Consider the following 70585-nt stretch of genomic DNA (forward strand, 5'->3'; position numbering starts at 1 on the left):
GTACTTGAAATTTGAAGTGTATGTTATAAGGTGGTGAAGGAAGGCGACTGCCATTCGCAGACTGAGACCCCATATATATACATATATACATCAAATTCACACACTGTTGGGGGGGGGGGGGGGTCCCATGCACAGCCTGTGCTGCTGATGCTGCTGCTGCTGCTGCTCACAGTAGTGTGTGTATGTGAGTGTGTCTGTGTTTTGATAACTTTGGGGAATTGGATTGAAGAGAGGAGGAGGTTAAAGGACTTGGGTTCAGACAAGCTGCCGTGTGGTCTTAGCCATAGTTTAGAGTAGTTGATGGAGCGGAAGCAATTGAAAATTCGAGAATAATGAGAACACGTCTCGTATATTTTTAAAATTCGAGATTCAAAGTGAAAACAATATATTGTTCAATGAATCTCTTAGCAAAATCTATTTAAAAGAAAAAAGCCATAATCTTAATTTAGGTAAAATAGATCTGAAACTGACTGAAATTGGAATTGTCTCAAAAGCCCACAAGACTCGACCCAGAAATATGCCTTCGTGCTAGCAATAATTTGAAAAGGTATCGGGCTCAGAAGACAACTGCAGAAAATAAGAAAAATAATTGAAGTTGACTTAATGGAGAAATCTAAAGAATCTCCCAAACAGTGGTCGAAATAATAGAATTTCAAGATGAACGATGACCCTCACAACAATAGTAGTATGGGTTGGATTCTCCTCTTTAAGATGATCGAAACAACAGGTAGATGGTTCCTATAACTCTAACCGAGTAAAAGAGTATGGGTGTTTGAAGTTTCAACGTCAAACCCCATAGCTAAAATACTAAATCTTCAACTTACGCCCGTTCAAATGCTCTAAAAATGCATCCGTCTCTTGTTCTACATCAGTAGCAGTATCGACGATAATATCGATAAATATTGTGGAATAATTGGATGATGCATATCAAGATATCAACGACGATACTATAAAAAATACGTTATATATAACTTCTAAAAAAAACTCTAAATTTTTTGTAAAATTACATAATAAAAGCAATTAATATAAATTACTTCAATCGCCCTCTTAATAGCATATGCCCATACTTTGATTCGAAAGTCGTAGTTAGTGATGAATAAAATAAAATAATGGAGCTTATAAAATAGTTATTGTGATTAAATTATAATTAATATGGTCAAAAGTAATGTATTTTTGGATTGTAATTTGATCTGAAAATGATTTATTTGATCTGCAATACTTTAGACATGGTAAAACCATAAGAGAATTAGCAGAAACCGAAAGGGAAAGAAAACTCCGCTCTGATAGCTCCTGAAGGGAGTAAGTCAACTTAGGATAACTATGAATTTTTATTGAACTTTTTGCTAACATCAACCAATTTAGTGAATTTTGACTAACCGATGGATGTATTTGTTGGACAAGAAAAACATCATGAGTACTGGAGGTAATTTTCAAACTACAGAGAGTTACGTGTAATTACACTAAACATTCGGGCTGGCGCTGTAACTATTCCTTCTTAATATTAGGATTTGTTTGATTCAAATAAAAGGAAGAGAAAAAACGTAAACAAAAATTATATCGGTGATTTGATTATCTTTTCTAAAAAATTATGTATCAATATTATCAGCAGGAAGAAGAAAGACGTAGTGAAAAATTATATATATATATATATGAGTAATATAGTAATAAAAATAAAATATGTACCTTTTGTCTTTTTCGCCTTATACAATCATTTTTCCGCTCAATTTTGGATGAAAAAAAAATTGAATTCTAGAGAAATTTCATATATATCCAATTCTACTTGTCCTCCGACTATTATCCCTAACCAAATCCTAAATTTGTTCTTATCATCTACTTTTATTTTTTACTTTTTTTTTATACACTCACTTTTCATCCAAACCAAACAAACCTTAGCGAAAAAGGAAATGATAATTTCTCCAAAACGGCCCGTTAAAACATATGGACTATAAGCCCAAGCCGAAGCCCAAACATCCAACGCGCCTTAGTCTGCTCGGCGGCACTCTCCACACTTCCTCGCCGGCGGCCAGCAACAAGCATTCAGCGGTTTAGACTCATATTCTCGTTGGTTTCTTCTCTAATTTTCTCCTGTTTTTAACCACTATAGGTCCAGTAAATTCAAAATCCAACTTCTCCGTCCGCCATAGCCATTTCTGTGATTTATTGCTATTTTTGACGGGCGATTTACAGTTATTGGGGGCGTGAATCAAGGAAGTATGGAGGTCTGAGTTCTCCGGAGCGACGGGAACCTCCGACGAATTAGGTGAGTTAGGATGTTCCGATGGACGTACGTAATGGTTTCTCTGTTCGAAAGAAGGAAAAATGCTTATTAATAAGCAAAGTTGTTTACTGTAGATGAAGAAGAAAATATTACACTAGCCATGTAAGTGAACTTTGTTCGAAAAAGAAGATTTTCATGGAAATTTCAGAAATTTACTGTTAGGTGTATAGGTAATAGATTCAAGAGCAAGCTTCATTTGGTATCTTTTGGAAAGATACCAAACAAAGCTTCACAGTCTTTGTCCTTAATTTTACCTCTTCTCCAAATATTACAGTATCTAGTAAAGCCAATTTTCTGAATGTTAATATTAGTTCCAGTCCTCTTTATCTATAATGTAATAGTTTAATTTTTAATCCTCTTATTCTTTAGCGGAAAGAAAGCAAAATCAGCTACTTTCTTCTTTTCTCTGAATATAGAATTCTAGACAACGAGAAAAGCTGTTAAAGTTCAAGTACTTGGTGAATGAAAAAATGTTTCTATGACCGTAAGTTCAAAAATTAACTAATTATAAGTGATCAGGAATGGGGATCATCGAAGAGGGTTCCATTTCGGGTGTTTTACCGAGTTGCAGCAAGGCATTTGCAGTTCATTACCCTGGTTATCCTTCTTCCACTGAACGTGCAATCGAGACTCTGGGTGGTAGCCAAGGCATTCTCAAGGTATATTTACTTAATAGAGGCGTCTATATGCTGCCTCTAACACATTGATGTTCTCCTTAGTCATGTGCCTCTTTTATTTTTGGATCCTGGAGGTCCAACTGGATGGCAGCTCAAAAGCTCGTTGACATTGCCACATAGCTCTTGATCAAAGTTGATTTGTTTACTATTCCACAAGTGAGGGTTGATGTGGTTTACTAAATAAAGGCTGGGTCCTAGGCCTTTCAAAATCATGTGCTTGTAATAGATGATAATGGCTCTTTCATTCCTTTTACTTAGCAAGCCTCCTTGTATAAATTATTAGTGTATTTCGTGGCTTTCTTGTTTTGAAAGTGAAACTACAAGTTATATAAATAATGTGCTTCATCTTCTACCCTATTTAAGGGGTGTAGCGCGAGTTTATTTTAAGCTCTTCTCTGTTGTTTACTGAAAATAAATTGAAGAGAGGGTTTTGATTTGCGTCTTCTGTATTTGACTTAAGTTGATTTAAGCCAAAAGTTATAAGCAACTCCCTACCAACTTCTTCTGTTTATTTGTAAATTGTAAATATTAAGTTATTTTTCCCAACACTCATTTTAGCTCTTTTCAACTTTTCACTTTTGTTCTCAAATACTCGTAACTTTCGCTACATCTAAAACTTACAAGTTTTTCTACAATTTATTACATGACAAAAATAAACACTCCCATAATACAAAACATGCGAGACCCCTCGATATGGGGAAAAAAGTTGTGATTTTTCCCCAAACACATTCGATGTCTCTATATCCTTGTTTTTGCTTTTGCCATCATTCTTCCCTGGTGCTACTGTGTCCATGTAGAGATTTTTGACGTTCGCATGCTCCTGCTATGGGAAAGGTGCTTTTATTATAAGTTCTATGACACAACAGGGTACTGGGTTGAATCATTGCTCTTCTGTCTATTCAATCTTTTGTTAAGCTCTTAATGCCAGTAAATATGACGAAAACCTTATTCTTTTGCTGGTAGCGTTCAAATTTTGATCTCTGTGTTTTCAGGTTCGTACTGACAAGTTGAACAAGTTGGAGCTACATTTTCGTCCTGAAGATCCATATTCACACCCAGCCTTTGGGGAGATCCAGCCCTGCAATAATTTTCTGTTGAAAATTTCCAGAAAGAAAGTTAAGGACATATCTGAGCATGCATCAGAGGATTCATTTCATCTTAAGCAGAATACTGAATCAATAGAAACCGTGGAACATATAAACCGACCGGAACGGGAATCCTTTTCAGCTTGTTCAGAAGTCAAAGGACAGATCGAGAGTGTAGCTCAGGAGCAGCTTCATGCTGATATTGTGGCTAGAGTCTCTGAGGCATATCACTTCAATGGTGATCGCTTTTCGTGTTCATCATCTTATTTCACAATTGATATGAAATTCATGCTCTTTCTATATGAATTATCTTTTTTCTTTTTCTGAAGGCATGGTGGATTACCAGCATGTACTTGCTGTTCATGCTGATGTAAATAGAAGAAAAAAGAGAAATTGGGCTGAAGTAGAACCACAATTTGGTCAGCTTCTTTTTTGTTTTTGAGCTTTTACATGCGGTTAGACTTGTTCTTCCTTTGTCTTACTTTCTTTATATTCTTTACAGAGAAAGGTGGTCTGATGGATGTCGATCAGGAGGATTTAATGATTTTAGTGCCACCTCTTTTCTCAGTTAAGGATCTCCCAGAAAAAGTAGTGTAAGATGCTTCCACTTTTTTACTCTTTGTTTTGTCTGAACAGGAAGTCATTTTTTGTTGGCATTCTGAATATGCCATTCTTTCTACCTGGTAAAATTAGAAATTACTTATCAATTTGAGGGAAGCCTTTCTTTCTTTGAGCTAGGAATGTTGACAAAGTATCTGGGTTAATTGCTATCTCTCAAGTCTAATCAGATTGATGCAAAAAAGTGTGTAAATTATTGAGTTTGACAAGAAGGAAGAAAATGATGGGTGAAAACTGTTGGGATTTTTATTGAAAGACAATGGACTATTTTTCAGATAGTGTTTATTGGTCCTGGTAGAGAAAAGCTGGTATTCTTCACATTTTGCTTGCCAAATCTGAAGTGATCTTACTACTTTCTATTTACCCCTTTTCTTTCTGCTACTATTTCCTTCTGCCCTTTCTTTCTTTTAGGTTCAGCCGGTTCATGAGGCATATTTTCTTCAGATCATGAGTGGTTGAGGTGTAGCATATATGGTCACCTCTTGTTTGAAAAACTTGGCTATGGCTTTAGAACTGTAGTGTGTTTATAGGGCAGATTCCCTCTTTGGTATGCCATCTGCAAGCACAAATCACTGTTATAAAATCTTATCTTCATAACTTAATAATTAGTTCTAGTGTAATGCATCTTATCATCAGCATTGTCGATGCTTCTAATATGAACCATTTACTAGAATGTCCTCTAGTCGGATTGTTTAGTGAATCTTTCATTTTTTGTCAGATATCATTCACTGATGTTGGTCTACTTTCAATGAGTTAAAACGTTTACATACATATCCATATGTAATGAACTGAATTTGCAGCATTTCACAGCAATATACTCCCAGGAGATGAGGTACAATGCATTTTAGTGTAAAGTAAATGGTAAATTAGAATTTGAAAGATATGCTGCACCTCTCTGCAACTGGTATGAGTTGAATGACCATGTATTGGCAGCTATTGCTGAAAATTAATGAAATGGGGCCTATTGGAGATCCAGTAGAATAATCATAATATGGACAGATTGCTAAAAGACATCAGATGCTTTCTGGATTCATGTTCTATAATTATATTCGGCTGCTGAATATGCTTACGTGTCTAGTAATATAATTTTAGTTACTGTTGCAGTTATTTCTCTTCACCTCTACATAGGAGTAGGAACCTTGTAAAAAGCAGTGGTTATGTGGATGAATCTCATATTATAAAATCATAACTTCTTTGGTTATTAATCTTAATGACTGTGTATCTGCAGTTTAAAAACATCTGGAGATCTGAGTTTGAGAAAGAAACAAGAGGGGGTCTTCCAACATCAATGGGAGGTAAATTCCTATATCAGCAATACATGATTATTGGAGTTTTATGTTAGTATCAGACTATCACTTCTCATTTATTTACATTCTGCCATTGTAAGAATGTGAAGTAATGAATACCCATTTCACCTGAGATTCTTTCAACGATTTCGAGCTACATTCATAATTCCACCACTTGATATCGGGTGCATGAAAGCCCATGCGTGCTGATTATATTGAAGTGTTCGGTTTGGACTACCTTGACTGTCTATGGAAAATGATTAAAAAAATTAACTATTGGTCCTATCGTGTACCTGCTAGTTCTGCGTCTCCTTTTAAAGAGGAATGACATAAAATTTATGTCCAACTATCCTCTCAGCTACCAATTGCTAGAGGTGTCGTGGTGTTAGACAAAAATAATTGTTACCTCAGTGGCGATCATACAATTTCACTGATGTCACTGGAGTGGATGCTACCTTGATACCTTGTGCTTGTATCTATGATATCTAATAAATTGATTTATCTTCTGAAATTTGCATTTATTTGATGCAGATGGAGATAGAGCAGTGCCTTGCCATTGACTTCAATATCAAAGATATCCTAACTGAATGTGGATATATATTTGTAATGCATGATTGTCTCATGCTAACTTTCCTAAGAATCAGTCATGGTTTATTTCACAAAGATCCTTCAATTAACTTTATATCTTCATCTGCATTTTGCTCTCAGAAAATGAGAACAATTGTCATAAATGCAATATTTGACTAGAGGATATTCCAGCAGACTCCTGTCATATATTAGCTTGTTTCTTCTTCTATTAGGATCTTGGTTTGATGCATGTACTTGTTCTTTATAATTATATATCATAAGAATAAGCTAATTGAGTCAGGAATTTCTACATTTTGGTACCCTTCAGAGATATTTGTTTTATTATCATCAGCTGGGCATGGCAGTGGATGGTAAGTTGCAGCTTAATTGCTTGAAGTTGAAGTGAGTAATTGCAGGATCTCAATTCTTTCCTTCTGCAGTGGTTCTTTTGTTGGACTTAACATTCTTACAGATTCCTAAGAAAGTAAACTGGGAGAAATCCATACCCAGGAACTCAGATCGATGGCAGTGGCAGATGGCTGTCTGTGAATTGTTTGAGGAGCGTCCTATATGGCTCAAACATTCACTAGCTGAGCATTTACTTGACCAAGGTCTGAATATTGGAAACAAAATGCTCAAAAGGTGCTTCTTTAGTAACTAACTTGTAAATTTATCTTCTTTTAGTTAAGTTATATGGGATGGGCTGGATGAGAATACTCGTATTAGTAGACTCATGTTTCTTATGTAAGTCTGCCTCCAAATTCTAGGCTTCTTTTTATAGCAGCATATTACTTTTCAAACGGTCCATACCTGAGGTTCTGGATAAGGAAAGGATATGATCCCCGCAAGGACCCTGAATCTCGCATGTAAGTTCTCTAATCAGATAAATTCTCATTTGTTGATGTGATATCGCAGTTTCCACTTTCTGGACACGTCAGAAGTTCTTTTTCTTGAGTGTGGGAATGGGGGAATTGGATGTTTCTAAATGACAAGCTGAAAGCAGAAGCTTAACTGCAGTCACCTTTACTAGCATTATCCAGGGAAGCAGCAAGAATATGGTTTGGTGCAGTTTGAGGTGATGGGACATATAAGATGGAGAATTTAATTGTATGCTGGGAAAATCTTTTCACTCTAAAGAAGCAAGAATGATAAATTGCCCAGAAAAATCATGTGCGCTATAATTGCAGTATTGAACTTGTGAGACTTGGAAGCTCTATCAGCTGCTCTCCTTATTGGAGGGTATGACTTTGTGTCCTGTGGTGCTGTCTTAGTAGAATTTCCAAGGAATGGAAGATGATGCAGCATCTTGAGTGCTAGTTGTTTCTTCGTCGAGTTTTCCCTAAGAGATAACTCTCTTGGTAAACCATGACAAGTAACTGTTGAGCTCTGTTTAGAAGCGATTTAAGCTACATTCACTTATTTTATCACTAGAAAATGGCAATTTTTTAACTTTATTACCTCTTAAGGAATAAATCAATGAAATTGTTGAAGAACTGATGTTCATTATAGAAGTCTGTCATATACTTATTCCAGGTTTTCTCTAAGAGATAAATCTCTTGGTAAACCATGAGAAGTACCTGTTGAGCTCTGTTTAGAAGTGATTAAGTTATGTCGACTTATTTTATCTCTAGATAACTGCAAAACTTTCCTCTATCCCTGTATGCTTTTCTCCCAAATACTATGAAGTCCTCGAATGGAGACTCTGCTTGATCTAAAAGCTTTGTATACTTCATGGCATGTAAGTCGTGCTGACTTCTTTTGATTTATTTGAGCAGATACCAGAGGACTGATTTCCGAGTACCACCATCTTTACGAAGTTATTGTGACACGCATGAGATATCTAGGTGAGGGGTTCTGTACATTACGGCATCTGTCTTAGGTAATATAATTATATTGCTCTATAGGAAGTCAAGAATGATGATATTTTCTATTGTAAGTAGCTAATCTTTGACCAATAAGAATTACATATTAAATTCACATGATGAGTCTTAGTAATAAATTGGTCATCTAGAATTTGTTACAAAGGTTTTCTTCAGCAAAGACAGTTATGATAACAGCCTAATATATCAAAACTTTTACAGCATTGATGCTACTAATCTTGCTTGAAAATTTGAAGCCGTGATAACTCTTAGGTTTAGAGATAACAAATTGCCACAACGCGGCTTAGTCTCTCTCTAGACTTATTCTGGGAAGCCTTCTTCTTCTTCTGCTTCTTCTTTTCTTTTCCTCTACAAGTTGTTTTCTCTAAGTCAGGAATCTATTTGACATCCTCCTTAATTGCTTCTATTTCCTCTTACTTTTTGTCTTTGTTTTTCTTTTATTCTCTTGACCAGTCCATGCTAGCAGTGAAAGGCCATATATATAAATGTATGTATGTATATATATATATCATCCAAAAAACAAGGGTGATGTATGTTTTTTCTTTTCTTTTTGTATAATGAAGTGAATACTTGCTTGTGCACTTAGTGTGGGTTCCTACTTCCTAGATAACTTCTTTCATGTCAAGATTTTATAACTATACTGATAATGATGGAAAAACACTAAAATTTATAATTTATTTATGTCCTTCAAAGAGGGCATATTCAGTAAATATAGATCAGTCAGGTAATTGGAGTAAATACCGGCTATACAAATTGTTAAACAACCACAAATCATAAGTCGTGGAACCTCTTTTTTTACAAATGGGTGTCAGTGACATTTGAACCTCATTGGCTTGACTTTGATACCATGTTCAATGGCCACCTCATCTATAAGCTTAGGGAAATCATTTATCTATTTACTATTTTAACAGAAATTACTCCAGAGAGGATCTCAGGCAACCCTAAATTGGCAACTGGATTTTCTGCGAGGCATGTCTCCAACTAATATCCTTCTCCTTGACCAAATTTTAACTCCCATATGATGACTTCTACAGTCTGATTATGATTGAAACACTCTTGTTCCTTTCTTGTTGACTACAGTTGATTATAGCAGAGCAAGCAACTTAAAATAATGAAGCATGTACTACGTTCAGTAACTGAAACCCATTACTTCATGGCAAACATCATCCTGTTCCTTGCTTTCTCTTAGTACTAATTTACTACTTGTCTTTCTTGAACAGGTGGGAGGATATTTGTGCATTTCGAGTTTTCCCCCGCAAAACCCAGATTTCATTGCAACTCTTTGAACTTAAGGATGACTACATTCAACAAGAAATCAGAAAACCTACCAGTCAAGAAAGCTGCAGTGTATGATATATTTATGCTATCAATTATTGTCTTAAGAACATGATGCATCTTTTGATAATTTTCTATTTCTGGCAGCTGCAAACAGGGTGGTTTTCATCACATGTGATTGATAGCTTGAGATTGCGTGTTGCTCAGAGGTTTCTGTCAGTATATCCTGAGTCTGGTGCGGAATCCTTGTTGAAATCTGTTTCTCATCGGTTTGAGAAGTCTAAGAGAATGCAGCTTAATGTGAAGGATTTGAAAGTTCATTCAGAGGGCAAACAAGCTGATAAAGGTTCAAATAAGTAATTTAAATCATAAGTTCCCCATCTTTATAACTGTTTTTGTTTCGGAGGATATTCGTCTTGCTAGTTTTGAGGTCTCATGAACATTATTAAATATGAAAGCAAATTCTAAATATGTGGAGTCTAACACACTAATCTTGGCCTTGTTCAATTCCTTATGATGATTCTTGAGCTTCTTAAGCATTTTCATATGATTCCGATACTCATGATATTAACATAATAGATTCTACCTTTAGTAGGATGCCGCGGAATCATGACTGCAATTTCTCACTGCTCAGTATTCTCATCTGAAGTACTGTCATGGTGTATTTTTTCATTTGCAGAAGTTTTAGAAAGTGAAGACAAAGAAACTAATGATGAAGTTGAATACGAGGAAGATGAAGAAGATGAAATGGAGGATGACAATCTTGGAGATGATGTGGATGCTGATGAGGCGCTCGAGCTGGTGAAAAATACTTTTCTTTTCTTTGTTTTCATACTGCTTATGTGCCTACCTTGTGCGGGCAGCATCATTTACTCACTTGGATTTGAATATTCTTTTCCCAGGTTGATGGGGACAGGAATTTTCCCCTACAAGATTCATGTATCCTTGCAACATACTCTTCCCTTACCAGTGTTCTGGTGGCTTGATTTCTTGGAAATTACTGAAAATATGATCCATCAACAACTATTATGAATCATGTAATCACAATAATTGCAAACCGAGTTATTTATATCCTATACGTTGCTTAGATATGGACAACGAGAACATCTCGAAGGACTATCTACAGGACCTTTTTGGTAGTTTCCCTTTTGGTGCTGCCGGTGGCGATGAAATGCAAGACACTGACCCCCAAGATGATGGATATCAGATTTATGAACAATACAGCGATGGCGACTACTCTGATGATGAGGATTATTAGAACATCAATCCAGGTGAGGTCAATTTGCTACCGTCTGCTTTACATTTGCAGTACCGTCCCAGGTCCATGTCTTTGACTCTGTTAAACAAAGCAAGTGGGACTTATTTCAATGCAGATAGGTCTGGAAATTGTTGATCTTCACAAGCAAAAGATATATGTTAATATAATAACCATTTCTACCCTGTTCGTATGTGATTTCATTTTCAGTTTTCAATGAAAAATATGTATTTTGTATAAATTGATTTTTGTGTAAAATGAGAATATATTTAGATCAATTAGTGAGATTGTGTTTTATATTGAACTACAGTGTCAAATCGGTGTATTTTCAATGAGAATACATATAAACAAACATGTTTATACTAACAGCGTGTTTGGCTAAACTTATATGAAACATCTTATATTTTTAGAAGGTTATTTATAATTTTTCAAACATAGCAAATGTCATGGAAGCCCATTTTAAATTTATCCTTCAATTATTGATTTATTTCAGAACAAGGTCAAAACATCCAAGTTTTTGGCGCCACATTTCCCTCGCAGCACCGCCTAGGACTAGGCTTTGGCTAGGCCATGGGATAACACTTGTTGTTCACAACCCCAAACTGCACCAATTAAGGCATCCTTCCCAGGAGCATATCTGTTGACAACAATGCTATCAATTTTGATTCAAGGATAACTCACTGCATCTTCAAACCATTTCTATTTCCCCACCTTCAAACCAAAGATTGAATCATCATCTTTGGAGGAGATGCAAAAATATGATTAATGACAAGATTCTCATAAAATAATATTTTATAATTTACATGTCGCTATACTCATAACTATAAGAGATAAGATCTAAGTCTCAGACAATATTATTATTTTTTATTTAATAATATATAATTCATTACATTATTCATATAATTTGTCGAAACTATTACGACGGCTGGAGAATAACTAGACTAGAAATAAAATATTATAGAACAATTATGATGATGAGTTCATAGAGTTGCATGCTTCAACAATTCATGTAATATTATTTATGGATAATTTAGAATTAATGGGGGTTCAATAATTCGATGATGATGTAAGAAAACATGCTTATATATATATATGGCCCTTTCTTTATCTTACACTCCAACATCTGTCGTCTTCAAACCTTAAATTTTGGTTGTTTATTTATTAGGATAATCCACGCATGCAATTCTCAATTTTTGAATTACTTTGCACCTACCCCATTTTGTTTGACAATAAATTATTTTACACAAATGTTTGAAGTTTTGGTGCAACAATCGGTAATTTATTGCTTAAGATATTTTTCGTTTTGTCTCGAGTTATATATATTTATCTTTGAAAATGTGTTCTGTTAGAGGGAAGATGTGCTGGGGCTTATAAGTTGTATAAACTCCTCATTTGCTGCAGAAGTGAGTCGATATCATCTGTCTCTTACGAACAAGTGAACTTATTATTTTTATTTTTCTTGCAGGTAGTTCGACAGCAGATCTTGATGATTTTCTCGATCTAATAAATAAGGCTGCTTCAGAATTATTAGTCGTACACCTATTTTAGAGTATATGTTTCAACAGAAATCACAGATCGAAAACCGCTGCTAAAATTCCCGTCCGTTACCTAACTTATGAAGTACATTACATAGTCTGGGAATTAGTTACTTTCTCGTATAGTGAATTTGGCACGAACATTTTCAAGAAAAATCACGTCAATCGATTCAACAATAGACATCTATTGGAATTCCGCACTTTCTTTTCCTTCAGTGCCTATTCGAAAGATAATCCAGTACTTCTTGGTTATAAATATCTATAATGGAGAATGTTTGTTCAGGCAATTCCTACCATCCATGCATAGCATTTCGATTCAATATTTCAATATTTCAGCAATTCAAAATCTACGGAGTTGAGGTCCAAAATAGAAGCGCTTGGATCTTTGAGTAAATTTGTTATACCTTTATTAGGGCAAATTACATTTTGCCTTTTGAACTATGCCCGTTTTTATACTTTCGAATCTACTTTTTTTTTTTTTTGTCAACTTACCATCTCAACTTTGCGAAATTTGCATTTTGTCATCTATAACCTTTTTTTTGTTAATTTTTTTTTGCCTTAAAAACATCACATGTTGTGTATATGTGAAGAATATCACATCACATAACCCTTATATATCACACGTGCATTGCATGTGACGATTTTTCGACAAAATTTTTTGTAGAAAAACAGTTATAAAAGTCAAAGTGCAATTTCGTAAAGTTGAGATTGTAAGTTGACACAAAAGAAAATTAAATGCCAAAGTGTAAAAACAATCATAGTTCGAATGACAAAATGTAATTAACCATTTTGATTATCATGAAATCTTTTATAATTAATTCATAACAATTTATTATTAATTATAATTACTATAACATTAACAATTAAATAATTAAGCATTTATTATTATTTTTTTAATTAATTCTAAATAACATCAAGATATATTTTTTAACATAAAGTTGCAAAATACTTTAATATGTTTCTTTTAAATTTATTAGAGATAAACTGTCAGACTATTCAGTCCATCTAAATAGCTCTGAATTCTGAAAAATTATTTGATAAATATATTTGAAATTAAAATTTTTGGAGTAATAACAAAAAGACACACTAAAAAGCTTTATAATTTTATTACAAGTATTCTTTTCTATAAATTTTGCTCACCCAATTTGCCAAGAGTAACTTATAAAACTAATGCAGGCAAACGTCCCATATTGATGGCAAATTAGCAATTTAAGTGACTTATAAGTCCAAATATTTAATGTTTCTAATAAGACGACTCTTTAAAATAAAATTGTGAAACTCATATGAATTCATAATGAGTAATATCTTATGCAATAAGACACCGATCGAATCGCAACCCGTACGAGAAATCATATCATGGAGATAGGCATGCAACTGAATCATTTATAAGAGTACAAAAAGGGGGCAAAGTGCAATTTCACAAATATTTATTTTCAAGTTCCACTGCTTATTTGACCTATAATATGTTAGTAATAAATCAATTGGAGGTAAGTATAGATTTTCATTTAACTTTTTTTTTGTTGCTAATTTTCCTATAGCTTAGAAAATTACATCTAATTTCCTGAGATTTACTTCCGTCTAACAAATAGGTCCCTCAATTAGTGAAAATTCACTTATATAAATAAAAATAATAGAATAAAAATTTATATTTTCCTCGAATTCACTTGTTACGGGTCAAACAAATCTTTTCCAACTAAATTATTCTCATAGTGGTGAAGATATACCTCCTCACATGGATCAACGTTTGAAGACACATAAGGATGATTTGATCATAAAAATATTTATTTGATTTGCAATAAATCAGTTATAAGTCAATCGAGAGCAAATACAACTTTTTATCTATTTTTTTTGCTAAAATCAGCAAATTCAGTTAATTTACACGAACAGAAAGACTTATATATTAGATGAAAGCCAACTTCACATGCTAAACGTATTTTTTCAAATTACAAAAAATCTATATATAATTACGCCAAATCTAAAAAATAAAAAAAAAATTGTAATTATCTCTATAAAAAATTCACATAAAATAAAACAAATATGTGTAAATTACAAATTCATCCTCGGAATTGTTGATAAAATATGAGCCTTAATAATTAGATAAGAGGTCATTAATTGTTAAACAGTTCCCTAGGCTTAGGCTTAGGCTTGGTGGAAGACAATGGCTCCCTGCTCAGCCACGTTGCAATACATGCACAATACTTTCCACTACTTCCCCCAATCTAGATTCTCCTTTTTTTTTTTATTTTTTTTCGTGAATCTTTTCTCATACTTTTGTATTACGTATTAATATTAAAAATAATTATATTTATATTTTTTTATTTATGATCTATTTATATAAATTATTTTATCTTTTATATAATTATATAAATTATTTTTTATAATAAAAAAATAGAAATAATTTGTGTAATGCTAATATTTTTAGAGATAGTGTGTGTAAGTTTTTTAAAAAATAAAAGTGGTTTGTGTAAGAGATAATAATATTTTGGTATTGGATAATTATTTAAAAGATAGGAGTGATTTGTGTAAATAAACCATAGATCAACGAGCGTAAATTTAATTCTCCCTTAATATTTATTAATATATAACTTTTTAATAGAAAATGTGATTAAAATTAAATTATAATATAGAAATAGCTAGGGCTATGTACAATAACAAATAAATAGGAATAATTACATTGTTTTTTTTTTTTTTGGATTAAGTGTATATATAGATTTATTGTGGTTTGAAAAAGTACATATAGTATTAATGACGTTTATTTTCGTTTGATAAACAGATCACTTGGTTTGTTAAAAATAATAGAATTTACTGATATAAGAAAATAATTCAATAAAAATCCATATTTACCTTCAATTGTCGTATTGTAGATCAAATATATATATATATATATATTATCAAACTACTGTTATATAGCTTCACACCCCAATGCATGTGGGGAGAAAAAAAGATCTATTTGACCTGCAATAGACCAATAATAAGTCAACTGGAGATAAATATAAATTTTCATTTAAAAAAATTGCTAATTTCAGTAAATCCTATATTTTTTTTTACTAATAGAATGCAAGAGAAAACAAATGTCATGACACTAGACGTAATTTTTTAAATTATAATAAATTTATATGTAGTTACACCAAATTTCATGAAAAATAAATGGGACTATCCGAAATAAAATATATAATGTTATTTTATACATATAAAACATATATATATTAATTAAAATAAAAAATCTATTAAAAAAAGAAAAATCGTGGTAGTGGGCTACGTAGCGTTGATAGGCATACGGCTCTGCTCACCCAACCCCAAATCCCAATTAGAAAGAAGAAAAGATGCATAAACAAGAGCCCTAGCATTGTTTGCAGCTATAAATAATCTGCGTTCCGCTAATTCATCTCCCCCGCACACCCCTCAACCAAAATTACCTCCTTAAATTCCCCTTCCCCTCCTCTCCTCTCCCAATCTCCGTTCTTCACCTTCATTACACACTGTTTGTGTTTCTTGTTTGTTCTTCTCTTTTTCTTTATTTCTCCACTTCAAGAACGCCAAGAAACGCTTCATACAAAGGTTTTTTTTCGCTCGATTAGCGTCTGTATTGCAGCGTAATCCCTGATCAAAACGTGGGTTTCTTCCCCTTGTTTGGATTGTTGTGTTGGGTTTCTATTATTTCTGCGGAATTTCTGTGTTTTTCTACGTTCCGGGCTGCGATTGATTCGTTGATTTTTGTGCAGCAAGAAAGGGTGAATGTTGTAATGGAGAGTAAAGGTGGTAAGAAGAAATCCAGCAGTAATAGTAGTAGAATCCAATACGAAGCTCCCCTCGGTTACATCATCGAAGACGTTCGTCCCAACGGTGGCATTGAGAAATTCCGTTCTGCTGCTTACTCCAACGTATGTAAATTCGAATTTTATCATCATCTGTTCATCACACTATGTATATATATGTTCATATAATGTGGGTTCTGATTTTCTTGAATTCAATTGCAGTGCCAGAGGAAGCCATCCTGATAACCCTTTACAAGAACATGGACGCTTCTGTAGAGTAGGAAATTTCTGATTCTTTTTGGTTTTTTTCAAAGTTTTTTCTTAAATCAAATAAAGCCTTTTTTCGTTTTCTGTCAAATTACTGCTAGCTTTCTTCGATCATTCGTTCCTTAGTTCATCTTTCTGCTACTGTTCCATTGCTGCAATGGCTGTTTCACCCATCGGTTTCGAGGGCTTCGAGAAACGTCTCGAGATCACCTTCTCCGAGCCTGCCATGTTCTTAGATCCAAACGGGCTGGGCCTACGGTCCCTGAACCGGGCTCAGATTGACTCCATTCTCGAGCCCGCTTGCTGCACCATTGTTTCACAGCTCTCCAACTCTGAGGTGGACTCCTACGTTCTATCCGAGTCCAGCCTCTTCATTTACCCTCTCAAGATTGTTATGAAGACGTGTGGGACTACGAAGCTCTTGCACTCCATCCCACAAATCTTGGAACTCGCCGGTTCAATCTCCCTCGCCGTCCGATCGGTTCGCTACTCGCGCGGAACCTTCATTTTTGAGAATGCCCAGCCTGCGCCTCACCGGAGCTTCACTGAAGAGGTGGATTTCCTCAACTCCTATTTCAAGAACGGGAGCGGCTATTTACTCGGCGATCCCAGTTTCCCGAATCGGAACTGGCATGTCTACGTGGCCGAGGTGGAATCTGAGAAGGCCGTGGCGGATCCAACGGTTGGGGTTAACTTGGAGATGTGCATGACTGGGTTGGACCGCGAAAAGGCCGCTGTGTTTTTCAAGAACCCGGGGACTGATGGTGAAATGACTAAAACGTCAGGAATAAATGAGATAATTCCTAGCCACGAGATTTGCGACTTTGAGTTTGAGCCGTGTGGATACTCAATGAACGCGATTGAGGGTGCATCTTACTCTACTGTGCACGTTACCCCGGAGGACGGGTTCAGCTATGCCAGCTACGAGGCTATGGGGTTGGACTTTGGGTCGGTCGAGCTCCGGCCGTTGATAGGGAGGGTTCTTAGGTGTTTCAGGCCGAAGGAGTTTAGTGTGGCGATCACGTGCCCCAACGGTAGCCTGCCTGAGGAATGTGGTGATGTGGAGGGTTACGCGTTGGAGAGTGCGGTGGTTAAGCCGTTATCGAGCAGCACTTGTGTGATTTATTGGTGTTTCACGGCTGGGGAAAGAGTCGAGACGACGTGTAGGACGACGACCAAGTTGGCCATGCAGTGCAGGGAGGAGGAGGCGGAGATGGGTGGCGCAGGGGTGGCGATTTCTTGCGTGGGATCATGTTAGGTTTATAAGATTTCTCGTCTCATCGGCATTTTGATATATGTCGAGATTGTATTACGAAAAACGTTTCCCGGATCGACAGAAGGTTGAATTATATATCCCAACCGGCTCAAGAACCCTAATTTTTTGAGTCCAAGGAAGGAGGTGTGATGGTGGCTAGTTGAGTTGTGTGTCTTTTTTTTTTTTTTTTTGGAATAAGATTTGTTTTTCTTCACTTTGTAATAATAATAATAATAATAATAATAATATATTAATTATATATGTTGTATTAAGAAGCATATCTATTAATTTACGTATGATACATTGGGTCTATCTCATCTACTTTTCAATTGATTTTAGGAAACACAATCATAGCGTTTGGTTTCATTTTTTCGGAGATGGGCCAAAATATGAATAATATTTTGGTGGTGTTTCGAGATATTTTGAAATAGTGCTTCATTTATTTTTTATCAAAATAAGTTTACACTAATTATAGGCTCTACAACTAAAAAATTATATACATACTCATACATATATATAAATATATATAAAAGAGACATGATTTGACAATGAATAGTAATTTTTGTCTTCCACTAAACAACATCAAACATACCATACTTATTTTATATTATTTCCAAAAATAAATCCAAACGTACACACTATCTCTAACACATACTTATTTATCTTTGTTTTTCTATCTATATCTCCACATAACATACTGTATGCAAATGAATATGACTGAAGTACATTAATATAATCATGAGACCACTCATGTGTTTGTGGGCTTGATCAAAAGGCATAAATATCTTGAAGATTAGAGGGATGAGATTGGAGAAATTAATAAATTAATCCTAGTCAAACATTAGTGATGGATTTAAAATTTTTGATTAGATAAATTACTGATATGGTTCGTCAAATTTGACATAATTACAAATACCAGCTTATTGTTTGAAAAATTATAAATATTCTCAATAAAAAAGAATTATATAGCCCCTAAACCGTAAGGTGAAAATTACTATTTTAATCTTGTTGAATTAGAAAAAAAAAAAAGATGTTTGAAAATATTTTAAAAAATTCGAAAAGAAATATATTAGAATTATAAAACATAATACAAAAAAGGCATTTTGATCACTTTATTAAAAAATAATTGGATGAAAATCTAACGGAGGCTAATAAAATAGACTTATTCTTAGACGGATACTAAAATTAGAAGGATATTTGTAATTTTTTAACACAATAATATATTTATAATTATGTCAGATTTTAGGAAAAACGGCGATAATTTCTCTTGTTTAAATAAGACAAATTATGAATTAAGACAAACTTTCTCATATATATATATATAATTAGTGTATAGAAATATGTGCAAATCACAATGGAATCAAATTAATGTAAGTAGTAGCTGAGATTTGCTTTTGAATAAGATAATAATGATTAATGTTCTAATCCAAATTATTATTTATTTAAGAAATAATGTATTGTGGGAGCATGGATCCTCCTAAGCACCCACTCAGCACCCACTCATCCTATCATTTACAATTCCCAATTATTGCAGCTTAGGATATATATGATTTAGTGGGTATTTCTTTAAATTTTTATTTAAAATATATTATAAATTTGATATATTTTAGATTTATAAAATATTAATTTCTATTTTAAAAATAAAATAATATGTCCCTGTTAACATTTTAAAAATAAATTTAATTTTTTTCAACGTATATGTCTCTGTTTCATATGGATAAAATAATTATATTCTTTCTTTTATCTTTAAAAGAGTCGTTTCAATATGATCCGACTTAAGACCAAGACATGAGCCCTTTCAAAACTAGACACAAGGGAACATCTAGGAAGGGCCCGAATGAAGTCGGGACATCTATACACAATTATAAATAATCCTCAAACAAAATATTAAGGTATGGTCAATAGATTTACCCTAATTCTCTTTTATGATTGTTCGACCAATATATCATTTCTGACTTCATTAACCCTTTGAGCTTAACAGAGGTTTTGGGCTTGAGTTCAACGTATGTGAGTATATATTACTTAAATAATAGTTTGTGATTTATTATATTTTATTATGGGACAATTGGCAGTTTATGATTTATTATTCTTCGTTGCAACTATTTACAATTTCTCTCTTTTTAGGTATTCCTCTCTATTTGGTTTAGGTTTGGCCGCAATGTGAATATGGAACAGGTTAGGGTGAACTCGAGACTTGTCCTGTCATCTCTAGTTTGAATATGGGGCCCGCCCCGTTCCGATATTTTTTTGACCCCTCTATCCTGCATCGGTCCAGAACCCATCGGGGCAAGTCCGACCAGCTTGGCCCACAACTTTTTTTTTTAAAAAAAATTGTATATAAAAAGAGTTTGTTGAGTTAACTAATAACAATTATATCATTTATATAAATTTTTAAATTATATTTTGACCATAATACAATTGTTTTAAATTTAAATCAAGTCAAATTGTTACTATCCAGATGGTGAAGTCTTGAAACAAACTATTTTAAAAGAAATACCAGTTATTAATTCACTTATCATAAATTTATATAAAATCAATATTTCAATACTCTTAAACTATAAATAAATTTAACAAGTTGATCAAATATACATCTATAAATAATTCAATGCATTTAAGTACTATAAAATATAAATCATTGAAATTCTCAAATCACATTTCGATTGTTTATTAAATTATCGAATCGTGCATTATTAATTATTTAAATAAAAATATGTAATTTTCAAATAAATAAAGTGGGTAAATTTTAAAATTCGAAACTCAAATTTCAGAATTTAAAAAATTTAATTATTAATAATACTTGTGCCAGGTTCAAGGTGGGTTAAAAAAAAATTAATCCGAGTATCACTGAAAACACATTTAGTTAGACTCGGACCCAAAAATTTCGGACCCGTTCCAATTCATAATCGTGTTCTAACCATTCCTTACTTATAAATAGCAATTTGCTGCCCTCTATTTTACTTATAGTCATTAATGGACTAGGATTATCATTTAAAGGGTTAGAAGATATTGTTCGGGTTAGTTTGGCTTCTCCTTAATGCAAGGAAACTACCATAAGCCGAGATGTGGTTGCTAGATCGGAGGTGTGAATTAAAAGTCGTTGCCTTGTGTTAGCGGAATACTGTAGCTCCTATCATCTACGGAAGGAGTTTTATGTCGATCGACGTGATGATAGCTCCATACGAAAAATAAATACTTGATCCGTCCCTAGTTTGGATTATAACTTCGAAATTTGTGACAAATCAAGTATTTGGGATGGGGGTGGACATTTGGATCAGGTTGTTCGAGTCTCGATAGATTGAGTTGGGTAATTTTTGAGAATTTTGGCTTTCGTGTTACTCTAGGTTATCGAGTAGAGAAAAATACTCGATTATGTTATTATTAGTAAAATAGTAAACTAAAGAATTATATATGGTTGGTTGATCCACTTATCAAATCATTGATATTACGAATTGAATTATTTTGTCTATTAATTTGAATTTATTGTAATGTTATACTATTTTTGAATATTAATAAATTGATATTATAATTTTATATTAAATTTTTGTATAATGTATTAAAAAAGAAAAGTCATACCATGCATGCAAGTCAAAATTTATAAGTATAAAGTCATCAAAAGAAAAACATGCTTTTAAATATTTATTTGTTGTCCCTACTTTCCTTTATATTTAATTACAAAAATGAAAATGAAAAAAAAAATTTGGGTATTTGATTCTGGGTACCCAATTTTATTGGTTTGTGTCGGGTATCAAAATATACTATCCGACAAAATTGGATACCGACCCAAGAAAATCTAAAATACGAAAAATCTAATCTGTTCCCAACCCTAGTTCTGGGAGGTGAATCAGAGCAGAGGGAGACCCTCGTGTTTCGTGCTTTAAGGAAATCGATTCATAAAGTGGTCCGACTGCTTGAGTTCCAGACTTCTAGTACTCGCAATTATGCAAATTGGTAATTTTTTTACTATTGACACTACATACATTCAAATATTTTTCTACTTATTTCATTATTTTCATTTTTATTCTATTACAAATTTTAGCGCCAGAGTGCTGGCCTTTATGTTACACATTTTTTATATTAAAAACTTACAAAAACCCAAAATTAAATATGTACGCAATTCATTGGAGTCGAGCATTTTTACTTGCATCATACACAATTACATAATTTTAATTAATTAATATTTCAATAAAATTATTAACAAATAAATGATACGATAAATAAGAGATAATAGTACAACATCGTAATTCCATTAATTATCATTATGATGAATTTAAAAAAATCTACATAATTATTTGAATTAATTAGGGAATTGCATAAGATTAATGTTGAACCGATTTACTTAATTATTATTATTTTATTTAAAAAGAAATTATTTGCCAGCATTAGTTAATGGGCTGGACCAGTGATCCATTGGGCCTATCTCCTTGGGCTTCTCTTAAATATACAAGGGATATAAAAATGTAATTACCAAATGTTCTTGTGTATGTGGGTCTTTTTGATCTGGGCTCATTTAAAAGTTCATACACAAATCTCAACTATTTGACATCAATAAGATCGTATTTTGATACCATTTATTGCACGGTAAATTACAACGACCTCCTGTGAGGTTTAGTATAATTATGAATATTTTTTTTTATTTGAAAAATTATCAATACCCTCCTGATTTTAACGATCATCTAACAATTAGTCTATTTCGTTAGGCTTTCATCCAATTTTTGTGGTAAACTGAACAAAACGCCCTTGTGGACTAAAGATTATAATTTTATTTATTTATTAAAAAAATTTATTAACTAAGTGGGTAATTTTTCTATATTTTTTCAAATTTTTCATCCACTCCATCCGATTTTTTTATAAATTTTTATTTTTATTATATATAGCAAGGGTATAGTTTACACTTTCATACCTCCATCCAGTGATTACATAATTTCATCAAACATCAGGGGGTATTTGTTAAAAGAATAAGATTATATTGTTTATAAATATCTAATAAGGTTTATGTTGCAGGAATTATTTAGGTTATAAATATATGTATTAACCTAAAATGTATTCCCACATCGATGGAGAACAAAAAAATAAAAAAATTACTATAGACAAATTTTTATGTTCGTAATTAATCATATCATAAACAAAAGGACAAATTACAACGGGCTCCCCTGAAATTCTCTTATAATTAAAATACCTCTTCATTGTTTGAATATTTACAAATAGGCTCTAGAACTAACGATCATCTAACAAATACCCCTCTACACTAGCTAGGCTGCAATGCTGGATATTTATTAGGTGCGGTTAATTTCAGAGAGTATTTATAATTTTTCAAATAATGATGGGGTATTCGTAATTATAGCAAATTTTAGGGGGTTCGTTGTAATTTAGCGTAAATAAAAATCCAACTTTATCTTATAAATAATTGTTGAAGTTTGTACAAACATATGTGAATAATTTTAAAATTAATTTCCTATTATTCTCACAAGTACAAAATAATTCCACTAACCTTAGCCCAAACTCTAAATAATAATTATGTGTATATAATATGATGCCAAGAATTATTAGTTGGGTAAGCATTATTGCAATAATGATTAACCAAATGGTCTAAAATATATAGATAGGGTTAATTACTTTTGTACCCTTAATTTAACCATATTTTCAATGAAAAATATGAATTTAAATGCACATTATAGATAAATAACAAATTTAATTTGGATCAAGATTAATGAAGGAATTAAAAATGATTTAGTTGGTATAATTAATAATTAAATGAAAAATATATGTTGTGGAATTATTTTTTTTTCCTTTAATAAAGGAAAGAATTTTATTTATGTGGTGGAATTAATTTTTTTTATTAATAACGGTGAATATTTTATAATAATTTATCTTGATACGCTGAGCAGTACTTAAATTCAACTAATATATCAATATAATTAATAATGATAAAAAATTATAATAATTCATATTTAATTGTGTTTGCAAAAATTATAAAAAAAAATTGTGTTAGCAAAAATAAAAGTTTAGCGTGCTCAACGACCTATATTTTCACAAAAAAAAATAAGGGTTACGTTATAAGAAATTTAATATTTAATCATGGCTAATTACTCTAATTAAAAATAAATAATCATAATAAATAGTCATTAATCACGACCACACAACAATTATTGGTTGTAGTTTCTGTGAGTACAGATAAAATATTTGTCATGATAGATAATTTAAATTTTTGCATCGATTTTTATTTAATTATGATTGATAATAATTATTTACTACGATGTTTTAGTGTCAATTGTAAATTTTCTTCCAGTGGTATTTGTGTAATTAGTTTCGATCTTAGGGATTATCGATATAATTTACCTTAAAAATTATAGATAAGCATTTGAAAATAATAATAATAATAATAAGAAAAAAAAATTAAAGCATGCAAAATTGTACTTGCCCAAAAAGAGAGGAATCCAAAGAAACAACTTTAAGTGATGTGCTTTTATTTAAAAAAATTTCAAACAAGTAATAATAATAAATTTGGAATAAATAAATAATTTTAATTCCTTAAAAGTAAGAAAAAAGCCAAATATTTAAAAAAAGCAAAAGATAAAGAAAATTGTTGACATATATTTATAAATAATATTATGCTAAAAATAAAAAATAAAAATGGGCCAAAAGTGGAAAGGGAACCATTTGTTGGAATATAAAAATCCAAAAAGAAATATGCCCATATAAAAATTAGGGTAAATTATATTTTGTCATTTCAATTATGATCGTTTTTATATTTTATCATTATTTTTTTTATTTAACTTATCGTATTAACTTTGTAAAATTTGCACTTTGTCATATACGATCATTTTTTTTTATATATAAAACATCACATTTTGTGCATATATGAAAAATATCACATCATATAACCCTTAAGTATCAAATGTGCACTGCATGTGATGTTTTTTCGATAAAAAACTTGATTTCAAATAGTTATAAATAACAAAAGTACAAAATTTTGTAAAGTTGAGATGATAAGTTGATACAAAAAAAAAAAAAATTAGATACCAAAATGTAAAAATGATAATAGTTCGAATAACAAAATATAATTAACCCTAAAAATTATGAATAAATTACATATTCTACTATTTTGATTTTTCTTATACGAAATGAATGGTGTAGATCATGCCACGTTAATTCAACGTAAATTCCATTTTTAATATAATATAATTTATATTTTTTGATATTTTTATATTCTAACTCATAAATATTTATATTATTGTGGGCTATCTGGCTTACGACTTCGTAGAAATAAATTATTTTTTTTATATTTATTTATTTAAATAAATAAATAAATTATTTATTTAATATTAAAAAATAAATTAAAATACGACACAGATAATCAATAATCACATTTATTATATATGATTAATATTAGGATAAACTATATTTTTTTTTATTTAAACTATCTTCGTTTTTATATTTTGCTATCAATTTTTTATTGTGTCAATCTATCATCTCAACTTTGTAAAATTTTTACTTGGTCATATATGACTGACTCTTTTTATCAATTTTTCTACTGAAAAAACATCACATGAATGCGCATATGAAAAACATAACATCATATTGCCCTTAAATATCACATGCACGCTGCACGTGATTTTTTTTGACAAAATAATAGATCCAAAATAATCATATATAAAAGAGAGCAAATTTCGCAAAGTTGATATATCAAATTAAAAGCCAAAAAAAACAAAAGACGGATATAATTCAAATAATAAAATAAAAAAACCACCTTAATATTATATAATATTAAGTAAAATTTTATAATATTTTACACACGTATCGAATATGTGGGGACCATTTAAATTTTGCAAAATAAATAAATATAGTAATATATATATATATGTATATGTATATGTATGTGTATATATATGTTGGGAAAAGGAGAAGAGGGGCATAATGGTACCTTTATTGCTTTTCATGTTGAAGTTGGCTTTATGCCTTTGATGGGCTTTTTATTTGTGATGGGCACTTAAAAGAGGAAAAAGGAGCAACGTGGAAGAATCAATTCCATTCTCATCGAATGAAATAAACGCACTCCAACAAAGATTTTCATTTTCAAACTCCCATACACTATGTTCTATTCTTTTTTTCTTTTTTTCCTCAAAAATATTAATCATGCTAAAAAAACATGAATAAAAATACAAGGGCATCAAAGTAATTTCACCTCAAGAGTATATTTAAGGAAAACTGCACAATTATTATATCAAAGTGTTCGGATTATCGATTTGTTTCTCGAGAAGAATATCGACAAGAAGAAGAGAATTAGATAGAGGGCAAGAGTGGAATTAGAAATTTATTATTGTAACTGTATTGGGCTAAAAGGGGTGATTATGATAAAGGCGGGAACGCTGAACTTTGTTCGAGCGTGTTTAGACAGTTTTTCTCAGAGGGGACTGATATCGTGCTCCTGAATCAGTTTTTGCGCACATCAGTCATAATATGTGGTGATTGCGGACAATATGCATGCAACACAAGGATATCTAAATGAAATAAAAGGAAATAAAATGCACACCAACAACATTTAATAATATTTTTCAGAAACGAGACCATGTAACTTTTCAAATTCCAAATCCCTCATTTGAAGGAGGCTTATGACAATGAGTATGTATTATTGTCTCACGTCAAATAAAACCAAAAAAAAAATGAACAATATATACAGAGATAATCATGTCGTTCTCTGTTGATGTTTATTATAATTACACGTAAACCCTTTATGGTTTGAAAAATTACATCTAGTACCATTGACGTTTGTATCTATCTAACAAATAGATCCCTCTATTTGTTAGCAAAAACAATTGAATGAAAAGATCCACATTCGCCCCAATTGACTTATTACCAACTTATAACATATCACAAAATTTTTTTTATAATGAAACTACCCTTAAAAAGTTAGAGATACACCTCCTTAACCATATATAAATTCCAAGATTCCCATCCCCTTAACCACACATTTATTTAAGAACAAACCCCTAAAATTCTAATAAAGACACAAAATTCCCCAAACTCAAAGATGGCTATGTCATATTTTCCTAATCTCATCCCTATGTCCAAGTCTTGCCCATTTCACCAATACAACCATAACACCATCCCATGACATGAGAAAAGAAAACAACAACATCCTTAGTCAAATCAAAACACACAACACACATACCTCATCACCTCATATTGTTTGCATGAGGAAGAAACAACACATGACACACATCACCCCTACAATTAAAAGTCAAAAAAATCAAACATAGAAGACAGCAAGGAAGTAATAATTATGGAGGGGTTGGAACTTGTAAGAAAGACATTGACAAGTCTAATCTCCCCCTCACATAGACTATCAAAAAGAACAACAAAGATAGACTGCTCTAAACAGTGCCATGTTTGCCCTCTCACATCAAATCCCACAAACCCTAAATTTTTATCCTTTCTTGGTAAAATTCCTACTCTCCCCCTATCTCATGTTTTGGCTGCCACAAGTTAATGCTTTCTTTTCTTGTACATTTTCATTTGCTCCCATTTAATTTCTTATTGAAAAGAGGGGATGAGGATTGTTTGGATTGATTGATTTATTTAAAAAAAATTATTAGGAAGGAAAAATAAAAGATTCTTAAATAAATCGAATGAGCTGCATTTAACGGATTACAAATAAATTTGATCTGGGAAAGAAGTTTAATCTGATTCGATATAAAGGATAAGATGTATCATATTAAGTATAAACGTGAACATTTCGTGATTAATATGGCATTATTATCATAATTTTGTGGAAAGACGCTCTGCATGCATGAAAATATTATTCGACTACAATATTACGAGAGTTTTGAAGAAAATACTTTATGCGTTGAATGCAAGAATTTTTATTATCGACAATGACAGTATGTTGTATTAGAGTTTCGCTTTTGCATTATCTATACTATTTATTAAAGTTCATGGCTTAACTACATTTAATAGACAAAACGCGAGTTTTTGACTGAAATGGCTGTAGATATGCTTATTTCTCTTACGAATAATCATTTATTTTATCAATTTATTATATAAAATAATTGTCTATTTGTGTACGTGTGGAGTTAATTTATTTAATTAATTTTAAACAATGCATACATAAACATCACACAAAAAATTAAATTATGCACGCGCATCAAATATACTTGAGTGGTTACTTTTAATAATTTTCACATTTAGTATACATAAAAAAAAAGTATATTTTAATATTAATTAAATTAAATTTATTCTCATTATTTAATGCAAAAGGTTTTCTTTGTTTGTTTTTTTTATTTTTTTGGACATCATTACAAGAAAGAATTGAAGGGTTTGCTTGGGGAGGGAGAGTTTATGTCTGTGTCCAAATATTTTGCTGTCACTCTCAAATTCTGAGCTTCTAATCCCTCACTATCACTGACTTCTCCCTGTAATCCCACCTGATTCTCTGTTCTCTCTCTCTCTCTCTCTCTCTCTCACACACACACACAAGAACACAGTAAAAAGTGGAATAAAGCAAGAGATGGGATGAATGGAAAAGGAAGGTAAACCCCACAACCAAGCAGAAGAATGTAAAAAGATCGTTGTTTAGAGTAAGAGGAGGGGGAAAAAGTTGCAGAAAACAACTCCTAAGCATTAAAAAACAAGAAAATTAAGGAAACCCCAGAAAACATACAGATGTTACAGAGTGTTTAAGTAGATTTTTGGGAAAGTTAAAGGGAAATTTAAGAATAATAAGACAGCAAAAACAAAAGAGAGAAAAAAAAAAGAGAGAGATAGTAAAACAAAGAACTGATGCACACCCATGGCAGGCTCTTTTTTAGTACAGAGTCACAACCAACACACACGCATACACAGAGAATTGCTTTTTCTTTCCTCCTTATATATGTGTGTTCTCTCTCTCTCTCTCTCTCCCCCACATTCAAAAGACAAGAGGAGTGGAGAAGATAAATAAAGGGGTTCTAAAAATACTCAAAAAAGAATGGTTTGAATACAGTAAAAAAGATGGCGACTTTGTAAAGAGGGGTGTGTGTGTGTGAGAGAGAGAGAGAGAGGGAGGGAGGGAGAGAGAGAGAAGGTGAAAAGGGAACATACTAAATACATGGTTTTTGTGAATCAAATGTGAGAAAACTCCCAAGAGAGTCTGGGTTGTTTCTTGCCTCATGTTGTCTCTATGATCATGTCTCTCATGCCCAGTAACTGCCTATTCTTTCTCTTGGTTCTCACTTTTTTCTTCACTCTGGCCTTTTCATTTGAGGCCCGAAATCCTGAAGGTACCCACAAATGTTTCATTTGAGAAACAAAAATCCCTTTGTTTTTCATTCTTGGAAGTGAAGTTTTTCTGTTCTGACCTCTTTGTTTATGGTTTTGGCTTCTTTGTTTTCTGATTTCTTGTGGGCTGTAGTTGAAGCTCTTATTGCTGTAAGGGAAGCTTTGAATGATCCTCATGGAGCTCTGAGCAACTGGGATGAAGACTCAGTGGACCCTTGTAGCTGGTCTATGATCACTTGCAATTCTGATAATCTTGTTACTGCTTTGTAAGTCTTTACTTTTTCTTCTCTCAGCTTGTCTCAATGTGTTGGAGTTCTTGAATTTCACTGTTGGATTAAAGCAAAATTTGAATCTTCTTTTCTTTATTTGTGGACAAAATGCTGTGCACAGAGGAGCTCCTAGTCAGGGTTTATCAGGTTCTTTGTCTTGGATGATTGCAAACCTTACAAACCTCAAACAAGTGTAAGAAAACTGCTAAACCTTTTCACACATACATGTTGGCTTGATTTTGAGTTTTACATTACAGATTTTGAACGAAGTTTCTTGTGGGCTTGATTTTGAGTTTTACATTACAGATTACTGCAAAACAATAATATTTCTGGGCATATTCCAAAGGAGCTAGGCTATCTTCCAAACCTTCAAACATTGGACCTCTCCAATAACAGGTTATCTGGTCATATTCCAGAATCTGTGGGATTCTTGAATCATCTGCAATACCTGTGAGTCTTAACATTTTTCACAACTATTCATAGCAAATTTCAGAATATAATTGCTTTATACCTTCATATGCATTTCCTTATCAGGCGACATCTCTTTCTTGACTTTATATGTACTGTCTGTTATTGCTGTTTGTCTTGTAATGAACAGGAGGTTAAACAACAATAGCTTGATTGGGGCTGTTCCTTTGTCCTTAGCCAGTCTCCCTCAACTTGCTTTCTTGTGAGTACTGATCTCACTGTTTTCCTTTATCTCTTACATTCTTGATTCTGTTGTTATGTTCAGAATTATATTCGGGGATTTTGTTCCACATGTGAATTATGGGATTTTCTGCATTTGTTGAATATTTTCAGGGATTTGTCCTTCAACAATCTCAGTGGACCTGTTCCCACTTTAGCCACCAAAACATTTAAGTATGGTTTCTCTGCAGAATTCTGTACTGATCATTTTATTACATGACCTTTAGTTTACTGTGTTCTAGTAATATATGAAAAATTTTCATTAATGCATTTCTCTGTTTTCTTGTTTGTATTAGTACGTTCTGTTTTATGCTTTAAGATCTTTTGTTTCCTGGTTATTGTTATGTTCTTGCAGCATTTTCGGGAATCCTCTGATATGTGGAAGCCACTCTAGTGAAAAGTGTTCTGGATCAGCCCTGGCTAGTCCTCTTGCATTCTCTGTAAATCCATCTTCTGGTAACCAAGTGATCCTCTCTCTCTCTCTCTCTCTCTCTATATATATATATATATATATATATATATATTTGTGTGTGCGCACGCCTGCACCAGCATACAAACTTGATAAGTAAGTGTTTCATTTCTGTTTTTTCATTAATTCAGGAAGAACCAACTCCAGAAAACTAGCAATTGCACTCGGAGTGAGCCTTAGCTTAGTCTCTGTATTAGTTATCGTGTTTGGATTTCTCTTCTGGAAAAGAAACAAGAACAGAAAGCAGTCCATTCTAAACATTACAGGTAGCGAATCTTGTGCAAGTATATAAATGTCTGTTACTGCATTTATTACAATCTATGTACATACCATTTTCTTTTTATAATTATTTATTATATTTCATTCCAGATGTTCAAGAAGAGGACCTTGACCTTACAAAATTGGGAAATCTTAGGAACTTCACGTTTAAAGAGCTGCAACATGCTACCGACAACTTCAGCTCAAAGAACATACTTGGTGCAGGGGGGTTTGGCAACGTTTACAGGGGAAAACTGGGAGACGGCACACTGGTGGCCGTCAAACGGCTAAAGGATTTGACAGGAACTACAGGGGAATCACAGTTCAGAACTGAACTAGAGATGATCAGTCTAGCAGTTCACCGGAATTTGCTTCGTATCATCGGATACTGTGCCACCCCAAATGAAAGACTTCTTGTGTACCCTTACATGTCTAATGGGAGTGTTGCGTCAAGGCTTAGAGGTCAGTACCCGTCTTGAGTTCGTGCAAGTCTGCTAACTGTTACTACTGTTTTTGAGTTCTGATTCTGCTTTATTAGGTGAGCATGATGTACAAATTTGTCAGGTGTGATCTTATGGTGGACCTCAGTATCACATATAAGTTTGGAGCAGGGCCCATTTTAACTGCAGTAGATACTTCAAGATATCAAAGAATCTTTTTCATGCATCTTTGTATGGTGCATTTTGTTTTGACGTGCTTGGTTTACTGAACTTTAAGTTCCTTAAGGCCAAAAAACTCTGCCATTTGGAGTGGAGGGTAGTTTGCTTTTGTTGAAAATAACGACAGCAACTTCATACGTAAACACCTGCATTCTTTACATTGTCCGATTCAGACATTGTTATCTGTAATGTCATTACATGATTGAAAAGTTTTGTGATAAAAAGTTGTGTATATTGCTCCCCCCCTTAAGAAGAAATGCTATCAGCTAGATGGAAAAGATTTTGAAATATTAACTTGCATTTTAACAGGTAAATAATACATGTCGACTTCGTTTTGTTTGCGTTATATATTACAGGGAAACCAGCTCTGGATTGGAACACCAGGAAGAGAATTGCGATTGGAGCTGCAAGAGGGCTGCTGTATCTGCACGAGCAATGTGATCCAAAGATAATCCATAGAGATGTTAAAGCTGCCAATGTGCTTCTAGACGACTACTGTGAGGCCATTGTCGGTGACTTCGGCCTCGCAAAGCTACTCGACCATGCTGAATCTCATGTAACTACAGCCGTTCGAGGCACGGTCGGCCATATTGCACCAGAGTACCTTTCCACTGGCCAGTCATCTGAGAAAACTGATGTATTTGGATTCGGTATCCTACTTTTGGAGCTTATAACTGGAATGAGAGCTCTCGAGTTTGGAAAATCGGTGAACCAGAAAGGAGTTATGCTAGAATGGGTACGTTCTCTCTGAAAAGGATGCACACTATGAGGTTGCGCTATACATATTTTAATGTCAAAACGCAAAATTTGAAAAGACGAAAGAAACTTTCTAGGAGATGGGCATACATTTGATCCGGTCTTCCCGTTTTTCCACTGTGATAAGCTAGGAGGAACAAGCACATCATTTTGAAACTAGAAGTAACAAAGTTGTTCCACTGCAGGTTAAGAAGATACAACAAGAAAAGAAGATCGAACTACTGGTTGACAGAGAACTAGGAATCCACTATGACCAGATTGAGGTTGGAGAAATGCTGCAAGTAGCTCTACTTTGTACACAGTACCTACCGGCCCATCGTCCCAAAATGTCTGAGGTCGTCCGGATGTTAGAAGGCGATGGTCTTGTCGAAAAGTGGGCATCCACCCATAACTACATCCACAGTGCTGCAAATTTGTCGTGCAATAGTAGCAAGTCACGTTCGACCGTTGCCCACGAGGACATGGATCATGATCATTCGAGCATGTATGGGATGACAATGACCATGGACGACGACTACGACGCCCATTGCATGGAGCTGTCTGGTCCAAGATAGTACGTTAGACAGAACAGAGCAGTAAATAACTGAACTCATCTTTACTCGTGGCAAGAAATTTTGATCTGCTTTGGAGAAGAAAGTCGAAAAAAGTTTCTTGTTAAGTCTTGGATGCCATCTTATTTGGTATTTTGTTCTTGCACTGTACATAACCTTTGGTTCTTGTTTGATGAGTGTACTCTCCTTCAGCAAATTCAGGTCATTCTACAGTAGATTGGGTGCATTATATTCCATTTCTTACTGATAATTGGATTATTTGAGAAGCCCCCGATTTTTTACAATCCATTGGTATTGGATGAATTAAGAGCATCGTAAATTTGTAATAACTTCATCGTCATGTGTACGAGGTTGTTGTATCTATTTTTATCATGATTCACTTATATTAATATTAGTTGTTATGACACGTCGTCCCTCCATATATATAATAAATAATGATTTATATTTTAAAATATATTATAAATAAAAATAAGATATATAAATCAAGACATTATATTAAAAAAATAAATAAGTAAAATAAAATTAATTTAGAGATATTATCAACACAAAAAAAAATTGGTGTGAGTGAAATTTTCGTATTAGTATATATAGATAGTATAGATCATATGAAATGAAAAGAAGAGTTTAAATAGGAATGGTTAAAAATACAAAAGGATATTTTTAATAATTTAAAAAATTAGTATCGCGGCATAAATAACCGCTATTTGTCAGTAAAAATGGGGTTTTCTTTTTTATATAGTATAGAAGTATATATAAAAAAGAACGATTCGCAATACTTATTAACGACGATTAATAACAATATTGTTTTAATTTTTAAATACTAGTTGCGGCAAGTTGTTTCTACGTGCATACAATAAATAATATTTCATGTTATAAAATATATTATAAATAAGAGTAATATATAAACTAATATATTACATTAAAAAGAGAAAGAAAAAAAATTAATGTATAAGTTAATATACAACTTAGAAAGCTGTATAAGTAATTTTATCAGTTGAATAAAAAATTGGTGCAGCGGTGTCGTTAACCGCCGTTTATGAGTGTGGGGAGTCTTTTCTTTTATATTAATATAAATGACAATTATATTCCTATTAGATAATTTTAAAATTAATTATAATTCATTTTTTAATAAAAGTGATTGCACATCATTTTAATATCACTATATTAATTTTGTTATCGTGTCGATAATACTTTAAGTGGGTAATTTTTTTGTTTCTTTTCTTTTTTAAATGTGATTTGTTGTTTATATATTTATTTTTATTTATAATTCTTGAAAATAAAATACATAAATGAATTCCCTGTAATTCTGAATGATTCTTTTTCATTTCATATATACACACATCATAATATGTTTAGTTATACAATTTTTTATATTCCTGCGCCCTTCGATTCAAATACCCCAACAGAGGAATTATTATAGGGATTAGTAAAAAAAATAAAATTTTACCATGACAATTTGAAGCAAAAATTAATTTATTAATTTGGTAAAAGAAAAAGAAAAAAAAGAAAAACATGGGATGTCTGTTGCTAGTTTGGGTTAAATTAGTTAGACTAAGATCTTGTGAACAAATTGGAGATCACGGGTTTAAATCCTATAAAATATATGCATAATGTTTGGTTTTATTTTTGGGTATTTTGTGGAGATAGAGAGAAAAAAACAAAGATAAATAAAAATAAGTTAGAGATAGCGTGTATGTTGGGATTTGTTTTTGGAGATAATATAAAATAAGTATGGTATATTTGATATTGGATAGTGAGGAGACAAAAAATACTGTTTATTGTCAAATCATGTCTTTTTTATATATATTTATATATATATGTATAAAAATGTATATAATTTATTTGTAAATGAAGAGAGAGAAATTTCAGTTTTGTCCCCCAGTCACTATTACAAATACCTAGAAACGAGACAAAAATTAACAAAATATTGAATACCAAACATTGCTTCGTTTTTGGGCCATCTCAGAGATGGCCCAAAACGCAAGCCAAACATAATGATGAATTTTTGTCTTACTTATAGGGAGTGTGTGTGTGACTGTTTTAAAAAGTATTTTTATAATTTTTTGCTTTAAAAAAGTACTTTTAAAATGTTTGGGATGTCAATTTCTACTTCTAAAATGACTAAGAAAAAGTATTTTTAGGCCAAAAGCTAGAACCACCTTGGGGGTTGCTTCTAATTGCTTTGGTTTTTTTTTTTTTTTTTTTTGTAAATAAATCCGCCTTTGTTTTTACTCCTTCACCCTCATTGTAATAATCTTAATTCAATTTTATTATTTTTAATTTATTTTTAAAATTATATGTTGGGAACCGGTCCCAACAGTGATGAGACTAAGGAACCAAAATAAAATTTTCTATCAACAATTAATACAGATCAAGGGTTACACAAACCCCTTTATAATATTACAAATCAGAATTACAGATTTAAATACAAAGTTGTAAATATCAACAGATCAAAAATTATTACGAAATAATAAATCAGTAAAATTGGAACCAAGCACAATCCAAATAGATTCGGCTCAAAGAGCCAGATCCGGAGAGGATAAGCACACAGCCCAAATAAGGTCGCCAACCTCTTCACGGTTGGTCGAAAAACCCAATAACAATCACCTGAGAACCACGGTCACCAAGACCCACACAAGAAACCACTAAGGTTTATTTCTCAAAAAGAGTTCACAAAGAACAGAGATCGAATTAGAGAGAGAGAGAGAGGGGGGGGGGATATTAATCAGGTTGAACAGAACTCCAAAGCCATGAATGACTTTATAGAGAAGAGATATGAAAGAAGGAGTGAGAACCAAAATCAGTGGCAGGTTTTCGATGACATCGGAACAAGGTGGCCAAGAACCAGAGAAAATAGAGAGAGGAAAGGGAGAAGAAACAATAGAAGCGACACAAGAGAGAAATGGAGAATAAGGTTGGACTTAGGCTGGGCCTACCGAAAGGTCATGGGCGATTTATTCAACATTCTCTACCTTGGACCATCACAAAGGTTTCTAATTTCTTTCCAGTTTGGTTTTCAACCAGAATTTTCCATTTCTTAAACTTATCAAAGACTTCAGACTGATGTTTCATCAAGAAAACAAAAACCTTTCTAGAATAATCATCTATTATAGACAGAAAATACTTATTGCCACCATGAGTAGCATGTTAGTTGGTCCCCAAACATCTGCATGTACACAATCAAGAATGCAGGATGAAGTTGAAGGGGTTGGGGAAGAGAATGCAGAAAAATATACTTTATGTTGTTTACCCATAACACATTCATCACAAAATTTTAATTTTTCAAGTTTATCAGTTAAGGCTCCTTCTTTCTTAAGTAGTTCTTGTCATTTATAACTAATGTGACCTAACCTTTTATGCTATAAACTAGTTTTGTCATTTTCAGAAACTAATGCAGCAAGAACATCATAATTTACAGTGCATATGTAAAGATTTCTTGGCCCACTTTGTCTCAGCCCACTGGTTTGCTTGGCCCACTCTGTACGCAAGTCGGTTACACGACCTTGACCTAATAACCTAATACTTATGTCCAAAACCCTAACCTTATTCCCGATTTCTTTCTTGCTCCGCTTCTATCGTTTCTTCTCCCTTCCTCTCTCTGTTTTCTCTGATTCTTCGCCACCTTGTTCCGATGTCATCGGAAACCTACCACCGCCTTTTGGTTCTCATTCCTTCTTCTATATCTCTTCTCTATAAAGTCATCAATCTTTTCTAAGAAATTAACCTTAGTAGTTTCTTGTGTGGGTCTTGGTGACCGTGGTTCTCAGTGGTGACTGTTAATGGATTTTTCAAGCAACCATGAAGAGGTTGCCGGCCTTATTCAGGTTGTGTGATTCTCTTTTCGGATCTGGCTCTTTAAGCCGAATCTATTCGGATCTGTGCTTAGTTCCAATTTTACTGTTTTATTATTTCGTAAGAACTTTTGATCTTTTGATATATTATAAAGGGGTTTGTGTAACCTTTGATCTATTGTAATAGTTGATAGGAAGCTTTATTTTAGTTTCTTGGTTCATCACTGCTGGGACTGGTTCCAACATTATATATTTGAAGTCGATATTGGAGTTTTCTAATAATTTGAATAATTTAATAATGATAAAATTTACACTTTCAGATATTTAATATTTTAAAAAATTTATATTTTATTTCATATATCATCTAATTATATTATTTCACTCACATATTATTATTTGATTAATTAATAAAGTGTTTTGTTTTTTTGGTGGCTATCATGGAAGTTTAATTATTTTGTATGAATCAACTATTATATTATTTAGTGGGAGCATTATTAAATTAAATATTTATTTTTATTAATAAGTTTTAAAAATTATATATGAAATATACTATCGAAATAAATTTTTTTATTTTTTATAAAAAATAATTATTGTTGACAAACAACAAGTGAAATAATAAGCAAAAAATAGTATTCTTTTAGCACAAAGGAACTAAACGGTCTTTAATCAATATTAATGTAATAATTTATTTATTTAATTAGAGACCGTTCTATCCCCATGTGATAAAACATTATATTTATACTTGTTGTTTGTTAATAATAATTATTTTTTATAAAAAATAATAAATTTTAGGTTGATTAGTATATTTCATATTTATTTTTTTTCAAAAACTATTTATTAAAAAATTAAATATTTAATTTAATAATGCTCCCACTAAGTAATATAATTGGTGATTCATACATAATAACTATACTTGTGTGATTACCGAAAAAAATATTATTTTATTAATTAATCATAGCCATTTAATTTGTATTTTTTAATAATATGAAAATAATATAATTTGATAATATAAATAAAATATAAAAAATTTAAAATATTAAATATGTGAAAATATAAATTTTATTATTGTTAAATTATTCAAACTTATTTAAAAATTCTAACATCAACTTTAAATATACAATTTTAAAAATAAATCAAGAACGATAATATTGAATTAAAATTCTCATAATGAGGGTAAAATAATAAAAATATTTTCTTAAAACATTAAAGAGTTCGGCAAAAAATTGAGCAATTATTGGGGAACGGGAGAAGTATATTTTTTAACTTTAGTGAGTCGATTACACATACGTTATAAATTTCAATTATGAAAAAGGGATAATTACACTCTTCTCTCTTGAGGTTTGGTGTAATTACACGTAGACTCCCTATCGTTTGGAAAATTACATCTAGCACTCCTGAAGTTTGCTTCCTTCTAACAAATAAGTTCCCATCATTAGTCAAATTCACTGAATTTGTTGATATTAACAAAAATATTGAATGAAAATTGATATTACACTCGATTGACTTATAACTGACTTATTGTAGGTCAAATATTTTTTTTAAACTAAACTATCTTTATAACGATGAAAATATATCTCCACGCATGCATTATCCCATGAAGACGTATGAGGATAATTTGATCATTAAAAAATTTATTTGACCTGTAATAAGTCCGTAATAAGTCAATCGGGAGTAAATATAAATTTTTCTTATTTTTTTGGTTAATATTAGCAAATTCAATGAATTTTGACTAACAGATTGACTTATTTGTCAAATCACAGGAGTCTATGCATAATTCACCAAACCTCAAGAGAGGGGAGTGTAATTATCCCTGTAAAAAAATTAACATAAAATATGTACAAACTAACAAATAATTACTATTATATTAGATCGACAACTACTATTAAAGTAGATCAATGCGATACATTGGTGGAACTCAAATACATGACCTCTTGATAATTGAATCTCAATTTTATTAACTAAATTATGCCTCATTGACAAATAGAAGAAGCGTATATATACTACATAAAACACACACACACACACACACACAAAATACGTAAGCTCAAAAGTTTAATCAATTATTTTGGTTTATTCGTAGTATATATTAGGATAAATTGATACCCCCTGATATTAGGTTTAATTATACAAACACTCCCTATCTTTTTCAAAATTATGATTACATCCATTGAGATTGCAGTTGTAATTACAAATACATCCTTATTCAATTGTGAAATTTTATATAAACACCCCTTTAAGGATATGGAATGTTTGTGTAGTTAGATCTAACATTGGGAGGTGTCGTTGTAATTTATCTTACATATTATTAAAATTTATAGAAACTAATAGGGTTAACTACGCGTAGACCTCCTTTAAAAATGGGCAAAATTCTATTTTACCCCTCTCTATTTTTCTGAAATAGCTAAACCCCCAGGTGTTTTAGAAATAGGTTAAAACCTTTCATGTGTTTTAATAAATTCAGAAAAATCCCTTCTGTTAGAAACTAACGGAAGGTGGGATGCACACACCTGAAGTGCGTTTAGGCTTGATTTTTGATATTTTGACATTTTTTGTTTTTAAGTGACTAAAATATCCTTATATTGTATCTAAAATTACTAATGGTCAAATTGACTTTTTATTTTTGCATTTTCTCTCCTCTAAAAATATAAATTCTTTTATTTTTAAACACATTTATATTAAATATCAAAATACGAAAAAAGAATTACATTACAAAGAGTAATATATTAAATTTTATTTTTCAAATTTAGATATGTACATGAATATAAGCATCAATCATAATAAGTTATAAACTAATAGTACAATGACTATTATAATTATCTAAAAATATTCTTAATTAATTAATATATATTTAATTATTATAATTATCTAAAATTATTCTTAATTACCTACAACAAATATAATTAAATTAATAAAAAAATAGGGGTGACGGAGTCTTTGTCCAGTGACATCACCCAAATTTGAGAACGACGATATCATCCCCTCTGAAACCCCCATCTGCAGGGGTAGCACTGCCGCTCCCCCATTTGTGGTGGACAACAGGGGCGGGGGATGGCACAGGGAGAGGTGGCAGGGTAGGGGTGGAGTTATTTAATTTTTTATTGTAAAAAAAAATTATATTAATATTATTTTTAATATATTAATAATAAAATGACGAGTCATGATTTTCGTCATTAATTTAATGTAAAAAATGGCAAAAAGGCCAAGTCGCGATCCTGAATCACAACTTGGCTTTTTTTTATTTAATTTATTTATTTAAATTTTGTATAATTTAATTGTATATAATTAATTTTTAACAACATATTAAAATCCAAAAATTATAATGTTAAAATTGCATTAATTTAAAAAATTACAATTAAGGGTACAAATGCAGTAGTGTATTTATTTTGTACAATTGTAAATAATTACAATGAACTATACAATTACAAATGTAAAAAATGTCCACCCGTTCCACAATTGCGTCTGTGGCGTTGATGCCGAGGTCTTCTTATTTCCCCGCCCACATTTTGCACTGGCTCATTTTGCGCCTCATTTTCATCACCACCGAACCGACTTGATGTTGTTGCGTAACTAGACTCCACATTGTCACGATATGCACCAAATGATGGAAATGGAATCGTTGAAATATTGTATCCTTATCCATATGGTTGATTAATACCAAGACGAAGGTCAAGATGTACTTGTGAAAAATAATCTTGTGTTTGGTTTGGCATATATGGAGTCGATTGAAACCAATCATTTTGAGACGGTTGAGGCATGTAATAATCTTGAGGCGGTTGAGGCACGTAATAATCTTGAGGTGTATATACTGTAAAAGGACCAGGTATATCCACCCTAATATCATGACGTTCAACTGAACCAGTAGATATTCGTCTAGAACTTCTTCTTTGCCTGTGGGATGTTGTGGGAGCATCATCAGATGGAGAATCAATTTGTTGTGGCTGTTGGGTTATAGCTTCCTTGATAATATGTAACCCATGTTTAAATCTATCCACCGATTGACTATATCCTTCAATATTTGGTGGTCTAGAAGGACATAAAGTTTCAAGGGCATTCACCTCATTTGCCTGAAAATTGTAGAAAAATAAGAGAGCCTTGTGTTGTTATAAAAAAAAAATCTAAAATAAAATATATAATATTATATACCAACGTACCACAACTTGCAATATAGGTGCTTCTCCAGGTTGGTACCCGCTTTCCACACGTCTATCAGTAGATGACGACACGAAATTTCTTGTTATGTTGTAGTACCATTCCTAATAACCTCGTTATGTTTCTCTTCTATTGAAAATGGGTGGCCTCTGTACAACCATATCATATTGTCTTTACCATCTAGTGATATATTGTATGTGTTGCAGGCACCAATCTGCACCCGTGTGATTTTTTCGGGAAATCTGATGGAGGCTCATATCTCGGGTATCCGTCGCTTCTGGTACATTTTGCCTCATCTCGAATAGGCGAACAACCCGTTCGGGATAATGCATTTCAACTATGGCATAGAATATCAATGGATTTTAATATGTTGTTAAAAATTAATTATATATAATTAAATTATATAAAATTAATTAAACGAAATAAAAGAAAAATAGCCAAGAAATCGCGACTTGTCCAGAAAATTGATTTTTGCCAATTTTTTATTGTCTAGTCGTGTTTTAATAATATTATAGTATTAAATATAATTATATTAATATTTTTTTTATTAATAAAAAATTAAATACCTCGGTGGGGGTGGTGTGGGGGTGATGGTGATTGGGGAGGGGTAGGCAGTGAGGGTGGGGGATAATTAGGGTTTGTTTTTTTTTTATTTTTTATATATAAGAATATTTTTTTTATAATTTTTAATTGTATATATAATGTAAGTTAAATTATTTATTTAATACAAAATTTTTATTTTTTTAAAAAATTTAACGTTTGAAGTTAATTGATTAAATCTAATGATCATTATTTAATAAAAAAAAACTCAATAGTTATTAAAATAAGAAATAATATATACTAAGTAAGGGTATAATAGCATTTTATAAAAAAATGTTAACGCCGTTAGTTATATTTATTAGAGAGGGGTGATTGAGCTATCTTTTTAGAAAATAGAGAGGGTTTTTTTTTGTCTATTTTTAAAACAAAAGGGCGGGAGGGGTTTAGTGGAATTTTAAAATATGGAAGGGTTTTATGCATTTTAGCCTTAAAAATACAATATTACACTTTTCCACAAAAAAGTTCCAAAAATTACAGTTGCACCCTCTAAAAAATTTTACTGTTTACGCCTGACTCTCTTTTGTTAGAGTTCGGATAAAAATAGTTGATGTAAACAAATCAATTATATAAATTTTTAATTTTATCCCTCAGTTAACACTCTCGTGTAATAATTTTGTATTTATAAGAAAAAAAAATATAATAAAATTGACCTCACTCTATATATAAATATTACATTCATCACTATATAAATACAAAAATACACATGAGAATGTTAAATGATAGAAAAATTAATTTGCTAACGTCAGCATTATCATCCAAATTCTAACAGATTGAGTTAGGTGTATCTGGAGAAATTTCAAATAAGGTGTAACTTCAAAACTTTCATGGAGCAAAGTGAAATTTCGCATTCACAAGGGGTTTATTTGTAACGAACCCAAACTAATAGTATCAAACTGAAACATATTTACCAATTCTTTTCATTCGAAACCAACCGCTGCTGATTTTCATTTTTCACTTCCATCTTTAATAATTTTATTTTATTTTACAATAAAAATAAATAAATAACCCTTTAAGAAAAAATATAATTTTATTTTATTTTATAATAAAAAAATAAATAACCTTTTCCTTTAAACCCTCCCCTTTCTCCTCCTCCCTCCCATAAACCCGTTCTCTTCCTCTGAATCTGCCATTTCTCGTCGTTTAGGGCTTCAGAAAACTTGGTACTGGATACTAGTTCACTTGCAGTTGGTTTTTGGTATGTTTGGTTTAGGGGTGGCAGATGAGTCGAGCCGGCTCGTGAAGCTCGATTTTGAGTTTGAGCTCAATTGTTTCTGACTCGCGAGCTTTTTCTATTTTATTTATTTTTTATATATATTTTTATTTTTAAATTTCTATATATTTAATTTTATATTTAATATTTGATAAAGTTTATAATCAAAATTGACCATATATTATAATTATTAATCAGTATCATATATTTTATTTTGGATAATAATAAATTATGGTACTTTTATTTATACATTTAATCTTTATACAAAAATAAATTTAATCAACAACTTAGTAAATCATAATATTTTTGTAATTAAAATAATTATGTAATATGACAATATAAACTTTATGTTATATTTTAATATATATTTGTATTACGTTATATTTTTTTTAAATTGACAAGTAATTCACTTATGATTTTTTATCTATTTTTTAGTTTTATATTTATATCAGGATATATATTATGCATTATGCAATCTATTTTATTATTTATAAATTTATGTCAAAATTTAATAATTCCTATGTATTAATCTAAAATAATAATAATAATAATAATAATGATGATGATGATGATGATGATGAATGGTTGAACAATTCTAATTATTATTTTATTATATATAATGAGATAAAAAAATTTAATCAATAATTGCGATATCTTAAAATTAGGCACCCGATTATACTAAATTTAAATATATACAAGACTGTGTTCAATAGATCATATCAGACGGTATGATTTAAATTCACATAGCCTAATTCAACGATACACCGTCTTAAATGATTACTCTTATGTTCCGAGTACGATATCTCAACATTCGTATATCCAATAAGTCTAAAACTTTACCAAATGCATTTTTCTGTAAGTTTGATCATATCTAGCGGTTTGATCTGAATTTTGATGGCCCGTCTAACTTATTTTGTTCAACAATGTAAGATGATAGTTACATCAATATTCTACTAACATATATAAATATATAAATTTTGTAAATTGTGAATATATATTAATTTTAATTATATCTATTTAAAAATTTGGTGATTCGATCCCATAATTTAAAATAATAATAATAGTAGTAGTAGTAATAATAATAATAATACAACAAAAATGAAAAACCGATTCTCTTTCTTTCTCGTTCTTCCTCTTTCTTTCTCCTCTAAACCCAACTCTTAAAACCCTAGCCCCAAATCCGCGGCAACGAGGACGGCAACGAGGTGATCCTTCTTTCAGTAAAAAATGAGCAAAAATACTAAATTTTCAGTAACAAGTTCTTGAACCTTAAACACCTCCGATGTTCATTAGTCTTTACTTTTATCTCTTTTATATATTGAGTTTGCTCGAATGGCTATTAAGGTCAACAAGTGTTCCAGTTGGGTTATGATTCTTATCTCTATTTTCAGTGATTAATGAATTAGTGGGATTTAGTGATGCTGTTCCTAAAGTTTCAACGTTTTCGTATTAATGGTTTGTGTTCTGCTTGGATTTTATGTTGTTATCGTAATTTTAGTTGCTTAACAAGGCATAAAAACATGCGCCTGGATCATCATTTTTTTTTCTTATCTCAAAGGAGAAACAGATAGTCTCCTTTGTGGGTTTTCCTGTTGCTTAACTCTCAAAGGAGAAACAGATGGTCTCCTTTGTGGGTTTTCCTGTTGCTTAACTCTCAGAGGAGAAACAGATGGTCTCCTTTGTGGGTTTTCCTGTTGCTTAACTCTCAAAGGAGAAACAGATAGTCTCGTTTGTGGGTTTCATCAGCTCGAGCTCGAGCTCGAGCCCGAGCCGTGCTCCTGCGAATCGAGGTCGAGCTCGACTTGTTGCCACCCCTAGTTTGGTTATGGATTTCGTTAACCTGATGTTCGTGTTATTATTGCTTCTTTTTTGAAGTGATTTTTGGTCTATTCTGTGGTTATGCCGATGCTCCGGTGCTGTTTTTCCTTTGTATTTTCTTTCTTCAACCCTAGATTTGAACTGGGTTTGGACGTCATTTCGAGATTTGTCTATGGAGGTAGCTTCTGGTTAATATTTTTGGGTTTAGTATTGAGTGGTCGAGGAATCCAATTTCTGGGCTTCCCGTGGATCTGTTGTTTGCACATATGCGAATTTGTTTTGATGCCCATGCGTTCTAAGAAGTCGGGGAGGAACCCTCGAATTGTACAATATATGAATCCAATCAATTCTGTCTAGATATGTGTGGTAAACGAATTAAAGGTTGATTGCATTATCTGCAGTTTTTCGCAGACACCAGTTTTTGTAATACTTTTCTGATTTGTAGTGAAATCTATTCATGTATAGAGACAGTTGAACTAATACATATGACGATGGTTGTCCTTGATTAATAGATTTACTTAACTCGGTCAAACTTTAGATGTTGGAACAATGTAAAAAGAATAACATTGATATTTTTTGCCCATTCTTCCTTCTTTACTAAAAATAAGTTGGCATGCGATATTGTTAATTATCTTCTAAGTTTACGTAGATCTGGACAAACAGTTGATTTGACTCGTTGATGGTGGATTTAGTTATTGGATGGTGAAAAATTGCTTTTATAAATATTTACTTTACTATCTATTGCTTAGACTACAGTTGGATTCCCATGTATAATGCTTTTTTACGGAAAAGAACTGATCATTCTCTAATCACTCTCATGTGATACATAATGTATTTCTCTGAAAGAAGTAATGGTACCAAGGACAACCTTAGTGGATATGACATGCTTTTTGACATGGTGTGAATCCAATTCGCATAAGTTCTATGCCAGACTCCTTTTTATGTAAAGAATTGTGATTTATTTAAAAGTATGTTTATACCAACTCCTTTATGTCTGTTTTTGTAGGAAGTTCTATTTATGTCTGTATTTACAGGACCTTAATCACACTCCATAGTTTATGACTAACTATTGTTTTCTAGCACATGTTTGGAAATTGTAATTGTGGGCTGAATATGCCCTTGAGCATGACTTAATTTTTAACACTTACATTTCCGGTAATATATTTACCTGAAATAGGAACCAATAAATAGAACACATATTATGTTGCCTTGTAGTATGCCTGTGCTAATACTAGGAACATGCAGGGGACAGAAAGATTCATTTTGGCCCACTCTTTCTTTCCTGTACATGTTTCTAGTATTATAACAGGCATACTACAAGGCAACATAATATGTATTCTATTTATTGGTTCCTATTTCATGTAAATATATTACCTATATCATATTACATCTTCTTTCTTAGTCGAACAATGTTGCATGCATTGCCTCATGCTTTATGTTTTCCAGTGCCATCTGAGTCTTTTTACCTTTCCTTTTGTTGATAGATTGGTCATTGATTTTGAAGGATCTCTGAATAATTCGATTTATGCTCTTTTTTGGACTTTTTAATTATATAATTTCATCTTGGGTCTTAAGGAAATTGTTTTTCATGATACTGTTGTCAGGTTTAGAACGCAAATCCGTTGAAATTGAATGGGTTTGACACGAGGCATGAAGCGTCCCATAGAAATTCTGTTCAAAAGATTGCGTAGTCCAGTAAATTGTGGCAATGCTTATCCTACTTCAAGCTATTCCAATCAAATCAATGGGTTTGGGGTATTCTTTACTCAAAAATACTCCTCTGAGGTATCGGCATCTGAACAAATGAATCTCATAAAACAGCTGAGGGAAAGAACAAGTGCTCCAATCAAGGAAGTGAAGTCTGCTCTTGTTGCTTGCAACTGGGATATTGGTGGGTCTGCAAATTTCCTTCTTGCTTTTCCATTTTGGGATTTTGAAGGTAGCATGCATGCTTTTATGATAGTGAGGAGTTGTGTTGGATGCAGAGGCTGCACAGAAGGATTTGAGAAAAAGAGGAGTTGTTCTTGCATCAAAGAAGTCTTCTCGAACGGCTGCTGAGGGTTTTCTTGCCTTGGCTCAGAATCAAAAGAAGGCTGTTATTTTTGAACTCAACTGCGAAACAGACTTTGTAGCCAGGAATGATATTTTTCAGTATTTGGTCAGTATGATATTCAATTCCTCCCTTGTCTGCACAGTTATCTCCTATTGCCTAGATATAGGAACTTTGTCTTGAGCTTCTGGCCTCACTGTAATGTACTATAAATTAAAACCGTTAGTTAACATCATGCACAACTGTGCACTCAGGAGATATTTTGTTCCAATAGTTTATTTTCCCTTATAATCCTACATTTGTTTCTGCTTCAATACTTTTTCTTGATCTATTCTCTGATATATACCTCTGCAACTTGTGATATCTGCAGGCCCTATCTTTGGCGAAGTCTGCTTTACTGCTTGAAGGTTCTAAACAGGCTTCTGTAGCTGTTCCTATTGGTCCTGAATGTCTGGAGGTTAGTACCTTTCTCAGATGTGTCTGTAGAACTCTTAATGTTTATTTCTAGTTAGCAATGTGTTTAATTTTCGTGCCAGTTTCCTTATCTTTGACAATCCCTTGACTCCTACCACTCTAACTTTTCAAGCTATCCATCTTGTAAATATATCTCAGAACTTGGAAAGTTATGCTTGTTTGTCTGTCGTGTCGTGCATGCATCTGTTTTATGTCTCGTTGGAGGTCAATCGAGGGTCATGGTTACCATAAGATTTTTGTTTTTTGCAGGATTTGAAAATTAACTTTGACCATCCTAAACTAACTGGAGAGAAAACTGTTCAAAATGCAATTACAGAAGTGGCTGCAATGATGGGGGAGAATGTCAAACTTGGAGGGGGGTTTGCAATATCCGCCCCTTCATATGGTGTATTGTCTACATATCTCCATACGAGTCCCAAACCAGGTAACAAGACTTCAAATTTCCTTGCGATGGCCGCACTTGAAAATTCATTCATGCAATGTCGTCTTACAGATGAGGAACCAGTTATTGCAAACTTTCAAATCTCTGCGCATTTTAATCAAATAATATTTGACTCTTAACATGGTTCTTCTTTCAATTGGAAATTCAGGTTTAGGGCGCATTGCTGGACTTATATCACTTGAGGCAGAGGATAAGGATGTCTCACTGGACACTGTCCAGCGAGTTGGATCAGAATTAGCAATGCATGTGGTAGCTGCAAAGCCATTATTCCTGACGAAGGAAGATGTTTCCTCTGATGCATTAGGCAACGAACGTGACATTCTTAGGTCTCAGGTACTTGGATTATTTTTCATTCTATGTAGAATGATCCAAAAATCTGAAATTGCAGTTATAGATATGCTAAATCCTTGTGTGGCAATTTTTTAGGGAACCCAATGACCTCTCATGTTCTCAATAAAATTAAAAATGAAAAGTGATTCTTGTACTTGTTTTAATGCCCTGATGCTTGCTTAAGTAGGAAAATTATCTGGAAGTGCATATTAGAAGCATGGCCTGAAGCCAGCTGAGACTGGGTGGACGGATGGCTGGAAAGTTGCCCCCTGCGTATTGGGCTTGGTTCGCTTACAAATCACCAGGCCTTAAATATATCATTAAATGAGAAATGTTCAATTTGGGTGGTCCAAACCATTGGGTTAAAACTACTTATGGCTTCACGGTACTAGACGCTTCAAATAATTTTCCTTTTATCACTTCTCCTCCATACAAGGCAGACTTGGTCCATATCTTACTATCCACTTTTCTATCTGCTGAGCGCTGAGTCTTAGTGACTATGAACATTAAAAAAAAGAAGAATCAAAGGGCTTGGAGGGGTAGGTATAGCTTAGTTAATGACAGTGGGGTATCAGAAAAATCCATATCATTAGCAAAGAGTAGAAGGATAATACATGTAAAGTGAAAGAAATACTGACTGGCTGCAGGACAATGTTCATCTCTTCTATGGATTTTTCCTGGAAGGTAAGTTGCTGCAGTTTCACTCTCTAATTTTATCTCAGGTTTCTTTTTCTATCGACTCTCAGGCTAGAAGCCTAGAATAATCTTGAAAGAACTATTTCAATGGAGCTTCAATGAGTTTATCTGAATTTTTAGGATAAATATTCTTGTTGTGGTTAGGAAGGTTGTTCTTTTATGAGTGGAGGATTCTGTAAACTGCAGCACTGTTAGCATTCAATTGATTATATATATTTTTGTCATAGTTATGGCATCATGATTAATATTTGTTGATCTAGTGTTCAACCAATCATTAGAGAGCTGATACTTTTACTGCTTGATAAATGGTATGGGTTTCAAAACATTCGTTACAATTGTGCATCATTTGGAGCAATGTCCAGTAAGTGCTCTTGGTTTCAAACATTGATTAGAGGTGTATCATATGGAGCAATGTCTGGCCCCAATTATTCCTTTTTAGTGAATGGAAACATGGGCAACACACTTGAACTCTAAATTCTTGGCTACTAAAGATTTTACTGGCTATTACCCTCGCTTTAAAGTTGATTTCCTCCAAAAAGTTCTGTGCGTTACTTGTGTGTGACCAGAGCTTGCTGGTGTTGGATGGAGTGGAGTTAATTCATGTGGATGATAATTTTTGTTTTCTTTTCCCCTTTTTTCTGTGTTTGAGTTTTATATTGTCTCTAAATAATTAAGCTTGTGAGCTATTTTACTTCTGTGGAAATATTGCCTTCTCTAGATTGAAACTACAACTATTTTATTGCTATCTTCTACAGGCTGAAAGTACTGGGAAGTCTCAGATGGCAATTGATAAAATGGTTGAAGGTCGTCTAAGAAAGTATTTCGAGGAAGTAGTTCTTATGGAGCAAAAGTTTGTTGTGGATGACACAGTAACCATTAAGGTCTGAGGCATCTTATTAGATGTTATTTAGTCTTTCTCTTGCGCTTCCATCCCTGCCTCCATCTGTTTCCTTGACAAAGAATGCTTGTGAAGAAAATCCAATGGACCTAACACATACCAATAATAAAATATGCACGTTTCTTAGCAATAATTCTGATATGTCTAATGCGAGTCTATTAAAGCTAATGAAGTCGAGGGCAGAAGAGTAACAGTTAAACCGGTCAATCATTTGAAGTTCTCATTCGGATGCACTTCCAGCGGTTAATCTCTGGCGTTGCTGCTATGTGCTATTACATTGTTGACAGTTCTCAGTATTGAATCAGTGAATTAGGTATAAATGTGACAAAATGTTCTGCTTTGAATTGCAGAATCTTGGTTGTTTGATGTCAAAGTCTGAGCAATGGTTCTAATCCATTTATAACTACTACCAAACTGTAATTACTTTGAAGTGGTTTCATTACAACCTGTTCTGCTAGGTCGAGGTGGTTATGTAATTTGTTGTGAGTGTTTTACCTTAATATTTTATGCAACTCTCGCAGAATCTGTTAAGCAATCTGTCCAAGGAAGTGGGATCCACTGTCAAAATTGGAAACTTCCTAAGAGTGGAAGTTGGAGAAGGACTTAGACGGTATCCTCTATTTACATTTGCAATATTTATTTATGTATGACCATTCTAGTGCATTTACCATTTCAACTGTTTGAAGATCACTGCAATAAATTGTTTAAAATTTGCTTACTTTTTGGAGGTTTTGATGTATTGACTATTTAGGGATAAATATTTGACCCTCTAGGATAGAGTAATTTAATCAAGTGTTTGGTTACACACGATATATGATTTGATGGTTATGTTCAATCACTAATTATTGGCATATTTCCTTTTTTCTTCTTGTACATATTTCTTCTCCTTGCTTTGTTTCTCTCTCTTCCCCCTTCTCCATAATCCTCTTAATTTGTTTTTCTTCATCTTGTATTGCATTCACTATGTGCATGCAAACCCTCTTTTTTCATCATTATCTTCTTCAATCACACTGTTTTCCTCTCTTTTGTTCCTTCATGTGCTATGTCCCGTCTTTCTTGCTGCTGCTGGACTCCTGGAACCAGAAAATAATTTTTCATCAACCCCATAACAGAATTTAGCTTTTCATCATTTTAACAGCCTCCCTCAGCCACCAGAATCTAATTTTATGTGTGTAGTAACCATGATTAGGTCCGAGTTGGAGGCCATGCCTGTTGCATAAAATTGCTGTGAGAGACTGTAATTAGATTCAAGTTGGCACTCTCATTGATAACATAATACTAGGAGTTGCACCAATGGAGTCGGTCGCCACTCAAGCTATTCATGAGTATAACAGCAATTGAAGGGTGCTGGAGAACAGGAGTTGTCTTATTGATGGATTACAATTTAAAACAACATAAGCAGCGGAGGTGGTGTAAGAATGAAATTGTTTCTGGCTAAGAATTGGATTTTGGTGTCTTGGTGACTCTTAGCAACACCTAAAAAAGGATTGGTTTTATGTGGATAGTTAGATGGTAATGGTATTTTTTTCTTTCGATTCTAAAGTTTAGACTGTTTGTGAATCCCACATAGATGTACAATATCCTTCAATAGTCCAAACCCTGGGCCTTGTTTTCATTATGGAACTCCTAGCCATGCATGCAGCCTAAAACTCAATGTGGGGAACATATTATATTTTGAGACATGCATCATCTTTGCTCCCAAAAGAATAATTAAAAACTTATATTAATATGAAGGTTGTTTGAGGTGAAGCTGTTGATTTGTCTGTACCTTACGCACCCTTATCCCTGCATGTTTTACCTGCTCTTTCACAGGCTTGAAGCCGTCAGTGGAACTGAATCTCTGTCCCAGGCTGCGTAAATGCTTGGTAGTTCTCTCCCGCATAGATGAAAATGTTACCGCAGATTTTCAGGAAAATATTCGAGGGAGTGAGCTTTCTCTCTCGTCTGACATGCATTTACAAGTCACTGACAATGAGAATATTAGAGCTGAGGGTCTTCAGAGAAAAATTCGTTTTTTGTACTTCATTATATTGAATTGCACATTGTCCCCAAAATTAGAACTAGAATAATCCCCCTTTTTGCTCCGCATGTTTCACTTGCAGCACTAAGCTTACAGTGACAGGAAACCTCGGTTAAGTTGTGATATTATTTCAAGATAGTTTATGACCGACGTAAAATTGTCTCATGTGCATCTGCAAGTTATGGACAATGAGAATACGAGCCCGTGGGCAGATGAGGGGCTCTGTATTCAAAATCTTGGTCGTGTATTTTTACTACATTGTTCAACTACGAGGGATTTGAATTTTGTCTAATTGTTACAGGAAAATGTATGTTGCTTTCTTCCAGCACAATAGTCATGTATGTTGTAGTTGTGATCATGCAATTTGTCAAGTTCAACTGCAAGCTTTTCACCCAACTTATAACTAAGTTTGTATCTCCTGAATGCTTCTTGTTTTGGGCAAAGTTAGGACTTCTGGTGCTCTAACTGTCCAACAGTACATTAAAATTTAAGTTTTTGGGGAAAATATGTTTATCTCCAAAGAATGTATTACTGCCTTGGTAAACTACATGGTCAATTAAAGGGAAGATATAGGGTAAATCCCTGAGGTTTGTAATAATACAAATATTTTTTTGTTGTGTGAAAAATTACAAATATTTTCTTAAAATTGTAAATATTATATTGTGATAATATTTGTTAGGGTATTTATAATTGGGGGGTGGGGGTATTTTTAAATTTTCAAACAAATGAAAAAATATTTGTATTTAAAATAAATCTTAACGGAGTTCCTTGTAATTTACCCATACATGAATTACCTCTTTTTATTATTAGGGATAGTTTTTGTGATTATGCAAAATACAAGGGTAATATATATAGATATTCCTTAAAAAATTATTAAATATCCCATCAAATAAAAATAATTATATAGTCCCTAAACGATGAAGTTAGACATTTTTACTTTCCCAGTGCTAAAATTCTCTATATTTATAATGACAGTTAGTTATATGATCGTATTAAAAATTGTATCCTTAATTTGATAATTTTAAACATAAATTGAAATTATTTATTTTTTAAAATTACTCCACGTCATTTTAATACTACAACTTCAAGTCTTTCGTTGTTTTGATAATAGCTTAAATTGATTTCTTTTTCTTTTTATTTTAACAAAAAATATGATTTATTCATTTATATATTTTATTCTTTTTTATAATATATTTAAAATGTGAAACTTATTTACTATATGTATGAAAGGATGTCGTGCCATAACAATTAGTACAATTTATAAAGAAAAGAGGTGTTATAAACACAAAGTGGTGGTTTTAACACTAGTCCCCAATTTTTGTGATTTCGAAAATAACATTTAATTGATAATATAACTAATTTATTGAATTTTTTAAATTTTATTTTACGTAATTACCCAAATAATATATTTTATTTTTATAAATAACATATTTTAAAATATAAAAAAATATTTATTATGTACACGCAGAAAATAGCGTACGGTATCTACAAAAAAAAATTCCTAACCTCATAAAAATATCAACTATTTTACGAGTGATTGATTAATAATTGATTAAAAAAAAAAAAAGAACCATCAGAATAGTTCATCTAAAATTGATGTTATAGTTTTTAAATAATTTAAATAACTTATCACTAAAAAATTATACTTTCACACATTAATATTTTAGGAATTTTTATATTATCTTATATTATTTCTATATCATAGAAAATATAAATTAAATTTTTATGATTAATTTAAAAATATATTTTTTGGCAATCATACAATTTTATTTATTGTGTCTAAATTAACAATTGTATTACACAGTGAAACAATATTGAATTAAACATTCGATTTTTGTTAGTATTCAATATTTTAATAATATATATGACTAGTATTTATATATGAGATATACTAATTGAACTAAAATCTATTATTTTTTTAGAAAATTATTATTATTATTATTATTATCAACAGACAAGTGGAAATATTAACAAAAAATAATATTTTTTTAACACATGTGGATGAACTCGTCTTTAATCAATTAAACTTGTTTTAAAAGTGTTGTTTTCTGAAACACTATCGAATTTAACTTTTATCCATTTTTCATTTTTTTTATAAATACTACTCGTTTTATTATTCTGCTACAACTTCTAATTCTTTTCTTGATTCAAGTCAGGTCGAACACATTATTGTTCAAACTTGTTTGTATCATTATCGAGTTTTAAAAATTGTGTTTGAATTTTGTTCGAGTATATTGACCATTGAGCTCAAACGAGCTTTTAATTGGATTAAATATGAATCGAGTTCAAAAAATTCAAAACTTTGAAGTATATTTTCACTATTTTTACTCTGATCAAATCGAGCTGAACGAGTTTTTATTGATTGATTTTAGACAAGTATCAAATAGTTTGATGTATTTTTCAACCCCAACACACATTCTTACTCTTTGTAAAATTACAAGTACATTCCTACAGGGTGTTAATATAATGTATGTTTGTGTAAAATTTTACTATTAATTAGGGGTGATTAATATACTTATAATTTTATAAATAACAGGGTTAATTAAACGTAGAGCTCCCTCGAAAAAGCAAAACTACACTTTTTTTCGAAAATTTTTTGAAATTACACTTACGCCCATTTCGAAAATTCTCCACTTATACGTGGTTTCCTTCCATTAAAATTTGGATAAAAAATGCGGACGTTAGCAAAAAAGAAATTATATAAATTATCAATTTTGCCCCTCATTTAACATTTTTCATATATATTTTTTTACTTATAAAGAGATAAATATAATACCTATATATGGAGTGGGGTTAAAATTATTATATTTTTCTTCTTATAGTTGTAAAATTATTACACGCGAATGTTAAATGATTGGTAAAATTATGTAATCATTTTACTTACGTCAGTATTTTTCCTTCAAATCCTAATGAAAGAGGATCAGATATAATTAATAAATTTTTAAAAAATGTGTAAGTATAATTTTAATTTTTTTTAAAAAAAATATAATTTTATATTTTATTTTTTTAAATATAATTAATTTTAAATATTATTAAATATTTGTGTAATTAAACTTAATTTACCCATTGTCCAAATGGCAATGAAAAGAAAGGAAAAGACGCGAGTCTGAGTTGAGATCTAAATCTAAGACTTGAAATCCACGCGAAAGAGCGTTGCAGACTTGCAGTACCCCTAATACCTCCCCCCAACCCTCCCCATATGCTGCGCAAATTTGCACACACACTCCTCTCGAGTTGACAAGAATTGAGTAGACTCCAATTTTTACCATCCTGGACTAAGCCCTAAACTCCTCAGATCCAAATCAGATCCACTGCCGCTGCGCCAACTTGGTACTGGTACTAGTTTACTTGCAGTTGGTTGTTGGTATGTTTGGATGTGGATTTCGTTAACCTGATGTTCGTGTTATTATTGCTTCTTTTTTGAAGTGATTTTTGGTCTATTCTGTGGTTCTAGCACTGGTTTGTGTTGAATTTTGTTGTATGCCGGTGCTCCGGTGGTGTTTTTCCTTTGTATTTTCTTTCTTCAACCCTAGATTTGAACTGGGTTTTGGATGTCATTTCTAGATCTATCTATGGAGGTAGCTTCTGGTGAATATTTTTGGGTTTAGTATTGAGTAGTCGAGGAATCCGATTTCTGGGCTTCCCGTGGATCTGTTGTTTGCACATATGTGAATTTATTTTGATGCCCATGCGTTCTAAGAAGTCGGGGAGGAAAACTCGAATTGTACGATATGTGAATCCAATCAATTCTGTCTACATATGTGTAGTAAACGAATTAAAGGTTGATTGCGTTATCTGCAGTTTTTCGCAGACACGAGTTTTTGTTATACTTCTTTGATTTGTAGTGAAATCTATTGATGTATAGAGACAGTTGAACTAATACATATGACGATGGTTGTCCTTGATTAATAGATTTACTTAACCTCAGTCAAACTTTAGATGTTGGAACAATGTAAAAAGAATAACGTTGATATTTTTACCCATTCTTCTTTCTTTACTAAAAATAAGTTGGCATGCGATATAGTTAATTATTTTCTAAGTTTACGTGGATCTGGACAAACAGTTGATTTGACTCGTTGATGGTGGATTTAGTTATTGGATGGCGAAAAATTGCTTTAGTACATTTTTACTTTACTAACTATTGCTTAGACTACAGTTGGATTCCCATGTATAATGCTTTTTTACGGAAAAGAACTGATCATTCTCTAATCACTCTCATGTGATACATAATGTATTTCTCTGAAAGAAGTAATGGTACCAAGGACAACCTTAGTGGATATTACATGCTTTTTGACATGGTGTGAATCCAATTCGCATAAGTTCTATGCCAGACTCCTTTTTATGTAAAGAATTGTGATTTATTTAAAAGTATGTTTATACCAACTCCTTTATGTCTGTTTTTGTAGGAAGTTCTATTTATGTCTGTATTTACAGGACCTTAATCACACTCCATAGTTTATGACTAACTATTGTTTTCTAGCACTACATGTTTGGAAATTGTAATTGTGGGCTGAATATGCCCTTGAGCATGACTTCATTTTTAAAACTTGCATATTGAACTCCAACTAGAAAGTAATAGACTAATTGCACAAATTTTTCCTTCTGCAGAATTGATCTTTATCTCCATCAATATAGCTTGGTTTAGCTGGTTTGGGGACAGTTTCTCTGCTTTCCTCTTAGTGAACAATGGCTTTGCCTTTGATTTCAAGAAGGAAATTATGCACTGCTTTTGTGTGCTTGGTTTTCGTATTCCAAACCGCTTATGGTTTCTATCTACCTGGAAGCTACATGCATACATACTCAACTGGGGATGAAATTTATGCCAAGGTGAATTCATTGACCTCCATTGAAACTGAGCTTCCGTTCAGCTATTACAGTCTGCCTTATTGCAAGCCTCAAGGAGGCATCAAGAAAAGTGCTGAAAATCTTGGAGAACTGCTGATGGGAGATCAAATTGACAATTCCCCATACCGCTTCCGTATGAATGTCAATGAGTCTCTGTACATTTGCACCACTCTACCATTGAGTGAGTATGAGGTAAAGCTTTTAAAACAGAGAACTCGTGATCTGTATCAAGTGAACATGATTCTTGATAATTTGCCTGCAATGAGGTATACCAACCAAAATGGTATTAAAATACAGTGGACCGGATACCCAGTGGGATATACTCCTCCAAACAGTAATGATGATTACATTATTAACCATCTCAAGTTTAGGGTATTAATTCATGAGTATGAAGGAGCTGGTGTGGAAATAATTGGTACTGGAGAAGAAGGTATGGGTGTCATTTCAGAAGCTGATAAAAAGAAGGCTTCGGGGTATGAGATTGTTGGTTTTGAGGTTATCCCATGTAGTGTAAAGTATGACCCTGAGAAGATGGCAAAACTCCACAGATATGATAATGTTACGTCGGTGAGCTGTCCACTGGAGCTTGACAAGTCTCAGATTATAAGGGAGCAAGAAAGAGTGTCATTTACATATGAGGTTGAGTTTGTAAAAAGCAACACTAGGTGGCCATCTCGGTGGGATGCTTATCTGAAGATGGAAGGTGCCCGTGTGCACTGGTTCTCGATTCTTAACTCATTGATGGTGATTTCCTTCTTGGCAGGCATTGTGTTTGTCATATTTTTGAGAACAGTCAGAAGGGATCTGACGAGATATGAAGAGTTGGACAAAGAGGCTCAGGCTCAGATGAATGAGGAGCTTTCAGGATGGAAGCTTGTGGTTGGTGATGTATTCAGAGAACCATCGCATTCGAAGTTACTTTGTGTCATGGTTGGAGATGGAGTTCAGATTACTGGAATGGCAGTTGTCACTATTGTTTTTGCAGCTTTGGGTTTCATGTCACCAGCTTCACGTGGTATGTTGTTGACGGGGATGATATTGCTGTATCTTTTCTTGGGAATTGCTGCCGGTTATGTTGGTGTGCGTATGTGGACGACTATTAAAGGTTCATCTGAAGGGTGGAGATCAGTTTCTTGGTCCATAGCATGCTTCTTCCCTGGAATTGTTTTTGTTATTTTGACTGTGTTGAATTTCATCCTTTGGGGGAGTAGGAGTACTGGGGCTATTCCTATTTCTTTATACTTCAAGCTCTTGGCACTCTGGTTCTGTATTTCTGTGCCACTCACTCTCTTGGGTGGACACTTCGGCACACGAGCTCAGCCTATTCAGTACCCTGTCCGAACTAACCAAATCCCAAGGGAGATCCCTGCACGCAAGTATCCCTCATGGCTTCTTGTTCTTGGTGCTGGAACTCTTCCATTTGGAACTCTATTTATTGAGCTTTTCTTCATCCTCTCTAGTATCTGGCTCGGACGGTTCTACTACGTCTTTGGGTTCTTGCTTATTGTCCTCTTGTTGTTGGTAATAGTTTGTGCTGAAGTTTCTGTTGTCCTGACTTACATGCATCTCTGTGTTGAGGACTGGATGTGGTGGTGGAAAGCATTCTATGCCTCCGGTTCAGTTGCCCTATATGTATTCTTGTACTCTGTCAATTATCTGGTTTTTGACCTCAAGAGTTTGAGTGGGCCAGTGTCAGCTACACTTTATCTTGGCTACTCACTGATAATGGCTATTGCAATCATGCTCTCAACTGGCACCATTGGTTTCCTTACTTCATTCTACTTTGTCCATTACCTCTTCTCATCAGTGAAGATTGATTGAAGGAAACCATTGACTAGAGCAACACCAGTTTGCCAGCATAGAAAATCTTGCAGCATGAGAGCATATCAGCATTTCACCAAGCATATAGCAGAGCGGTCGTAAATTTTCTGTATCTGATACTCAATATTACTATAGAACTAAATTGTCATTTAGCTTTTTCAGTTTCATTATGTTCTGCCAATTTTCATCCTTAATTCGATGATGTAGTCTTACACATAGCTGAGCTCCTCTTCCCGTATAAATTCATGGTGTGAAAAACTAATGTGCTCGATTGTTCTTATTGTAACTGTATGTTGAATACAGAGGTAGAAGTGATGATTGTTTTGTACCAATGATTAGCTATTGGTTTTTAGTTGCATTTGAGAGTGATTCTGGTCGCGGTATATGTTGCTTTATTAACTTTTCTTTTCTGAGTAGCTGCATGTAGGTGTTCTCTTGTGCATAGCCCATAGCTAGCAGGAAAATTTTGCTTTGATATGGAGAGTGATTGTAAGTTTGAATTATATGCTGTGTGCTTTAAAACTGCAGTTGGTTCTCAGTCTTCCCATTTTATGTGGTCATACGCAGTTAATATAGTTTTGCTGTTGTACTTTTCATCTGGATCTATGCATATGATGGCTGTTTTCTTGGAACTTGATTGGTTTTCATGAGATTTACCTAACTGTTCTGGTTAAATTTATAAATTATTTTAGAATGTTTGGTGAAAAAATTTGGGAAGATGTGCTTATTCTTTTGTAGATCTTAGAAATATTCTTTGAATTTGACCATAGTTTGTTGTGTGTCTTATAAGAAAGGGTGAAATAGAACAACCTCTCTTAATGCATGATGTAATTACAAATCCTCTCTTGTTATTTGAAAAATTAATAATTTGATTTTAATAGTCGATCAACAACTAATTCAATATGTTCGTACATTGTGATTTTCTTGTGGTATGAATTATAATTTTATTTATTTTTAAATTATGAACTAAGTGGATAATTTCTAAAATATTTTCATTCATTTCATACTTTTTTTTTTTTGTAATTTTCAATTCTTCCAAAAAATAAAAAAATACCATATTACCAAAATTGATAATATATTGTTTTAATTTAATAATTATATAATTTTATTAAATATTAAAAATATTAATAATTTTTCAAATAAAGAGAAAATATTTATAATTATATCAACTCAATGAAATTGTTTGCAATTGACCTGTAAGAAACTTGAGAAAAAATGAGCATAAAGTTTGGAGCTTAGAAGAGGCGTGTGAGCAAAGGGGAGTAACAACTTCGAAGGCTGGAGCTTTAGGTGATGAGATGATTGAAACAAAGAGGCTCAACCTCAACCATATCACTTTGACATAACACTCATCTCTATTCATTCTCTTATGTTATTTATACTAATATTAAAAAATATATATTTTTCACTTATTAACGAACATTTATGCCACCACTGTATTAATATTTTATTGTGTTGATAATACTTTAAATGGTTTTTTCTTCTTATTCTTTTTTTTTTAAATAAATAAAATATATTAATTTATATATTTTATTATTATTTTTAATATATTTTAAAACGTGATGATCATTAATTATGCGCAGACATGGACGACCTTTCATGACGGTTAGTATCAGAATAGACAACTCGTTACTTATCAACAATGACATATTTATAATGTTTGGTGTATTGGAGATTAAGTATGTTAAATTTATTTAATTTAGAGAGCCCTAATAAATTAAAATCAACTTTACCTTTTATTATATATATGTGATAAATTGTATTAAAAATATATTTTAAGAGACCTCAAATGTATTTTTATAGTGTTAATTAATAGGGATATTTATACCGCCCTCCCATGAGTTTTGAATTAATTATATATAAATATTATGTGAGTTAAAAAATTATATATAATATCTCTGAATTTTGTTTATGACTAATAAATAAATTCTCCGTTAATAAAATACACCAAATTTATAATATTAAGAAAAAAATAAATAAAAAAATTATATTTATTTTTAAATGATTTATTACTGATTTATTGTAGATCAAATAAATTACTTTTTCTGACTGGATTTTTATTTAATATTTCGCTAATATGACAAATTTTGGTGGATTTTAACTAATGAAATGATCTATTTGTTAGATAGAAACAAAAATCAAGAATATTAAATGTAATTTTTTAAATTATAGTGGAGGTTTGTACAATTATATCAAATATTAGGGGAGGAAAATGTAATTATCCTTGATATATAGACTTTTGAATTTTTTAATAATAAAAAATTGGATAAAGAGGAGCAGTAATTACTATTTAGCCATTTACACCACAAATTGTCGTACCCGACACTTTACTCTCAACAAAACCAGAATTCCACGCTAAGTTGAAACGCATCTAATGCTGCAACGACCGAAGGAATCGACGATGTTCGCTGAAGAACATTGAGAATTTCCGCGTCTGCAATATGGCCAATCAATCCTCGTCTCATCCCATACTCTGCGCTTCCTTCAATCAAGATAATAGGTATTTTCCTCCAAAAAATCATGATTCGTGATGGGTAAAGCGGTTTCAGTTTCATGTATTGCTTTTTAAATTTTAATTGTTTTGGGGTTTGTTTCAGCTGCTTTGTAATTGGAACGAGAGATGGCTTCAAAATTTTTGACTGTGAGACGGGGAAGCTCCTTCATGAACGAGGTGCTATATTGTGTCTGTGGTTGTGTCTTAAAGTTTATGTGAAAGTTTTAATTTTGCGTTGCCCGTGAGTATTTTTGTGAAGTGTTTTGCTGTTTGAATTGCCTAGTTGAATTGTGGAAAAAAGTTGTAATTTATGTTGTATCAGTACTCATGTTTGTGGAGTCTATATATGATCACTTTTTGGTCTCATGATAAAGCAAGAAGAGTGACTCAAAAAATGTGCTCAGAGAATTTCTTGTCTGTCTTTGTGATCCCTTGGTATGAAAAAGCTGTTGAGACTGTAAATACTTAAGTACTGATTGAATTGGCTTACCTTTGATGTGCTTTTTAATCTACGTGAACTCTGAAGTTATTCCACCTTTTCATCCTACCTATCATTGATTCTGCTATCCAATCGCATATAAGAATCGATAATAGTACAAGGATCAAGGAGCTGGGGGGTGACACTTAAGTACTTCTCTTTTGAACTCCCATTATCCGGATATGCAGATAGGCCATGAACTTTCTGTGAACTTTTTACTCTTCTTTGGCTCAACATGCATCGGCAGCAATCTACATGACCTGCTGTCATGTCTCGTTTGTACTTTGGCAATGGAAACTGCGTAGATTGGTTTCCAGTTGTGAATAAATGTTTTATGATCTTTGGGTAAGTACATAGTATTACTGAAGGTGGCTATCATTCATATTTATGAAGAAAATGAAAACATAAATCGATCAAGTGAATCTAGAAGCATAAAGATGACTGTGAATACTTTTTTGCTTCAATTGCATGAAAGAATAGCCATACTCATTATTGATATTTATTAGTGATTTTGTATATATTGAGTGATTGCTGAAATATGCATATGTGTCACTAGCAAAGTGCACTAGCTATCGAGTAGTATAATAAATATCATTCCCATGAGGATTTAAATGAAATAACTACCAAAATTTTAACTAATCTACAATTATCTAGACGATTGTGAAACAAGTGATAGACTGCTACTACGAAAAATAACTACTAATGAAAATAAATCAAACTAACGTGTTGGAGAAGATTTAAGAGTGAGAAAGATGCTAAGGCTATTGGTCCACCTAATTGATCTAATGAATGCAGAATGCACAAATTAATCTAGCAGATAATGTTTTCATACACTGAGGTTTTTCCCAAGTTAATTCAATATACTCTCTCGAGCTATATTAGACCTATTATCATCAAGGAATTAGTGGATTCCTCTAATCTAAAACTCGTAACAATAATGCATTAAGATCAATGAAAAACCTATGTAATCAAATGAATTACGTTTACCTATGTCTACATGTCATTCAATTCACACCATGAATTACCTTGTCCACTATGTCGAATTCCCTCTCAGTTCATCAATATAATTAATTAAATCTAACAGTTGATCATGATCTCAAATTATAAAAACAAGAATAGTAACGCATGGATATACAAAAACAAAGTTGTAGATTAATTCGATAAAATACTTAAAACATTGTCTCAATTAGGTTTTCCAAAAACCCTAGCAAAAAGTAAATTAGTTCATGCTAACTAGATCTAACACAGAGAAGAAAAATTTAGAAAAACTCATGGAATAGAAAATCGGGCGTGAAATGGTTTTCACTTTGGTGTCGGATCAACTTCTCCCACTCGTCACCTCGTCTTCTCTTCGTGCTTTCATGTGAATTTCAGAATTTTCTCCCTTTTTCTCCAGGAAAAAGAACGTCCTCGACCTTCTTCTCTTCCTCCTATTTGTATTAGTTCCCTAGATGTGGTAAGAGAGGAAGAGAGTCCTAAGTTTAGTCTAATTCTCTTTCTTTCCTTCCTTATCCTCTTCCTACCATACTTCTCAACATAATTACAAGGAAATAAGCTGCTCCACATAATATTTTGACTCAACAATTATGTTGGGGACTCCTCAATTGACGCATGTCTGATAACCCATGGGTCAGGGCCCAGGGGTAAAACTAGATTCAGCTCTCTGTTAGACGGATTCCTGAGTCACGGGTTAAACTGACTTTGATCTTCTGTTTGCTGACTTTCTAATAATGCGCGGGTTTTCTTGATACGCTTTTTGCTGCATTTTTGGACTTTTCTCGCACTTGAGATGTTTTCTTGCAACTTGCTCTCTTTACATGAAAGCACCTAAAAAATGTCACAAATAAACCCAAGAACAGGCATCATGTCACAAGAATATAGGGATATCAACAGCAAAAATATATCGTACAATTTCCACTAATCATTGAGCTTTAACTAATCGAGACTTTGATTTCGTGTGCCAGTTATTGGGGCATTCATTATTATTGAAATGCTATACAGAACGAGTCTTCTTGCCATAGTTGGGGCTGGTGAACAGGTTTTCTTTTATTGTTTGTACTTTTGGCCATTTCTACTTTTTAATGCAACTTATTTTCTGATTGATTATTTGTCATTGGCTTCCACCAGCCATCTTTATCACCAAGGAGGTTATGTTTGTTCAATACCATTAAAGGAACTGCTCTGCGAGAACTCAACTTCTTGACTTCCATCGTTGGTGTTCGTGTAAGTAGGGAAAGGTAGATTGTTCACATATTTACCTCCTCTCTGATTCTTGGTATGAGAATCTATCAAATTAAATCCAATGTGCGGTTGAATGAGTTATGATTACTTGGTATTCCATTAGAGATGTGTTGAATGTGCTTCAAAGAAGTAGTTCTTGAGGTCCTAAGGTGATGATACCAACTTACAGACTGTACTTTTGACTAATTATTTATTTATTATATTTCACTGTAATATTGTTCACCAACATGGTTTTCTCAGATTTATATCGACGAATATTGCACCTAGTGGCAACCAGGAAAAAGTTGGTTTGACTGTTATCTAATAGATGCAATTAGCATTGAACAGAAATATGATGCTGTCATCACAGAAACCACCAGGTTCAGACACAAACATCAATGCATATGAGGAATTTCTTATCTTTTGCAGATTTATGCATTTCTATAGTAACTGGGAGTGGGGCCCACATGGAATATAATAACTTCTTTTTTCTTGTTAGAATCCCTCTGCTAACTTTTAGCTCTGACTAGAACTAGAATTGGTGCAAGACATAAATTAAATAGGATCAAAGAAATATCAGATTTTGTTATGATGGATGTCATTCACGTCTAATTTAGCTCATTCTTAGGTAAACTTAGCTTTTGTTGCTTGGTTATTGCATATCAGAGACCTTCTCATGGTGAAATACATGTTTTATGGCTTAGAAATTTTGTCTTATCTGAATGTTTGCTGTTACTTTGTTCAATTATCTTTCTAACCACGTGCTGTTCTTCTAAATCTCACTCTGGTATAAATACTGACAACTGTAGTCATCTTTAAGGTTTTATCAGCAAAATGTGCATCTTTTTTTTATTCAGAAATTATTTCAAGTTTCTTAGTTCCGTGGAATTACTTTGTATGTGCAGATTGATAGTTGTATTGCAAGAGCAAACATATATTTATGATGTTAACAGTCTGGAAATAAAGCGCGTCATTGATACAGTGCCAAATCTAAAAGGTCAGTTTGAATAATCTAGTTTCGGGTTCTGAGTAAGTTGCAATCTGTTATAATTTTTTCATTTTCCATAGATTGCATGAGATGAACTAATCCTATTATATTACCAGTGGGTGAAGTCTCCAGGACATACCATTGCAGTTGACAAAGTGAAATAGTTTCTTTAGACATTATGTTTCCCAAACCCTGGAATTCAGGCCCTTAAATCCTTTTTGTTTTTTCTTTCCTTTTTTTCATGCAGGACTTTGCGCGTTTTCAGCAAGTACAGATAATCCCTACTTGGCTCTTCCAGCTAGTACAATGGAAGGGTCTGTATTGGTCTACAATGTTATAGATCTGCAGTCCCACTGTGAGGTTGTGTTTTGAATTCTTAGTTGCATAACTGAGTCTTGACAGCATATCATGTGACATGTGATCAACTGTATGTCAGTTTGACATTACCATCATCATATTTGAGAGTTCTTTGAAGATTATCAATTTTTTCCCAATAAGTTTTACCTTCAGTTGGCTTAGTACTAGTCTGGTCTTTTTCTTTACCATCAGCATGTTAATGAAAACTCGAATTTACTTAAATTTGAACCACTGCCTAATGGATTCCCTTTTGGGTTTGACGCCCTCAGCATCTGTGAAAGGTAGGGCTAGACCTTTGCTAGCTATGGATATCAGCGCAAAGTTGATTGCTTTCTAAGATAATGTGTTGCCTTGTTAGAATGACGGGCAGGTACTGAGCGAAGATATGCACCTGTTTTTTCCTGTGTTCAATTTTCTGTGTATGATATGGAGAAAAGTTTTGACTTGATTGTCCCTTGCAATAGTTTGTTCTGGGGTCGTAATAAACATGAAGTACAATTGAATAAGATTAGGTTTTTATGGGTATTATAGTATGTTCAGGAATTCCTTACTATCCTTCAATCCTCCAATCTAATTAATGTAAAATGCAGATACATGCCCATCGCTCGCCATTGGCTGCCATGGCCTTTTCTTCAAATGGGATGTACATAGCAACAGCATCTGAACAGGGGACCATAATTAGAGTTCATCTAATTTCAGAAGCAACTAAGGTGAAACAGCAAAAGCTCGTTTAAGATTATGTCGAAATATGATTGCTTACCTTTTCCTTTTTCTCCTATCCTTGAAAGAATGAAGCAATTATGCAATTCTGACTTCTGAGTCATTTTATTAGTATATATTAATATTATGTTCTATTTTTACATTGCTGTGATGATTGAGGTGCTTATACTTGTCACTGATATCAGATTCTGTAAGAAAACCTTGTAGCTATTTAAATGTTCTAATTATTGCTTTCATGACAAGGCAGAATAGTTTTGCATCTCCTGAGATGTTCAGTTGTCAGAATTGGTCTATTCCCCGACTTGTGGAGGGGTCAGGATTTGGATGTTGCACATTGGGATTCATACTCCTAGGTTCAGGTGCAGCCCCAAAACAAGGTCAACAGGGGCCGACCCGCCAGTGCCAGGGAACCCCCTACTTGTAATTTATGCAGCAAACATAATATAATATCTTCATGACATCAAAAATAGCAGTCATGGGATACCAGTAGCTACACAACAAACTGTCTTGTCTTCCTTTATCATATTTAGGGTCCAAAAGTTTGTATGGAAGTCCTGAGATTTTTAATTTGTTTTAATAACATCATTATGAGGTTGAAAGATTATATATTGATTTTGCATTAGAGTTAATTCAGATGAGGGTGCCTATACACGTACTGTCAAGGGCTTCATTCAGGAAAAAGAGTTTGAACACAATCAATGTATATTGAGCTCTCCAGACTAGAACTAGACTGAAGATTGTCTTAGTTTTTTGATTAAACTAAAAGACTGTTATACATTCAAGAATTCATAGTTTAATTTAATGAGATTTGTTTGATACAACTTAATTGTGTGAGAGCCCTGGCCTTCAGGCCTTGATAAGAATATGCATGCTCACTTATAAATAAATCAAGCACAACTGGGAACCCCGTCTTGTGATATCCTAGGTCTGCCACTACTTAGGCATTTAGTATCTATTATCTTGGTTACTGAAGTTGAAATGTAATCTCATACATAACCAAAGGTTAGTATGTTATAGAGATTTTTGTGGCTCATGCAGTTGATATGAGCTGTCAAAAGAGGTAAGCTTCTGTTAAATGATCTTGATTCACACTTATAGTTTTCTTCTGACTGATAATGAAAGTTGAATCATTCCACGTTATTGTACCTAGTTCTCCCGTTCTATGTTATTTTCCATTTCAGTCTGTTCTTGATCTAATTCTTATAGCATGTTATCTGGTAATAACTAAAATAACTTGGATGTTCTTAAGATACGGATGCTACATCATATCCATTTGGGATATATACAAGACATTAGGGTACAGTGTTAGACATGTGAACTGCTCTTTGAAATAGAGTACTTTTGTGAACCATCTCTACCTTCAAATACACTTCAATGCATGGTTTCACGAATATTTGACATCATTTTCTCATGTTGCTTGTATGAGAGCTTAATTGTCTTGTGTTTGTCAGTCATACAGTTTCCGTAGGGGCACATATCCGTCCACAATCTTTTCTTTATCATTTGGGCCATCAGCTGATCTTCCAGATATTCTTCTTGCCACAAGCTCTTCAGGTTCTGTCCATATTTTTTCCCTGGGTTTTGATCTGAATGAGAGGTAAAGCCTATCCCTTCAATTCTTCTACTATTATCAAAAACACATTCTCATCCAGTTGATAATCATTAGTTTTGGCTGTCATATTGTCATTGAAATGCATAACTTGGCTACACTAACATGCTTGGGAGCTGGTGGTGTCGTCCAAATTACCCACTCTGCTTTTCCTTTATATCCAGGACAAAAAAATCAAATAGTTTCCTTGGATCAATAATGCCTGGTTCTGTTAGCGATGCGTTGGATCCCGCTCAACATCTTGTATTTCATAAGGCTTTTGCAGCTGGAGTCAAAAGGTTATTTATTTATGAAACCGACATTTATTATTCAATTGCTTGCTTTGGGCATACTGACTACAACAGCATGAAATGTAAAATTGTGCATAGTATTAGATGTAAGTGACAATTTTGAGAATATTTGTAGAAGAATCCATGATTCTATATTGAAAATTGATGAAAAGATTGAAAAAATAATGAGATATAAAGCCTATACTCCTGCGTTTTGTTGTTTCATCTTTTTTCTTGGTTTTGGCCATAGGTTTGGCAGTTGAGATTTTTGAGACGCGGTCGTCTTGCTGAATGTTTACTGTCCACTGAAATTTGGATTGTGATGGCTGTTAGGCGCTTCCATTTGATTTATAAAATTTGTGGGGGAGTCACTCCTATGAATGGCATGTTTCTGGGAATACTGAATTTGTAAGACTTAACAGAGGATTTGAATGATGTGCACAATTATCCTGTCTTAGATTGGTATGGGTACTTCGATTTAGGAAATCCTTGATAAAAGCCAGCGGTAGATGATGAACATCAATCCAAGCTGCCAACATTAATAGAGAATGAGTTACTAAGTTTTTAAGATTATCCTCCTCCTTTAAGCACTTTATGACTCTTTCTCGGTTTTGTCTTACAGTAATGCTGTAGTAAGGAAGACAGAGAAAGCCAGTGGTACATCAATGTCTGACCCTGTGGCTTTGAGGTGAGTTGACACCGATTTAGATTCATTGTGTCTTAAAACAGGAGCAGGTAGTTCACAGCCATTGCAAAGGAGTTTGAATTTCTGATGGAGTTTTGTGTGTAATTTTGCAGAGCTACTGTATCAGTGATAACATTCAGCGGATACTTTCAAGTATATAGTTTCATAATAAACCACAAGCACGAAGCTACATGGACTTTAGAACATGAGGTTAATCTCTTGACAGCAGTTGCAGAGCAATGAGCAAGTCGCTAACCTATATAACCCTAATGTAAAAATACTACCAAGATGAACGACTTTTCCCAGGCTGCAACTCTGATTCTTTTAATGAAAATATGGTAGGGTCAGGTTCAACCTATTTGGCATGTGCCCTTATGATTTCATTGGAAAGTGTGGTTTTGGTTAGAATGTTCTTTTTGTTTGTTCTTTCCTCCTACCACCAATATTTCTCAAGTTGAAGCAATACGTGAAGCATTTGCATTTATGGATTTAAGAAGGGGAGAAACAATTAGAGATAAGAAACTGAAACAGTATTTCTAAATCACTGATACAACAGAATCTGCTAGTGAAATACATGTATAAAGCAATCCAGACCGTACCACAACTTAACATTGTTGCATGGAGAATTAGCACTCCATAACTTAAGGTATCCTCTAACTCTTAACGTTTCCTGACTGAATATTCAAGAGGAATGTCATTATCGGGTCCTAGTCTTCACAAATTTGGCTCTTGAAGCCCTCTTCTCCATCTTTTCTCTCTTCTTTCTTGTCTTTTCATCTTCCTCTACCCCCTGCACCATATTCAAATGGAATCAGAATTGCCCATCACGCTATGGTTAGTACAGGCTTTATGTACTACCTGGGGAGACGCAGAAAGTGGAATCGCATAAGACATTAAATACATACCTCTGAACCATGTGACAAAAATCCTTTGACAAGGCCAAAGAGTTGATATGCTGCAAACCCTGGAATCTGGGAATTGTATGATCCAACCAAGTTAATTTGACTTCATAGAAACAGTAGCAAATAATACCACAGTGACGTCCTTGTCTTAATACATCACTGGATGGATTTCACATGATTATTTTGCAGTTATCTTACAGTAATCTGTGACTCAGAAGTCAACATAACTTTCCATATGTAACTTAGGTGGGCATACCAAAGCTTAAGATCACTTAAGATCGAAAGATTAGAGCTTTTAGTTGATTAAGTAGTTTGTAGCAGGACACTAATGTGAAGTATAAGCTCAAGTTGGTGCAATTGTTAATGACAAATGCTTTCACCTGATTCAATAAGATTTTCAAACTAAAGGGACAGTCACTATATAAGTTCTAACTTCTCACAATTTGCTTGTACCCTGTACTAGCTTCAAATGACAACAAATGACGACAAAATGTCATGACTTCTACTTTCATCATAGCCAGAGATGGTTCATCTTGTCTTGTGATTCCAACTTTGAAACTTTTCAGTGTCAACAACATCAATAGAAGCACTAATCAGGGACAGGGTTTCAACTGTAAAAGTTATCACGTCGCTCACTAAGCATGATCTCCCATGAAGGAAGAAGTATAGAGCAAGAAGCAAATGGTACCCTTGAAGAGCTGATTAGCTTCTAGTGATGCTTTCTTCTCACCCATCATGTCAGGTCCAGTAACCAAGTCACCTTACTATTGGGTTGATTATACAAATTGAAACATAGTCCAACTCAACAAGGTGGCAGCTGCATATGGCCACTGTGCCCACCGTAAACTATCCAATCTGGAACTGTAGGTCACGATAAACAGTGACATTCACTGGGTTTAGGGCCTAGGTCAGGATTGCTGACCAACATTTCTCCTCTGGATTTGCATTCATCGTCCAGAAGTATTCAGAATCAGACTTCAAATTAGCAAATCATTTTGCCAATACTAAACCACAATTACTTAAGAACTATTAGAGATATGTGAACCTCAATTCAACTACCAATGTCTTTGCTGTTATTTAGTCCCAATAAGAAGTGTAAAAGTTACCCATTCCCTTGATTCACTTTGGATGAGCCCAGAGACAATGAAGTCCTCTAATACATCTTTACAGCAGTTGACTTTCCTTCAAATGCTCTCAAGTATATCATCTTGGTTAGGCACATTTTCCTCACCTACCTATTTCACTATTGTGTCTGACGATATGCTGCAGATTTCTGGAAGTCCCTGCGTTACTTAGGAATTCCTGATTAGCCTACTAATATACTGTCAAAATCCTGAACTGCTTGCTTCCAGATGAACTATGTATCAAACTTTAGTTTTGTTGAGAAAAGGTTCACGATGAAAGCAACCCCTCCTTAAGTAATTGCTTCAAAAGATATATACTGCTCAAGACTCTAATAACGGGTGGGAGAAAAGCTAAAATGTTCTATATGAAAACCTAAAACCACCGGTACCCAAAATTATTGCTCCAAGTTAAACATACATGCTAGATGATATTAATTGCATATCAGAACCCTTTTCTTTCCTTTCTAACCTTTTAGAGGAGGCAGATAAGAAACTTACCACCAAGTATATGTACCAAAATTTGTCAGAAATGATGGAGCTGAGTTGGACGAAACATGTAATGTATATCACATCATGCAAATATCTGCAACAAAATGAGGTAGAAAGCAAGAAAGTGGTTACTTCCAAGAAAGAACTGTTTCCTCTGTGCACAAAGGCAACATTATTACATATATCTTCATACAGTATGGAGTATATACCTCCCTTAATAAAGACAATAAACCTAAGAGAAATCTTCATTTTACAGCAAAACTTGGGAATAACCATCCAAAACATGGTCATCAGTGCTGCAGAAGCTAAGGATACACAAGTGAAGAAGCAATCTTCCAATTTTACATTGTTTTGAAGAAAAAAATAGATGTTGCAATTTTACAACGACTTGAGGACGATGCAATCTATAGCAAATTTACAAAAATAACATCTTCGCTATATCCAAATTCAGCACTGATTATGTCATGATTT

At 32.9% G+C, this 70585-nt stretch overlaps 7 protein-coding genes across 16 annotated transcripts in view; 6 read left to right on the top strand and 1 right to left on the bottom strand.

The window, feature by feature from the left end:
• Positions 1-1905: 1905 nt before the first annotated feature.
• On the top strand, positions 1906-12666 carry LOC105162891 (uncharacterized). 6 transcript variants are annotated; one of them, XR_016065506.1, is made up of 17 exons: positions 1909-2260; positions 2798-2937; positions 3948-4278; positions 4370-4459; positions 4543-4633; positions 5887-5953; positions 6476-6518; positions 6982-7153; positions 7279-7377; positions 8287-8355; positions 9612-9738; positions 9814-10012; positions 10346-10467; positions 10569-10605; positions 10755-10937; positions 11415-11537; positions 12387-12666. XR_016065506.1 is itself a non-coding variant. In XM_011081058.3 (16 exons), the coding sequence occupies exons 3-16, from the start codon at positions 2800-2802 to the stop codon at positions 10922-10924; spliced, it is 1755 nt and encodes a 584-aa protein (XP_011079360.1). In that variant the 5' UTR covers positions 1906-2061; positions 2188-2260; positions 2798-2799; the 3' UTR covers positions 10925-11199. The 6 variants fall into 6 exon arrangements, 5 of the variants coding, with proteins under 5 accessions (XP_011079360.1, XP_011079358.1, XP_011079357.1 ...); XM_011081058.3 differs by lacking the exons at positions 11415-11537; positions 12387-12666 and having other exon boundaries at positions 1906-2061; positions 2188-2260; positions 10755-11199; XM_011081056.3 differs by lacking the exon at positions 11415-11537.
• A 3097-nt stretch (positions 12667-15763) lies between these two features.
• Positions 15764-17990, top strand: LOC105162963 (S-adenosylmethionine decarboxylase proenzyme). The gene is made up of 3 exons (XM_011081144.3): positions 15764-16067; positions 16179-16337; positions 16434-17990. Exon 3 carries the CDS (start codon positions 16636-16638, stop codon positions 17734-17736), a length of 1101 nt encoding a protein of 366 aa, XP_011079446.2. The 5' UTR covers positions 15764-16067; positions 16179-16337; positions 16434-16635; the 3' UTR covers positions 17737-17990.
• A 10340-nt stretch (positions 17991-28330) lies between these two features.
• Positions 28331-33039, top strand: LOC105162890 (protein CLAVATA3 INSENSITIVE RECEPTOR KINASE 3). Its single transcript, XM_011081052.3, has 11 exons — positions 28331-28988; positions 29120-29252; positions 29377-29448; positions 29562-29705; positions 29854-29925; positions 30057-30116; positions 30298-30398; positions 30543-30677; positions 30781-31131; positions 31685-32064; positions 32270-33039. The coding sequence occupies exons 1-11, from the start codon at positions 28889-28891 to the stop codon at positions 32636-32638; spliced, it is 1917 nt and encodes a 638-aa protein (XP_011079354.1). The 5' UTR covers positions 28331-28888; the 3' UTR covers positions 32639-33039.
• A 10438-nt stretch (positions 33040-43477) lies between these two features.
• Positions 43478-51405, top strand: LOC105162889 (translation elongation factor Ts (EF-Ts)). 3 transcript variants are annotated; one of them, XM_011081049.3, is made up of 9 exons: positions 43478-43590; positions 45808-46094; positions 46189-46361; positions 46624-46710; positions 46977-47151; positions 47318-47502; positions 48951-49076; positions 49615-49703; positions 50906-51405. In XM_011081049.3, exons 2-9 carry the CDS (start codon positions 45836-45838, stop codon positions 50949-50951), a joined length of 1140 nt encoding a protein of 379 aa, XP_011079351.1. In that variant the 5' UTR covers positions 43478-43590; positions 45808-45835; the 3' UTR covers positions 50952-51405. The 3 variants fall into 3 exon arrangements, with proteins under 3 accessions (XP_011079351.1, XP_011079352.1, XP_020549640.1); XM_011081050.3 differs by lacking the exon at positions 43478-43590 and adding an exon at positions 43611-43745; XM_020693981.2 differs by lacking the exon at positions 43478-43590 and adding an exon at positions 43699-43840.
• Positions 51406-54220: 2815 nt separating this feature from the next.
• Positions 54221-58137, top strand: LOC105162888 (transmembrane 9 superfamily member 12). 3 transcript variants are annotated; one of them, XM_020693732.2, is made up of 2 exons: positions 54221-54477; positions 55722-58137. In XM_020693732.2, the coding sequence occupies exon 2, from the start codon at positions 55800-55802 to the stop codon at positions 57777-57779; it is 1980 nt and encodes a 659-aa protein (XP_020549391.2). In that variant the 5' UTR covers positions 54221-54477; positions 55722-55799; the 3' UTR covers positions 57780-58137. The 3 variants fall into 3 exon arrangements, with proteins under 3 accessions (XP_020549391.2, XP_088736858.1, XP_088736859.1); XM_088880732.1 differs by having other exon boundaries at positions 54221-54449; XM_088880733.1 differs by having other exon boundaries at positions 54221-54443.
• Positions 58138-60078: 1941 nt separating this feature from the next.
• ATG18B (autophagy 18 B-like protein) lies at positions 60079-67957 on the top strand. The gene is made up of 11 exons (XM_088880510.1): positions 60079-60279; positions 60377-60450; positions 62716-62789; positions 62879-62988; positions 63877-63968; positions 64207-64319; positions 64907-65026; positions 66488-66633; positions 66810-66923; positions 67537-67602; positions 67713-67957. The coding sequence occupies exons 1-11, from the start codon at positions 60221-60223 to the stop codon at positions 67840-67842; spliced, it is 1098 nt and encodes a 365-aa protein (XP_088736636.1). The 5' UTR covers positions 60079-60220; the 3' UTR covers positions 67843-67957.
• A 150-nt stretch (positions 67958-68107) lies between these two features.
• Positions 68108-70585, bottom strand: part of LOC105162887 (uncharacterized) — a 3038-nt gene continuing 560 nt past the window's right edge. The window contains exons 3-5 of the mRNA XM_011081047.3: positions 70124-70208; positions 68505-68570; positions 68108-68389 (exon numbers count right to left, since the gene is read on the bottom strand). Coding sequence (XP_011079349.1) covers positions 68297-68389; positions 68505-68570; positions 70124-70208 — 244 coding nt within the window. The 3' untranslated portion in view covers positions 68108-68296. The remainder of the gene's footprint in view (positions 68390-68504; positions 68571-70123; positions 70209-70585) is intronic.

The sequence above is a fragment of the Sesamum indicum genome, linkage group LG5 (genome assembly GCF_026168435.1).
Source record: "Sesamum indicum cultivar Baizhima isolate 11 linkage group LG5, ASM2616843v1, whole genome shotgun sequence".
Taxonomy (NCBI): Eukaryota; Viridiplantae; Streptophyta; class Magnoliopsida; order Lamiales; family Pedaliaceae; genus Sesamum; species Sesamum indicum.

What these genes read in the sequence shown, in the direction of transcription:
- LOC105162888 (XM_020693732.2), top strand. Translation starts at nt 55,800, where the DNA reads ATGGCTTTGCCTTTGATTTCAAGAAGGAAATTATGCACTGCTTTTGTG.
- LOC105162891 (XM_011081058.3), top strand. Translation starts at nt 2,800, where the DNA reads ATGGGGATCATCGAAGAGGGTTCCATTTCGGGTGTTTTACCGAGTTGC. An exon ending in GTAGCCAAGGCATTCTCAAG is followed by an intron (nt 2,938 to 3,947) that starts GTATATTTACTT and finishes CTGTGTTTTCAG; the next exon opens with GTTCGTACTGACAAGTTGAA. An exon ending in GATCTCCCAGAAAAAGTAGT is followed by an intron (nt 4,634 to 5,886) that starts GTAAGATGCTTC and finishes GTGTATCTGCAG; the next exon opens with TTTAAAAACATCTGGAGATC.
- LOC105162963 (XM_011081144.3), top strand. Translation starts at nt 16,636, where the DNA reads ATGGCTGTTTCACCCATCGGTTTCGAGGGCTTCGAGAAACGTCTCGAG.
- LOC105162890 (XM_011081052.3), top strand. Translation starts at nt 28,889, where the DNA reads ATGATCATGTCTCTCATGCCCAGTAACTGCCTATTCTTTCTCTTGGTT. An exon ending in CTTACAAACCTCAAACAAGT is followed by an intron (nt 29,449 to 29,561) that starts GTAAGAAAACTG and finishes TTTACATTACAG; the next exon opens with ATTACTGCAAAACAATAATA. An exon ending in TGTTGCGTCAAGGCTTAGAG is followed by an intron (nt 31,132 to 31,684) that starts GTCAGTACCCGT and finishes TATATATTACAG; the next exon opens with GGAAACCAGCTCTGGATTGG.
- LOC105162889 (XM_011081049.3), top strand. Translation starts at nt 45,836, where the DNA reads ATGGGTTTGACACGAGGCATGAAGCGTCCCATAGAAATTCTGTTCAAA. An exon ending in ATGATATTTTTCAGTATTTG is followed by an intron (nt 46,362 to 46,623) that starts GTCAGTATGATA and finishes TGATATCTGCAG; the next exon opens with GCCCTATCTTTGGCGAAGTC. An exon ending in CCATACGAGTCCCAAACCAG is followed by an intron (nt 47,152 to 47,317) that starts GTAACAAGACTT and finishes TTGGAAATTCAG; the next exon opens with GTTTAGGGCGCATTGCTGGA.
- ATG18B (XM_088880510.1), top strand. Translation starts at nt 60,221, where the DNA reads ATGGCCAATCAATCCTCGTCTCATCCCATACTCTGCGCTTCCTTCAAT. An exon ending in TAGTTGGGGCTGGTGAACAG is followed by an intron (nt 62,790 to 62,878) that starts GTTTTCTTTTAT and finishes GGCTTCCACCAG; the next exon opens with CCATCTTTATCACCAAGGAG. An exon ending in GGTTTTGATCTGAATGAGAG is followed by an intron (nt 66,634 to 66,809) that starts GTAAAGCCTATC and finishes CTTTATATCCAG; the next exon opens with GACAAAAAAATCAAATAGTT.